The 72089-nt window shown below is 44.0% G+C and overlaps 1 protein-coding gene across 1 annotated transcript; it reads right to left on the reverse strand.

Moving 5' to 3' along the window:
• Window positions 1-1955: 1955 nt before the first annotated feature.
• NYX (nyctalopin) lies at window positions 1956-16586 on the reverse strand (the record flags this gene model as incomplete). The annotated part of the gene is made up of 4 exons (XM_080910880.1): window positions 1956-3382; window positions 5672-5810; window positions 10983-11137; window positions 16556-16586. 4 exons carry the CDS (start codon window positions 16584-16586, stop codon window positions 1956-1958), a joined length of 1752 nt encoding a protein of 583 aa, XP_080767006.1.
• Between the last annotated feature and the right edge of the window lie 55503 nt (window positions 16587-72089).

A 72089-nucleotide genomic window follows, 5' to 3' on the forward strand; every position in this document is an offset into this window, starting at 1 on the left:
AATATAAGCCCAGCATTGAATAGAAATTATAGCAACACGGTACACATAGATACACAGAAATTGAAAAAGCACATGCAAATTACAGATTTCACAGCAGTGTTGAGGTTGGATTTGGGGTGTTTTGTATGGTTGTGTGCTGAGGATAGAAGACATGACCTTGTACATGCTATACAGTATTACTGAGCTACATCCTTAAAGCCCTCATGCCTTGTGTTCGATTTTAAAGATTTCTAATTATGTGTATTCACACACACACAAGAAACCATTGTAATCCCAGCAGCTGGGGAGGCTGTGTAGGTAGGACCATGTTAGTACAAGGCCAGCTATATAGCGAGACCTTGTCACACCCAAAAACAGAGAATTTTGAAATTAGCAACGAACAAAATAATATTCTTTAAGTACTGTTGCCATTGACATCCTGGCCTACCTTAATCGGTGTGCGTTGTGAAAACTCCCTTCTCTATATACAAAGAAAGGAATTCGGTACGAAAAGACTGTACATTTATTTCCAGGACGCTGATGAATCAGCCGTCACTGCTCAGTGTTGAGACTTACCGGAGCATCTACTTTGCAGACTCACAGTTATTGGCCTGATTACCTGATGGCCCCATTAGGAACCTGCACCTTTTGTCATCAGATCAGGCTGGTTCTACTGCCAACAATGGGAGGGGCCTAGATAGTTTTTGTTTGTTTGTTTTCTTTAGTGATGGGTATAGAAGCCAGGCCTCACCCATTTTAGGCAAGCACTATAGAACTGATTCACAACCCCCAGCTCTGGGGCCAACATTTAGAGGCCTCATGACCAGGGCCTAAAGAGTTACTGATTCTGAAGCTGACGAAAGAGTCAACGTCTGTTTTTTTCCACATCCCCCTGAGAAGAGCTGGTACGTCAGGTCCCTGGGTGGGACGTGGTATCCGTATCTTCACCCACTCCACACTCAGAATATTTATGTGGATGCTGGTAGACTTTGCCCTCGGGAATACAGTGGGAACACCCCTAGGAAATCTGAGCCCCCTCTCCAGGTCCTTGCTGTTTTCTTTCCTCTTGGTGGTTGGTCTCCATTCTGGAAGCTCACAATAATTTCCATACCTAATGGAATCCTCCCAGCTGGAGATGCTCTACCCTGCTAACAAAGCATTTTGTGGGAACAGACATTCTTCCCACAAAAAGATAAGCTAAGAAAAGAGGATTTTGTGCTTCCTTGGACATTCACAATACATTGGGAACTCACAATAGCATTTGAAAGACTCTAAACAGGCTTAGAGAAACGAGCTTAACTTTAACTTCAGCATTTTATAAATGTGGTCCACAAACACACACCTTAATATAAGTCTGACAGTGCCTATACTGAGGGATCAACTGTGGCATAAAAGGTATGAATCTTTGTTTTAAATGCCTCTTAACATGCACCTCAGACCTCGGCAACAACCTTGCTTTGGATCTTGCCTTGTCTCTTTCCCATGCCCCTTCTCTAATGCCCTTCCTGGACCTTGTCCTCCAGCTCCTGGGGATAAAGGGAGGGAGACGGATCATGTTAGAAAGGACAGCGGTTGGGTTTATGGGCTACTGAGACGGGAGAGCCGACATAGTTCTTAGTACTTAGCCAACTGAGTTCTATTTTCATTTAGGCCCGTGGGCGCTCTTGTCTGAAAGTAGGAGAGTGCTTCGCAGAAACTTCCATTTCTCATCTACCTTCAAAGGGCCCATGTTCATTCCTCCCTTTTTCAGTGGATGCCCACGTGAGAAAAGCAGATATTTATACGCACTCCAGTGGCATTTCCCAAGGGGCCTCTGCCTCGGGCTATCTATCTGTGGAGACAAACTGTTTCTTCCACCCTCAGTGAGAACTTTAGTCACCAGTCCCATGCCTAGTCCCTCCCGGTTACTATCGACACTCCCTATCGACACTTGGCAGCCAAGCAAAACTTCCTCCTTCTGGCCAGAGTGGTTTGGGTCACTTCAGTGTGGCAGTCAGTCCCTCTGCAGGCCCAACAATCACATACTGGGCCAGGCTGAGCAAGAGGCAAGAGGTGAAGAGGAACTTGGCCCTGTAGCCCATGACCATCACTCCCTGGGACCGAAAGCTGTCATTCAGCGAGACGTTGACCAGCTCCCAGGTGGTGTTGGCCACCTCCTCCACAGGGGCCCTTGGGGCCAGCAGCTTGGAGAGGAGGCTGCTGAACCTGCTCACAGTGGTGGCCACTGGCTCTGGACTCGGGCCTGGACTGGACGTGGTGAAGTTCAGCTCATCAGGGTCCACACAGATGCCATCGGAGGAGCGCTCAAAGACCACCTGGCTGAGGTCCTGGCCGGCCACAGAGCCTGGGGAGGCGCAGGCCACATCAGCCACACGCCCAGAGCCCTCCATCCAATCACGCAGCCACTCCAGGTGGCAGTCGCAGCGCCAAGGGTTGCGGAAGAGGAAGAGGCGGCCCAGGAAGAAGCCTGGCTGGAAAGCGGCCCAGGAGAGCACAGTGAGGTGGTTGCCATTGAGATGCAGGGCCAGGAGGCCCGAGAGGTTCTGGAAGGCGCCTTCCTCCACGAAGGTGATGCTGTTGCGGTCCAGGTAAAGCAGCTCGAGCTCTGCCAGGTCGGAGAACCAGGCGCGCGCCACGCTGCCCAGCGCGTTGCCGCCCAGGTTGAGGGTGCGCAGGCGGCGAAGGCCGCGGAAGGCGGCGGCGGGCAGCGAGGCCAGCAGGTTGTCGTTGAGCAGCAGATGCTCCAGGGCGCCGCAGTCGCCGAAGGCCCTGGCGTGCACTGCGCGCACGCGGTTGGCCTGCAGGCTGAGCGAGCGCAGACGCCGCATGCCCAGCAGCGAGCTGGAGGCCACGGCCTCGATGCGGCTGCGCTCGAAATGCGCGTGCGTCAGGTTCGCCAGGCCCCGGAGCGCGCCGGGCACCCGGCGGAAGAGGTTGTCGAAGGCCGTGAGTTCGCGCAGGGCCGGCAGCTCGGCCAGGAGACGCTCGGGCACGCTGAAGAGGCGACAGGCCGCCAGGTCCAGGCGACGAAGGCGGCCCAGCGCCGCGAAGGTCCGCACGTGCAGATAGCGCAGCTCGCCGTTGTGCGCCAGGCGCAGCTCGGCCAACCGCGGCAGGCCCTTGAAGGCGCCCGGCGTGATGAAGGACAGGTTGTTGTGGCGCAGCGACAGGCGGCGCAGCGACGGCAGTGTGCCGAAGGCCCGCTCGCCCAGGATGCGCAGGCCATTCCGGTCTAGGTCGATGGAGGCCGCCTCGCACGGAAACTCAGTGGGCACCCGCTGCAGGCCCGCACGGTCACAGCGCACCGAGCAGCCACGCTCCACGTTACTGCAGGTGCAGGCCGCCGGGCAGGCCCGCAGACAGGCCTCGCTGGCCCGGGTGCAGGGCAGGCTGAAGGCCACCGCTAGAGAGGGGGCAGAAGAAAAGACAAAGAACAATAGTCAAAGGCCACCCCAGGAGCAGGTTACAGACCCTCGGCCGAGTCCTGCCGCCATCAAATGGCCTCTTATCATCTGCTTACGAACACCGGTTTCCCCACCTTTGCTTTTTCATGACCTTAACCAGACAACTCTGCTACATCCCTCTTTGCTTCCTTATGGTATACCGGGAACCGACAGAATTAAGAAATTCCCTTAGCCTGAGTAACACCATTTTCTATAAGATCTAGGCCTGGGTTTCTGTTTCCCACAAAAGAGGACTTTTCCCGGAAATCAGGGGATCTCACTGGGGTCAGGTAGTTAGCCGAGTAGAACGGTCGCCCAGGCTACAGATCCTGCTTGGCAGAGCATTCTGTTGCACCTGGGTAGTCCCCCACCCCATGGAATTCTCTGTTTTTCTTTAAAAGAAATGGTTTTAGCGCGTAATAAATGAGAGCTTGATCAGCACTTCAAACTTTCCTTCTTTGTGTCTCTTGTCCCCTATTCGCCAGTTCCCTCCTCAGGTCTACGTTGAAGACCCTGCGCGCCAGGACAATGATACAGAGAACACTGTACACTTTTAGAATATGAGTAGGTTTGTTGATTGTCTGGGTAGGGGACTCTCTGAGGGTGTCACTGTACCCCACATTAAGGCGTGTGCTGTCTAGTACAGTAGCTGGTAGCCACATGTGCCCCAGACCATTTGAAATGTGTCCAGCCAAGTTGAGTACTAAAAGTGTACAGAGAATGCCAAAAAGTTAAATAGTATATAAACATCAGTGATTTTGTATGGGTTACATATTGAAATGGTGGTCTTAGATACACATTAAAGTCAAATGTGGCTATTTGGGAGAAATGGATTTATGAATGAAGCTTGTGATACATTTTAGTTCGAGTCACTGGCCCACCATAAGAATTCCATTTTTGAAACACCCCCACTCCAGCTGTGACTCAGTTGAGCCTCATGAAGGAAGACTTAGAGAAGAATGGGGGGTAGGGAGTTGGGAAAGCCTATTACTGCCTTTCTTTGTCTTCAACAGACTTAAATTTTAAATATTAAGGATAATCTCCGATTCCAGGGATGGCAGAAATACAAACTGAAACATACAGAATGAACTCTCAAACGAGTTTCAGTTGGAAGAAAAAGAGGGAGAGCACTGTTGTGGGAGGTGAGGTTAGATGCAGACACAGCAGAAAGCAGACATTTTACTCTGGGTGGTTTGAGTGGTGTGGGACCTAGTGATCGTCACCAAGATCAATGGCTGCTGAGTCACCATGTAGGACTTCTTGTTATCTTGTGATGAGGGATGAGTATATGCCATACATTGTCTATAAGGGCAAGGGGGACTCTTGGCCACTTATTAGGTTATGAATTAAGGGCATGAGAAGCTTTTTTTCCCCTTGTCCCCATGAGGATCCCTACCTGCCCCTCACCGCCACCCACCATCTTATTTTACGTTATTTTATACCTGTGTATGGGTGTGTACATGCAGAGGTCAGAAGACAACGTACAGGAGTCAGTTTTCTCCTTTCTATCATATGAAGCCCCGGGATCAGACTCAGAAAAAATTTGGTCCTAGATGCGCTTACCTGCTGAGCCACCTCACCAGCACTACATGGCCTCTCGTGTCTCAAGGTCAGCATATACTGAGTACACTTTCACTGACATCCTACATCTTGAAAGAAATGAATAATGGACACTATAGAGTTAAGTTCCATTTACCAGCCCTTACTCTCTAGAAACTGTTTTACATCATACTGGGAAAGTAAAATGCTTATAAATTTCATTATGAAAATTCAGTGAATGACTAAACAAAGTCATCAGAAATCCCTCTTCCGTATGGCTGCCACTGACAGCAAACGGGATACCACACCTGCTTCCTTGGGCAAGGCAGTGGTCCCAAGCCTAGTCTGAGGCTGGGGATGTAGCTTGGATGGTAGAGTACTTGGTTAGCACACACGAAGCCCCGCATAAACCAAGGGCGTGGTACATGCCTGTAATCCTAGTGCTCAGGAAGGCAGGCAGGAGGATCTGAAGTTCTAGGTCATCTTCAGCTACACAGTGAGTTCAAGGCTAGCCAAAGATACATAGGACCCTGGAGGAGAGAAGAGAGGAAGGCAGCCCTGACAGATGGACCATTTTCATTTTCCAATCAAGTGATTTCAGGCAGTGTTCAGTTTCACAGTTTGTAAAGAAAGGGGCTTCCCGGTTATAAATTGCTCAATTTCTAGCAACCCTTCCCAGACCCTGTCATTTGGTTCCTCCCATCACATACACAAGCTCTCGAAGTCCCTGTGCAACTTGAAGGCATAGACAACACAGGAGTGTGCTGGAGATGCTTGCTGGCTGCTGCCTCCGAGGGCTTGCTCGGCCTCCAGCAGCTCATGTGTTGGGAACACGCCATGGTTTCTCAGCTGCTCCAAAGGGAATTTGGCACTTTCAGATTTGTCTTTGAGTGTTCAACTGAAAATGGGCTACTTTCTTATTCTGCTGTTGAGGAAGCTTGATATGGCTTCTCCTTCTCCCTAAACACTGTGAGATAGACATTGAGCTGCCAGCAAGATTCTTGGAACTTAAACTGTCAGACCGGCTGTGAATAAGATCTCTTGTTGATTGAGATATACTCTGCTAGAAAGGCAGGGCCAAAAATACCTTAACTCCAGTCCGCTGCAGAACAGAGGAGTAACCTGTTCTCATCAACCCTTCCAACTAGGTCAAGTTGAAGTATCATATTTCCTTACCAGCAGCCCTTCATTCTCCTCTCTTCTTTCTAATTAAGAAAAGTACACTCTCAATCAGATGACTCATGTTTCTCCTGCTGAACAGCCAGCATTGTTCCAAGCACCCAGTATGGCTCAATACATGTTTGCAGAAGTAAATGAAATGGACACCTTCCTTTATGAACTTCTTGCCAAAGAATGTCATTTGTTTTGAGAACTCTTTGTAAACAACTCGGGATTATAAGAGAGTGGTTCGCACCTGCCTGTAACTTCAGCTCTAGCAAATTATATCGTTATTATATTATTGCCTATAATATATGAGATTATCGCAACCAGTGTGTATAATTGCAAGGGATAAAAAAGACGGCTGCTAATGTTTTTAAAATGCTTTTAAGACACATAGCATGAGGCTATCCATTGTGGATTACCTTTCTTCACCCCGCCCCCACCAAGACAGTGCTCTCTGTGTAGCCCTGGCCATCTGGAACTCGATTTGTAGAACAGGCTGGCCTTGAACTCAGAGATCTGCCTGCCTTTGCCTCCCAAGTGCTGAGATGAGAAGCGTTCACCACCATGCCCAACAACTGTATATTTTCTTTTACAGTTACATTTTTGAGCCATGTTGTTATGGCTTAAATCTAAAAATATGTCTCAAAAACTCATCCAGTCAAGGTTCAATTGCCGGCCAATGGGCTTTTTGATTGGTCATTGGATCTTGAGAGATGCTTCACAGCTGAGTGGACTGTTAAGAGATGGGAGGAAGCCAGGTGGTGGTGGCACACACCTTTGGTCTCAACACTAGGGAGGCAGAGGCAGGTGGATCTCTGTGAGTTTGAGACCAGCCTGGTCTACAGAGTAAATTCCAGGACAGGGCTACACAGCAAAACCCTGTCTCAAAAAGGGGGGGGGAGGTGGAGCATTGATTAAAAAGTCTTTGATGCATGTGTCTTGTCCCAGAACTGTCTGTCTCACTTTGCTTCTGATGGCAATGCTTGTGATGACAAGCAGCTCTGCTCCACAAACACCACAGGCCTGGAGACATAGAAGGGACATGAACTGAAACCTCTGAAACCATGAGCTACATCATGAATATGAGTTTTAAATTTCTACAAAGCATTCAGTATATCACCATCAGAAACCTATTTTTGGTCTCTGAGACTGATAACCATTGGAAACAGTAGTTTTCTGGATTAGTAAGCAAAACTGAAATGACATCAAGTCAAATCTCAAAACAGACAACAAAACTCTAATGTTAGCTTACCAGGTATTAAGACTAAGTATGTGATTAATAAGCCAGAAAAGCATGGTATTTAAAATATAATAATAACATATTTGTGGTCAATCCTGTTTGCAGTCATAGCAAAGTATCTTCCATCACATGAGTATTTCTGCTGATAGCTACAATGTGCCCATAGTTACTGCCACAAGGAGACTACAAAGAAAGGTCTATTTCTGGGCCTGCTAACCAGGAGTTCATATTGCACTTACATGAGAGATTTAATACTCACAAACTCAAGCTAAATTGCATCAAGATCTTCAGAGACTAGGCACTGATATTTGTAAAGTTCCACGGGACTAATCCTAATATTCGCCCAAAGTCAGAAACCAAAAACCAACTTTGTAATAACGGGATTTCACCTGTACGGATTGATGGAGGAATGGCACAAGATCTAACGGAGTGACCACTGGGTGGCTAGCAGTTGCAAGCTGAAGGATACAAACAAAGGAGTTGTAAACAGGCGCAACAAACACTGGAACAGGAATGTTCATAGCAACATACCATCCAAAAGATAGAAACAAGTCTCCATCAGTAGATGAATTGATGGACAAATGTGGCATATCCACTCAGGTAATATACTATTGGTAGTGTATGTGCATGCACTGTGTGCATGTGGGGGGAGGGGGACAAATCGTTATGAATGTCTTCCTCAGTCAGTACTGTACTGAGACAGTTTCTTGCTGAATCCGGAGCTCTCCCATTTGGCTAGTCAGCAAACCCCAGAGGGCCTCCCATCTTTGCATCCTCGGCCCTGGGATTACAGACGATAATCTTTTTGCTCCTGCTTTTTATGCTGGTACTAGAACTTGAACTCGGATCCTTATGCTTTCGGATTAAGCAGTTTACTGTCTGAGCCACCTCTTCAACAAAAATAGCATGGAATTTGTAGAGTTTATAACATATATTAGTGAAGATATGATAGTAATATAAAGGGTGAAAAGAAACATGAATTAACCTTTATAAAAACCTTCCGTTCTACGTGGATCAGTGTAAGACTGCATTGGTGTAGTAGCCTGTATCTATGAAGAGGCTGAGCCAGCTATTTCTCTAACCTAGGTGGAGAGCTAACATTCCAAGCTGCCATAACTTAAAAGGGTTAATCCAGCTGAGCCGGTTAATCACCTGGCCAGGGGACTACTGCTCAAGAAGACAGGCTCACCTTAAACCATACTAAAATGATGGAATAAATTATCCCTTTAATGATTTGATAGATAGAGATAGAGAGATAGATATAGAGATAGATAGATAGAGATAGATAGATAGATAGATAGATAGATAGATAGATAGATAGATAGATTGCCAAAACCCTGAAAGGAGACCCCAAGTTCCCCTGCAACATTTAACAACCCCACCCAGTCTTGCCAAATTTATGGTAACAAGATTAAAGTAGACAAGGACAAATTGGACCTGCATATTGTAATCCCCACCCCAAAAAAAGAATCTTAACCCCTACCTCACACTATGCACCATGAGCAAAATCCCATGAATGGGGAATACAGGAAATCGTTTAGGAACTATAGCAACACATGTCATACAGGTGACACGAACATGTATAATGCCACTCAATTTTTGTGTGTTTCTTTTTTTCTCCCAAGAACCAACTTTTATTTAAAAATTTGAAACACTATTTCACTTGTAGTTCAGGCTGGCCTTGAACTCATGATCGTCTTGCTTCAGTCTCTGAAGTACTGAAATTATAAGTGTGTGACATCATGTCTAGCTGTAACAATCAAGTTTAGTGAGTGTTCATAGATTCATGAGATTATTTCTCTTCCTCTGACACCCTTACACCTAAGCATTATGCTCCTGGTCTCAATAAAAAGTGAAATTTCAGTATATGTGCACATGTGTTTGTGTGGGTGTGTGCGTGCGTGCCTCTGTGTGTGTGTGTGTATGTGTGTGTGTGTGTGTGTGTGTGTTGGGGGGTTAATGGTACTAATATTTATCTTTCCCTTAAGCTTTATTGTCTTCCATACCACACACCTAATCTGAGCTCCTGTGCCCAGCTATGTTATGAAAAAGCTGCACTTTCTGACCTTTGAGGGCCCTCCTGGCACTCATTGTCCGTGGTTCTCTAGTGGCTGTTCCCAAGCAGTTTCTAAGAAAACATGCCCCACTCAAAGTCCCATGGGAATCTGCTACCTCCTCCCAGGCAGCCGTTTGCACCATGGGTGAACACTTTGATGTAAGCAAATCTAATTGGATTCATTCCTTCTCCACGAAGATGAAGTAAGACATAAGGCACTGGCCAGCAAGCTCTCGTGAGTGAGGTCTGTCTAGATTTGGGGTTCGTTTCAAAGCCGCATGTGATCTGGATGTCATGATGGCAGCCTGTGATCCCAGCATTTGGTGGGTGAAGGCAGGCAGGAGAATCAAGAGTTCAAGGCCATCACTAGCTACATAACAACTCTGAGATCAGCTTGAGCTACTATATAATACCCTGTCTTAATGAACAAAACCCGAAACTAACAAAAAGCAGCATGTGATTCAAAGCTCTAGAGAGCAGAAGCCAAGGGCAGTCTGAGGAAGTCAGTGTACTGCCCTCTACTGAGAACGCCGTAACAAAGTGTCCTGAATCGGGTACATTGCTTGCAAACAAACATTTCTTGTGGTTTTGCAAGCTGGGAAGGTCCAGATCAAAGCAGATTTGGTGGCTGGTGAGGGCTGGCTTCCTGTATCATAAACAGCCATCGTCTCGATTTGTCCTCGTGACAGAAGAACTCTGGCACACGGTGTACATTTTTAATCCCAGCCCTAGAGAACCAGAAGCAAGCCAGTGAATTCCAGGCCAGCCAGGGATACATAGTGAGACCCTGTCTCAAAATAATAACAGTCCCAGGCTTGAGTCCTCCTCTCTCTCATTCTAGCCCCCTGGGAATGTGGTTTCAGTTATGATTGAAGAATGAAACTCAGACATTCAGTCCATTCATGTGCAGAGAAACCTGAGCCCCCTTCCCTGTTTCAGAAATTCATTCAAATCATCTGCATGAATAAATGGATTTCTGTTCTTTACAATGAAACAGTCTGTGATTATAGTAAACATTTGACAGCAGAGATGACGCCTTTAAACTATTTGTTCTACATTTACCTAGAAGCTAGAACTCTCCTTCCTATCTTTCAGGCCCAAAGTAAATGACCTAGATTTGTCAAGTAGACAGTCAGCAAGGTTTTGGAAACAGAAAGAGGCTTCAGGCAGAAACCATTTTCTGGACAGTGTAGTGGGACATTTCACTTTCAAATTTACACAGTGGTGAGAGAAAAAGAACTCTGCAGGATGGAATTGCTGACACCCAGCACCTAGCATGTGTCCTGTGTGCAGATGTATGCACTAAATGGCTGGAGTTACCCACCTCCTGATATAGGCATTTTGCCTGTCAGTGAAGCTTCCAATCAAGAATGCTCCTAGCATGTAATAAGCTTCTGGTTTGTTTCTGTCACCTAGAATAGGTCCTATAGTTTGCAGGTATTTCCCTCTCCCTCCCCTCCCCCCTCTGTGTGTGTGTGTCACAGTATGCATATGGAGGTCAGAGGACAACTTGTGGGAGTAGGTTCGCTTGTACCATGTGGATTCTAAGGATTGAACTCACATGATCAGGCTTGGAAGCCAACACCTTTACCCACTGAGCCATCTGGCCAGTCCTGGTAAGAGTCTTAAGCAGCAGCCTAATGCAGGTGTTATGGTTTGGTTTGAAATGTCTTTCCAAAGGCCCATGAGCTAAAGCTTGGTCCAAAACCTCTGGAACTATTAGGAGGAGGAACCTTAAGAAATAGAGCTTACTGAATTAGGTCTTTAGAGGGAAGGAATATCCTTGAAGGGACTATTGGCCCAGCCTTTCTTTCCCCTTGATTACCAAATGTTGTAAAGTTGAGTGGTCCTGTGCCTCCACTACCCATCAGGCTATACTGTGCCTTTTTGAGCCTAAAGCAACAGAGCCAAGTAAGCATGGATGGCAACCTGTGAAACGATGAGACGAAATGAACCTTTCCTCCTCCTAAGCTGTCCACCTTGGGTCTTTGATCCAGAAACGGGAAGTTAACACAATCAACCCCCTTCATTTTTATAATACAGGCTCCCTTCTTGTGACCCCCCTCCTCTTTCCCCCAAAGGAACTGTGAACACTTCACCATGCACAGAAAAATGACCTGAACTCAGAACCAAAAGGAACCTTCCTTGAGAGAAAATCTGTAAGAGTGAATTGAGAAGTCCGGACAGTTCTGATTTTTCTATGGCCATGTGGACGGTGATCTCTCTTAGGATCAGCAGTGGTGATTTCAACAACAAATCTCTTCGGCTGGCCTGAGCTGAGTTCCATGGGAAACCTTAGCCAGAAGAATTAAATTGCCGAATTAAAATCAAGACTGTAGTTCGTGAGACTGGAAAGTCAACTCATCTGTCAGTTGCTTAGCAATATCTCCTCTCACGGCAGTATTTTGGGGATGGATCCATCTGGAAATCAGGGAAGGGTTTCATGCTTCCCCCTTCAGTCTAAGGACTAGGGAGGGGAAGACAAGAAATGCTCAAGAAGGTTCTGACATATTCAGAGGTGAGCCTTTCAAAAACATTCCATGGTCAAATCCTCTCCCTGAAGACATGTCCTTCTGTCCCACTTCTTTCAGAGAGACCCGTAGACTCTTCCCAGGCTAACTCTCATCCCTGCTTTCTCATTCTGCTCCCCTTTTTGTTTTACATTTTTATTTATTCTTCTCTTATACAATACATACCAACTGCAGCTTCCCCTCCCTCCACTCTTTCCGGTTCCCTCTTTTCTCTTCCCCATTCACCCCCCACAAGAAAAGGGCAGGCCTCCCAGAGATATCAACTGAACAGGGCAGTAAGACTAGGCACAAACCCTCATAGCAAGGCTGGGTAAAGCAACCCAATAGGAGAAAAAGGGTCCCAAGTGCATACAAAAGAGTCAGAGACAGTCCCATTCCCAGTGTTAGTGGTTGCTGTGGATCCGCGTAGGCTTTGCAGTTGCCTCTTCAGTCTCTGAGAGTCCGCATGCTGCTGTCTTCTTTTGAAGCCTTCAGACAGACTATCCCTGTCACTCAGTTCCCCCGCCTGGGTTGTAGGGGCAGCTATGAGGAACAGGTGTACTGTGCTGCTTGGGACAGCTGTGAATGCACTAGGCCAAGCCAGAAGTGGACTTCACAAGCCACTTGTCACAGGATTAAAGCTCATCAAGGGACAAATCCCTCAAAGCCAAGTGGAAATATGTCCCAGAATAGGAAGCAAAACACCAGGTGTTCTGTTTAGATTAAATATCCCCTAAAATCTCATGTGCTGAAGGCTTAGTCCCCTGCCTGTGGCACTGTCGGGAAGTGATGGGACTTTTCAGAGGCAGGACCTAGTGAAAGGCCATGTGCTATTGTGAAGGGCTGCTAGGTCTGCCGCACACGCACACACATACCTCCTCCTGGCTGCTATGAAAGGAGCTTTACACCATGATCTTCTCACCATGGTATTCTGCCTCACCTCGAGCCCCAGAGCAAGGCAGTGTCATCACAGGCATGAGACAGACAGTCTCCTCCTCAGTAAGTTATTCGCTCAGATATTTCTGCCACAGCACTGGAAAGCTGATTGACACGTTGGGTACCAGAATATGGAAGCTGTTACTATGGAGAGTATTACTATGCAGTGCTATGCAAAAGCTCCAGGATGGTCCAGCCAGGGCTGTCCATTAGAGTCCCATGGAGTTTCTTAAACTCACCATGCCCCAACCAGTTGAAAGGAGGATGGGCTCCAGCATCAGTGTGCTTTGCTATTGCATATTTATCTGCTTAGCTGTCTATGCTGGGCGTGGAACCCAAGGCCTTGTGCAAAGCAGGAAAGCACTCTGCCTCTTAGATGCTCCATCCACAGCCCTTGTTTTGTTGTTTGGTTGCTTTTATGTGTGTGCGTGGGGTTTGGTTTTTTGTTTTGTTTTTCAGACAAAGTCTCATCATGTAGTTGAGGTTGCCCTGGAATTCAGTGTAACCCACGTTAGCCTTGAATTTATGATCCTCCAGTCTCTACCTACCAAGTACTGGGAGTACAGGCATGTACCACTCACTATACCTTGCCAGAACCTTGATATATTTAAAGTTCCACAAGTGGGGCTTGGGTGGTAGTTTAGTCGATAAAGTGCTGTGAAGGACCTGAGTCCCACCTGCAGAACCCACATAAAGAAGAGCAGAGTAGTGCAAGATAGAACTCGGAGGGCTGATCCCTGGGGCTCACTGCCAGCCAGACTATCTTACTTGGCAAATGGCAGGTGGGTGAGAGACTCTGTCTCTAAAAACAAGGACAGCTCCAGAGGATGACACCCAAGATTGAGGTTGTTCTCTGGCCTCCACACACACACACACACACACACACACAATCAAACAAATACAGCTCCATAGCTGATTCCAATGTGAAGCATAAAACAAGAGTGTTTGTGGACCAACTTTGTAAAAGTGAATCCATCTTTGTTGTGCAGAATGTGAGTGTTGGGTTGCAGACCTGTAATCCTAGTTCTCAAGAGGCTGAAGCAGGAAGATCACAATCTCAAGGCCAGCCTGACCTCCATAGTAAGACCTTATCTCTAAAGAGGTAGACAGGGGTAAAGTGTAGCATGGATTAGCTGAGTGGCCTAGCAATGTCTCTCTTTAGGTATATAACCAAAGGAATGTGGCATACACCTTTAATACCAGCACCTAGGAGGCAGAGGCAAGCAGATCTCTGTGAGTTCAAGGCCAGCCTGGTCTACAGAGTAAGTACCAGGACAGCCAGGGCTACACAGAGAAACACTGTCTTAAAGAAAAAAAGAAAGAAAGGAAGGAAGGAAGGAAGGAAGGAAGAAAGAAAGAAAAAGAAAGAAAGAAAGAAAGAAAGAAAGAAAGAAAGAAAGAAAGAAAGAAAGAAAGAAAAAGAAAGGAGGGAAGGAAGGAAGGAAGGAAGGAAGAAAGAAAGAAAGAAATAAAGAAAGAAAGAAAAAGAAAGGAGGGAAGGAAGGAAGGAAGGAAGGAAGGAAGGAACCAAGTCAATATGCACAAACATTCATGGTAGCACCAGGAGCAATAGCCAAAAAGTGGAAACAATTAATGGCCATGAGCAAGTAGATGGATAAGCAAATGTGGTACCCTGTACACTGGAATGTCCTGCCTTAAGAAGAACAGTTATGGGCACATACCAAAATGTAGACGAAGTAGGAATTTCTAAAACATGCAAATCTGGACTTCATAACACAGGTCAGTAATCTCAGATACTCGGGGGAAAAGAGATCACAAGTTCAAGGCCAGCCTGTACATGACAATGAGGTCCTATTTCAAAAAAAAAAGGTGGGGTGGGTTCTTGACATGGTGGTTTTAATCCCAGCACTCAGGAGGCAGACTCGAGCAAATCTCTGCGAGTTCTAGTCCAGCCTGTTGGTCTACATAGTGAGCTCTAGGCTACATAGAGAGACCCTATCTCAAAAAACAAAAACAAAAACCACTTAAAATGAGGTCTGGGATATAGCTTAGTGACAGAGGGTTTACACAGCATGTGTGAGGCCCTAGCTTCAATCCCCAAAACTGCAAAAACAAATCATGCTTGAGAAAATGAATGAGATACAAGGACACATCACTACTTCTATTTCCAGGAAATGTCTGCAACAGGAAAATCCATAAAGATGGCAAATTAGAGGTTGCCAGGGGCCGAGAAGAGGGGCAAGCTTCAAGTAACTGCACAATAATAGCACATTTTGAAAGTTCTGGGACAGTGCAAAGTTTGTGGGGACTAGATAAAAGTGACAACATTGTTAATTGTCCTAAGCATGAGAAAGGATAGTATATTTTATATCAATTTTTTTTAAGTTGCGAGGTGATCCTAAATCTCAAAAACACCAGAAACAAACTGTCGCTCTGTGGCCTGGTGAGATGGGTGGGTCACCTGCAGGGAGGCACCCCACAGAATGGTGGCTTAATATGGGCCAGCTGGGGAGCTTCTCTCTGGAGGCACTAGGCTCTGCAAATATGTGTTTTTCTCCCCTGAGGTTTGTTAGAGGAATGGTTACTCATGGAGTTTCCAACCACAGGCTGAGCTCGGAATATTTTTGTATTCTCATTGTTTGAAAAAAGACTTGCGCCTCACAAAACTAAAATAGTATGGGAAAATGTGCTCTGCTTTCTGGTTTCAGCAGAATCTAGTTAGCCACTTTGGCTCTAGAAATCATTCTCTTCCCACTCTTGGCAAATGCTCCCCCAGTTGCTCCTGCAGCCAAGCCCAGTGTTAGGTTTTCAAAACAAAACTAATGGGGAGACAGAAATGTACAAGTCAGTGCCATGGCCTATGGCCTCAGGTGACCCCAAAACTTGCTTCTTACTCCTTTCAGGTACCTATTATGACAAGAAGCAAAAGAAAGAGCCAAAGAGATGGCTCAGCAGTTGAAATAAATAAACAGATACATAAATCTTTTATTTTAAAAAAAAAAGCAAATTGGAAAACCTTATAATCCAGCAAATCCACTCAAAGCATATGCAGCTAACTTGGTACCAAAAGACTTGTAAAATTAGGAATGGGAAAGAAAAAGATCGATGTGGCGATGACGGGTGCTGAACATTTTTTTTCTCTTTTATTATTTTTATTTTGTTGCCTGCATGTCTGTGCAGCACGCTTGTGCTGTTGCCTATGTAGGCCAGAAGAGGGGGCCAGATCTCCTAGGATTGGAATTATACTTGTAAGCTTGCACATGGGTACTAGAAATCAAACCCTGTTTTCTGCTAGAGCACCCAGCCTTCCAAATCCACCTACCGTCACTTGTTTTCCTTTTTGTTTCTTTTTGAGACAAAGTTTTATGTAGCCCAGGCTGACTTTGACTTCCCCATTGTAGCCAAGGATAGCCTTAAACTCCTGATTCCCATGTTCCTGCCTCTGCCTCCTGAGTTTGTAGGCATATCCCAGCATGCCCAGGTCGGGTGGTAAGCCCTTCAAGAAGAGGACCTTAGTGTTAAGTAATTTGGTCATTGAGAGCAAGCACTGCTCTTAGAAGAGATTAACATAGTTCTTACTCCCTCAGGAAGTCCTACTAAAGTAGATTGTTATTGGTAAGCCTGGCACCGCCCCAGAATATTTTTTGCTCCCTGTCTCACCGTATATACTTTTTTTCCTGCTGCATATTCATCTACTATGAGACCCTCACTAAGGCTGGGTACTTACCGGTGCCATGTTCTTTGATTTCCAAAGTCATAACCCGAATTTACCTCTTTTCTTTATAAAGTATCTAGCCTTGGACAATTTGGTATAGCAACCAAAAACATGGCCCTAACAGGAACCAACTTAAATTCTCAACAATAAGAAAACACACACATACACAAACAGTGTATCTACACAAAGAACATATTGATTGTTACTCAAAATTAAGAACCAGTGGTCAAAGGTGAATCTCTTACACGTGTTGTTCAACATGCCATAGTGATAGGATTCCCCCCTGAAGTCCAGTTCTTCCCCGACACTCCTGCTTTCATCTTTTAAGCTTAGTTGCTTGAGGTACAACTAAGATTGCCTTCAATAAAATGTACCCATTTTGGTTACTGACTGTGGCTCAGTTGGTGGGGTGTCTAGCAAGCATGAAGTCTTGGCTTCAGCACCATGTAAGCAGGTACATAAAAAGTGCCCATGTTAAAGTGCAGTTCAGTGAGTAGAGCAAATATCACACCTAACATATCACGACTGAAGGCACTTCTCCCAGAATCTCCAGAAAGTCCCTTCTTGTCCTTTGACACACGGCCTCTTTGCAGACCACAAAGCTGCTTTCTGAACTGAGGTTGTCTTTGTAGGATTTTATAGAAATGGTAGTGAATGGTTCTTTCACTCCACAGTATACTTATGGGATTTTTCCACGTTAAGATGTGTCCACTAGCCTGTGATAAACAACAGTAGTGCCTTGATGAACCTATTCCCTTACCTGTGCTATGGTCTCAATATGAGATGGCTCTGCTAGATACAGGTATTGAGATACAGGTATTGCTCCAAGCTGCTGCAGTTACTTTGACTGTAAGTTGAGGAAGTGATGCCTAATTGGAGGATCTAGGCCTAATGAATGAGTCCTTGGGGGGGTGGTGTATCATGCTCCATTCCTTCCTGTAATCCCTTTTCCCTGTTTCTAGGCTGCCATGATGTTAACTGCTCTATCCCACCTTCCCTCCCTGCCATGATGAACAAAAGAAACTCTCCCTCCCCCCCCCGTGTGTGTGTGTCTGTGTGTGTGTGTGTGTGTGTGTGTATTTTATGGACATGCATTTCTCACTTATCTAGGAGTAGGACCTCTCAGGCCATATAAATATGTTTGCCTTTCCACAAAACTGTTCTACCAAATGGTTTCGGCATTTTACACTCCTGCCAAATGATGAGCATTCCAGATGTTTTACATTCTCATCAAAGCTTGATGGTTGTCCATCTTTCACATTTTGGCTCTTGTGGGTCTGACAATAGCATCTTGTGATTCTCCTATAGGCTTTCCTTATCCTTCTAGACAGAGGCCTAATAACTAGTATGAATGAGGGCATCCAACAGAAAGGAATCTACTTTCTCTGAGCTGCTTTATGCTTCCAACAAGCCATTCCTAGGCACCTCTTAGATTCTGACAGATGCAAAACCTGATCACTCTAATGACTCGGTGTGAAGCAGGCAGGGTATGGAGGATTCTAGAAAGTGACTTCTGGAATGTAAATATGATCCTGAGAACAACAGGGAGCCAGGAGATTGGGATCACCGAAGGGGAAGGTGGGGGTATCTGTACGGATTGTCTGGGAGAAGCACTTCCAGCACGTCCCCAGGAAAACTGTTTCTGTTTCATTCGGTTTTGCCTCAGCTCTGAGCCACTTCTCAACCTCACGGCCTGTTGTTCCCCCTGGCCAAGGAGACAGATCCCTGCCTGCTTCTTGGGAACATGTTGTTCCCATTGCTTGAAACTCTTCCTTAGAGAAATGGTCTCCGTGCTGCACTAGGGGATGTGTGTCTATTGTTAGTAAATGATGTCACCGCCGAGCTTGCCAAACTGTCACAAGCAGTCTGGATGTCTTTCAGGGTTCTGTAGCGGAGACAGCTCTGTTCTGCAGCACCCAGGCTCTGAATATGGTCTGGACTTTGTGAGTGGCAGCAGAGCTTTGGGTATGCATTGAAAATAATATCGGCTCTTGAAAGCAAACATTCTGTCCCTATGACTCAGTCAATCTTCTCCTTTCTAAGGAGGAGAAATGGCAAGGTGCTGGCTGTTAGTCATTATATAAATGTCAACCTCTGTCCTTTGGAGGCTCCTTGAATAGGAAGTCATATCCTATTTATCATGATGTGCCCTATGCCCCCTTGATGTGTTTTTACTTTAGTCTTGCTTTCTTATTTATTGACTGGCTCTCCATTAAGGCATGTGGATTTCTCAAAGACAAAAGCCACGTGGTTACTGTACCCCTGTGGCATCCCTTGTGTACACTGAATGTGCACTATCGATGGTATGATGGAACAGAACATTTCCCACTTTTTAAAAAAGATGGACGTTAGAATGTTCTGGTAGCTTTTACTGTTGTCACCTTGGCACAACCTAGAGTCATCTTGGAAGGGAGCCTCAATTTTAAAAATCCCTAGAATCGATTAGCCTGTGAGCATATCTGTAAGGGTTTGTGTTGATTGTTAGTTGATTGTGGGAGTGCACACTATAGGGAGCACCATCCCTAGGCAGGTGGTTCTGGGCTGGATAAGAAATCTAGTAAACATAAGCCAGCCAGCAAGCAGCCTCCTCTCACGGTTCCTGCTGTACTTCTTTGGCTATGGGTCCCTAGGTGAATGGTAATCCTGTATGCATTAACAAGCAGGCTTCTGTCAAGTTCCTGCCTTGAGCTTGCCTTGACTTCTGAATGTATATACCATGACCCAGAACTGTGAGTTGAATAAATCCCTTCTTCCCTTTGTTGTTTTTGGTCCAAGTGACAAAAAACAAGAACACAAAATACCATTACTTGTATTTGAGAATCAGCTGATAAAATATTCTGTAACATGTACCATATATAAAGAGTATTACTCATCTCACCATAACTTCAAGGAGTCAGTTTCCGCCAGGGACAGGAAAACAAATTGTTTGTGTACAATCATTCACTGAAGAAGAAATAAAAAGGAGATTCTCCCCAGCCCCCTGGGGTGAGCTGAGATTTGAGCCAATAGAGAAAGTATTTCCTGACAAGCATTTCTAGGCTGTGGGGACAGATGTATTTGCTTTCTGCAGGGCTGAGAATGGTTCCATACTCGTGCTAAGCACTCATCCTCCAATGTAGCCACAGGCACAGCCCCACTTTGGTACACTGACTGAGGGTGGCAGTAGCAGTGAGGATGGTGGCACACACTTGTAATGCCAGCATGTGGGAGGCTGAGGGAAGAGGAACGCTGCAAATTCAAGGTGCACCTTGGACACAATAAGTTTGAGGTTAGCCTGTACTATATGAGACCCTATTTCAATGTACATACATACACACACATTTTATATATATATATATATATATATATATATATACATGAACACACACACACAAAGTTTGAAGAAATAAAAATAATTAAACCTCTATAAGGTCACAGTTCTATTGGCTCCAAACACCATTTAGGAAGAGGGCTTTTCCAAGGGATTTTTGGTTGCTTTTTGCTGAATGAGTTTAAAATATAAAACCATTTTTCAAGACTTAGACTCACTATATAGCCCTGGAACTTGATATGTGGATCAGGTTGTTCTCAAACTCACTGAGATCCACCTGCCTTTGTCTTGTAAGTTCTGACACTAAAGGTTTAAAGCTACAATGCCCCCCTTGTATTTAAAATAGTAGTCTAGAAAATCACTAATAAATTCACAATCAAAACCTAAGAGTATATAAGTATTATTTTAAAAAAAACTATTTCATATTTGGCTCAGGAATTTTGTTTATGAACAAATTAAAGGGGGGAACAACCTACCACCTACTTCTTTCTCATTTTCTAGCCTTTCCTTTACAGTTACACAGCAGGAAAATCTGATCAGAAAGAATATTCAGAGATTCAGCTGTAACTGAAGCCACTCAGCCGGTACTCTTTAAGCAAGAGCCCTGTGACCCCTGACTACCTTCCCATCCCAGCGCCACTGGCCCAGGACTCACCATGAAGAAGCAGGATCAGCATCCCTTGGCCTTCCTTGCACCTGATGGTTTAGAGCCACTCAGTTGTAGGACCCCTACCTTAGGGGAGAAAGGGCAGGTCAGCAGGTTGTAGGCTACTCAACAGGGGTCACTTGGGAACTCTGCCCACACCTCCACTCTTCCTGGGCTATACCCAGCCATTTCCCCTTCATTGCATGCATTCCTCACTCCAATTTCACCACGTCCATCCATTTGGAAACCCGTCATTAGGCTAAGGCCCAGCAGCAACCCAGGTATTACTCAGGATCCAGCAAGAAAATAGATGGTGGAAAGCTTACCATCCTGGTCTGCCCATAGCGCCCCCAGCCCGTCCATCTCCCACGAAATGGTGCAATAAGAAATAAAGGCTGGAGCAGGGAGCACACAGGGGTGAAGAACAAGGACTGTGCATGCAGGTTTGACTGCTTATTTTTCTTTCTCGAAAGACAGTAGCTGGAAAAGCCTCAGTATCAGATGAGGATTAAGCAGAGATGAGCGAATGTGTCTGCCTTTTGAATCACCAAAGCTACTGACAGATTTTGCTGACACACCAATCAGTTTTAGCCCCAAGCCTTGGCCACAGGAGCCTTCCTGCCCTCTCCATCTGCCAACCCCCCCCCCTTTTTTTAAACCCTTCCCACATGCTGCCCAGTTCCCTGACCCCGGCCCTAGCCCCACCCATCAGCAATAAGCAGTCCGAAATCGGCTTCCCGCTACCAAATGGCATTATAGGTCTTTGCAACAAGGACACATTATGTAACTTTAGAGGGCTTGAGCGGGGACAAGTCAGTTTAACACAACCGTGTTTTGCCCAAATTGCAGACTGCTGATTTCATCTCTTTGGAAAGGCGGATGATCCCCAAACAGAAGGTGGCAGAGGCCCTTCCCAGCAGGCAAGAGGCTTTGGTGTTGAGGCTTGCAGCCATGCTTGGCCTAAGGCCATGAAGTCCGGTGTCCTGCTCAGAATCTGAGGTTTTACAATCCCATCAGGCGAGCTCTAGCTGCTCTGTTTGGTTTGTGGATGCAGCAGAGGCTGTAGCTGCCGCAGTGCCTGGGAGCTGGTTAGGAACGCAGAAACTCAGGCGCCCCACCCCCAGCCCAGACTCGTTTGCATTTCAACCAGGGATTCTGGGAGATTCCTCTGCCTGGGAGGATGAGGAGACTGATTCCTTGACAGGCAGCAGGGACGTGTTTCTCTAGCCCCGCAGCCACAGTTCAGCTGTCCTACATGCTCCTGGTCCCAGCAGCTCCTCCAGGCCCGAGTGCCGTGAGTGGAGGCGGAGGTTAGCTGCTGCTCCCTTGTGAGACATCCATCCGTCCCAGGTTTCCATGAAATCATGGCCAATTCTGGCTCCACTGAGGGGAAATCTGGCATTCCTTTCCCATAATAAGGGCTCTGTTTGTGAATTCAGCCATCAAGGCCACAATACCAAGGAGAATTACTGTTTACTTACATTTGAAAGCCAAAATATGACTGAACTGGTCTAACCTCTGATAAATAAGAAGTGTCTTAGGGTTTCATAGCTATGAACAGATACCATGGCCAAGGCAATTCTTTTTTTTAAAGATTTATTTATTTATTATATATAAGTACACTGTAGCTGTCTTCAGACACACCAGAAGAGGCATCAGATCTCATTACAGATGGTTGTGAGCCACCATGTGGTTGCTGAGAATTGAACTCAGGACCTCTGGAAGAGCAGTCAGTGCTCCTAACCACTGACCCATCTCTCCAGCCCCCCTCCAAAGCAACTCTTATGAAGAACAACATTTAATTGGGCTGGCTTACAGGTTCAGAGGTTCAATCCATTATCATCACGGCAGGAAGCATGGCAGTGTGCAGGCAGGCATAGTGCTGGAGGAGCTGAGAGTTCTACATCTTGATCTAAAAGCAGCAGGAAATGACAGTATGCCACACTGGGTATGGCTTGAGCATAGGGGACCTCAAAACCCACCCCCAGAGACAAACTTCATTCAACAAACCTACTCCAACAAGGCCACACCTCCTATAGCGCTACTCCCTGTGGGCCAAGCATTCAAACACATGAGTCTATGAGGTTCCCTATTCCTAGTCAAACCACCACAGGAAGGAATTAATGGGCGGGGCTGGGCTGGATGGAAGTAACATAGGTAAAGGAAGCATCCCCCCCATCCTACATGAAGTCCTTGTCCCTAGGTTAACTGGGAGTGGTAGACACAGTCTGTACCCACCAGTGTTGCAAAGGTCCTCGTGGAGCAGGAGGGTAGAGCAGGCAGTGAGGTCTGAAGGCCTGACAGAAACCATGCAAGATTAGCATTAGAGAAAGACCTGCTCGTAAACAAACTCTCCAACCTGGAACCACTCTGCTCCCCCTAACACACACACACACACACACACACACACACACACACACACACACACACAGTATGCGAAGATGATAATGAGAGACAAGGAGCCCATTAAGTTGTGAGTGGAATCACACGGAACAGCATGACTACAAAAGCCCACATATACAAAGAAGCCCCAAAGCCTCCACTGTGTAACATAAAAGCCCCATCCTGGTACAGTGCTGGCCATTTGGGCTTCTAAACGTTCTCCTGCTCTTGCTTCTCCCCTTGAAAGTGTCTTTTTCTCCCGTCCTCTGGAGAAGCAGTAAGTGCTCATAATCTTAACTGTTGAGTCGAATAAACCATCCCTGCTTCTGCTACTATCTATGTGTCTGCATTTTTTCATTTTTGATTATTTTATTTACATTTCAAATGTTATTCTCCTTCCCAGTTTTCCCTCCATAAACTCCCATCTCTTCCCCCCTCCCCCTGCCTCTATGAGGGTGCTCCCCACCCACCCACTTCTGCCTCACCCCTTTAGCATTCCCCTACACTGGGGCATCAAGCCTTCACAGGACCAGGAGGCTCCCCTCCCATTGATGCCCGACAAGGTCATCCTCTGCTACATGTGCAGCTGGAGCCATGGGTCCCTCCATGTGTGCTCTTTGGATGGTAGTTTAGTCTGGGAGCTCTGAATGGTTATATTGTTGTTCTTCCTATGGGGTTGCAACCCTCTTCAGCTCCTACAGTCCTTCCCCTAACTTTTCCATTGGGGTCCCTATGCTCAGTCCAGTGTTTGGCTTTGTATATCTGTATGTTTTAGTCAGGCTCTGGCAGAACCTCTCAGGGGACAGCCATACCAGGCTCCTGTCAGTAAGCACTCTTGGCATTAGCAATAGTGTCTGGGTTTGGTGTCTGCATATGGGATGCGTTCCTACATGGGACAGTCTCTGGATGGCCTTTCCTTTAGTCTCTGCTCCACACTTTGTCCCTGGATTTCCTTTTGGCAGGAGAAATTCTGGATTAATACTTTTGAGGTGGGTAGGTGGCCTCATCCCTTAACCAGGGACCATGTCTATCTACTGGATGTGGTCTCTACAGGTTCTATCTCCTCTTTGTTTGGTATTTCAGCTAATCTCCTCCCTGTTGGGTCCTTTATTATCCTTAACACAGAGCCTAGAACCCCTTGAAGGAACCAACCAAACCCTGACCCCCACTGAGTCCACTTGTCCTTCACTCCAGACATCCCAGTAAAGTCTCCATGCCCTTTCCCTTCCTTTTTTAGCAAACCAGAGGCTGAAATATGGATATAAAAGTGGGCCTGGTTAGACCCACAGCCCTTGTTGGCAGCTAATCAAGTCCCTCTTACCTTCCAGCTTCATCAAAGCCATGGATCAACAGCTCTAACACAAGAGGCTCTCTGATGAAGACCCTCGTAAGTTAATTCTCTGGGCTGTACCAAGGAAGGGCCCACGTGCTCTATGCCTGCTGCCCTGGCCCAATCAGGGAGTTGATCATATGCTGTTTATGTACTGCCTACATAGTCTGGGTAGTTGAAGCCTCTCTGTCCAGCTTTGACCTTGACTGTCTACTAGCTCTTAGTCACTTGTCCAGTCTTCTCATTTCATTCTGTTGCTGTGACAAATACAATAGCCAAAAAGGAACTTAAGGGAAGAAGGATTTTCTTGGCTTACACTTCCAAGTCACTGTTCATCACTGAGAGATGTCGGAGCAGGGACTCCCAGCAGAAATTTGAAGCAGAAACCATAAAAGAATGTGGCCTGCTGGCTTGCGCACAGACTCATGGTTAGCTAACATTCTTATACAGCCCAGGACCACTTGCCCAGAGAGTATTGCTGATACGGGAAAGCCTAGCCCACTAGGGGCAGCACCATTCTCTGGGCAAGCGGTTCTTGTCTGTATAAGAAAGTTAGCTAACCATGAGCCTGTGAGTATGATGAACTTGAAGTTTTACCATTAATCTTATCAGTTACCAAGATGCAGTGTTTCTTACCTGTGTCACATTTAGCTCCTTGTCTATACAGTGCTCTGGGGTGGTCTCCCAGCTAGACGCTTTTTATTAGGAGCCATCTTCACTGACAATTAAGGCTTTTCATTAGAAGCAAGAATATATGAAAGGACGACAGTGCCTTTTGTGAGGTACTGGGGGGCTTTGGAAGGGGTAGGGAAGCCAGAGGTCACTGTCCTTTTGTCAGTCTAGCTTGGTTATCTCACAGCAAGCTATCGTCCCTCTTATTCTTCTTCCTAGGTATCTGACACTTTAACCCTTAATCTTCCTTTTAATCCCAGCCTGTGTTCTCAATGCAAAACATAGGAGCAAGTTACAATCCTCTCCATGGGCCCTTTTCTCTCACTACCTACAGAAAGGTATCTCCTATGAAGATAGGTTAGTTTGAACCCATTAAGGAGGATCATGGCTTCCGATGTTCAGCTAAAGCTCATTTACTAAAGCCACATTCTTTTTCTTTTACCTCCAACCTCTACTTCACAGAGATACACATGGCCAACAAAAACTAGACCATTGTGGAAAGCTAATGCATGTGTGAAACCAGTGAAACCAAGCAAGGCTTTGCTTGTTGAGAGGCAGAGACCTGGGAGGGCAAAAAGAAGTCTCAGCCACAGTTCGTGTCTTTATTTCTGGATGCCTGATCTGTAGCATAAGATGTTCTCTGTCTCTTGTTTCCACAGAGGTAGATCCTGAGACAAGGATACAAATAGAATTAGTTTGTTTGGGAGGTGATTGACAGAAGCTCCACAGAGGACGGGGTGAAGGTGGGGGTGGATAAATCACTGTTACCAGGCTCCCAGGGTCAATGCTGCTTATCCTGCCCACCACCCACCGGAGTTCTCTCAGATGACTGCTCCCAGGGGAGTTGAGGGACCATGTATCTGCTAGCCATCTTGAGCTATGTGTCAGCAGGTTTGTAGACACTCTTGGGCAGAAACTCAAGAGCCTGTAAATACTTACTGATCTGGCCTTAAACTTATCAGGTCCTACCGATGAAAAAAAAAAGCCCACCAGGCCTTTGTTTTAGATGGCCAGACCTTTGTCTCAGTTCAAGAAGGTGAGGAAAAACAAAGCCATCTTGAGAGGAGGAAGCCAGCCATCTTTGAAGTTTGTCATGGCGCTTATCCCTATCTATCTATCTAACTCTCTCTCTCTCTCTCTCTCTCTCTCTCTCTCTCTCTCTCTCTCTCTCTCTCCCTCCCCCCCCCCTCTCTCACACACACACACACACACACACACACACACTCACACACACACACAGAGAGAGAGAGGGGTGGGGGGAGGATAGGACATGTTTTATTCAATGGTTTGTTAGTTAAAACATTTAGACATGTGGTATATGACCCTCCCTGTGTGCTCTAATCCCAGATCCCACAAATATTAGAGGCTAGCCTCCGTTTGCTATATAGGCAGAGATGCCCAATGGTTTCCCGGAAGTGAAGCCTGAGTGAGAATGTGTCAAGGATCTAGAATAAAAGAACTGGGGTAAAGATTGGCCCTTAGCCTGCCTTTTCTCTCACTTTCTGGTCTCAGACAGACAGGCACCCTGATGTTCTGTGCCGCATAATCTAACCCAGACCCTAGATTCCTCATGTAAGGAAACTAAGGCCCAGAAAGGGCCAGAGACCTGCTGCTCAAGGTGGCAAGTACTGACATAAAGTGGCCTTAAAGGAAGTAAGAAAATAGCTTATTCTGAGTCATATGGCCTGGGAACCTTGAGTGTCATGTTCCACAGTGGAAGCCATGGCATGAACTGTATAGTCACAGGAGAGTGTAAAGTTGTAAAGCAATAAACTTTCTATTACATCAGTAGGAGCATCCTGTAGGCAGACAGCTGCAGAGCCACGAAGCTGCTGTGTGTTATCTCCCAGAGTTCTCTGTTTTAGGGAAGGTAGAGGCCAAAGGTCTGCTAAGTTCTGTGATCTAGTTGTGAGATCTTCATGTTGGGCCAGGGGCCTGTAAAAATGGCTCAGCTATTAAGGGTGATTACTGCCAAGTCTGATAACCTGAGTTAGATTTCCCCCCAGACCCACATGGTGGAGGGAGAGAATGGACTCCTATAAGTTGGTCTTTGATTTCCACTCACATAGTGTGGTATGCACACCTACACACATAAATACACACACACACACACACACACACACATACACACACACACACTTTTTTTCTTAATTTGTAGAGATTTAGGTCAGGGCTATGAAGATAACTTAGTAAATATGAGTTGCATCCCCAGAAACCACATCGACAAAACAACAACGTGGTAACAGAAACAGACAGATCTGTGGAGCTCACTAGCCAGCCCAGCCTATTTAGCAAGCTTCACACAAATCTCAAAATAAATCAAATGAATATCTTCTGAGGAAGGCCATCCAAGGTTGTCTACTGGATTTCACATGCACCCCCCCACACACACACATACATTAGGTCAGATATAAATGGTTACTAAGGTTCTAAAATAAGGTAATTTTGACCCTGCTCTTTACACAAAATTCCACCGCCAAGTTGTTCTAAGCAGACGAAGCTTCTTCAGAAAACTTCAATTCACAATGCTGAAGGCGGAGCAAGTACTTAGTCGCCTAGGTCATGTTTGTTTTGTTTTGCGTTTGTTGTTTTCTCTCCTGAGACTCCAATACTAAGATAAAGTTACCCTCACTGCCTACGTGAGATTAGGATGAGGCAAACCATCCATTCTTGATTGTGTGAGGCACCCCTAAACTGCCTTAGCTGAAAACCATCCTTTTGTTGAAAACCCTAGCTCCTTGTGGAGCTGGGGGAATCGACCTGAACCAAAAGCCTTAGCTCTGGACTGAAGGAGGGGAGGCGACTTATTTTTGCTGACTCTCAGAATGACGTCACCCCAAGGGCAGGCCGGGACAAAGTCGGGTTGCAGGCTTGTACAGGCTTCCGGGCACAGGGCACAAAGCGAGCCTTGGCGGTTGTCAACAGGACAGCTGGCCACGAGTCCCTAGTATTGAACGATTATTTCTTCTCACCTCTCTGGACTTCGAAAACTAGTTCAGCTCGCTAGCCCGGGTTAGCAACCACTCCTGATTCACCAGGGGACTTTTTCTACCTCAAGGTCACATCCTTGCGAAACCTGGGCAGCCTCTGCCCGTAACTGATGCTGCAGCCCCGCCCGCCCGCTCCCAAGGTCTGAAGGGGCGGGGCATCTGAGCATGGGCCCCGCCCTCCCAGGCTTGCCCATCAGAGGGCGCTGAAGCTACAGCGCTGGACCAGTGCCACCGCAGCCCGTTTTATCGCCCCCCGCCGGGAGGCAGGCTCCAGCATGGCGGCGTGGGGGTGGCTGCCTGGCCCGGAAAAGCCTGGGGCACGCCTGAGCCGGAAACCTTAGTCACGCACCTGAAGCCGCTGGAAGATCAGGCTATCCTGGCCAAAGGTCTCTCTGGAGAGGGTCCTTCAGAGACCTACTCACCTGACTGACCCAGGAGGGTGGCTAATAAAGCCAGTTTGACACAGCACATGAAGGGTTGACCCAGGGTTCCTTCTGCCATCCTTCTCTACAGACACACTGCTCCAAAATGCACTTTTCCAGGAGCTGCTTGTGAAATCGCCAGTCTGTGGCTTCCAAAATAGAGCTGCAGCTCCATCTGTCTTGTCCAAGGAAAAGGCCCAAACTCCATGCAGCAAGGCGCCAAGTATCAAATCAATGTCCCAGACTCAAAGAGGCCTCTGAAAAAAAAATGAGTGATGGGGCTGACACATGCTAAGAGGTGAAAGAGGTCCTGGGACAGATTTCCTAAGCCACCAGCAGCATGGCCAGACACAGTTGAAATCAGTGGTTGATGCTTTAGAATAAAATGTTGGGGGAAAGAACAAATTGTATATACCTGTGATCAGAAGGGCTAGGATAAGGGGAATGGGGCAGAGTCACGGGAGTGAAGGGCTAGTCAGTTCATAGCACACTTGCTGCTTTTTGGTTAGTCTGATTTGAAAGCTGAAAGCAAGGTGACCTTCATGGTTAGTCTTCTGCACACAGGGAGATAATGAAGCGAAGCAGTTTTGTCTTTTTCTTTGTTGATTTAGCTGAAAGCTGGCAGTTAAAGTAAATCTCATCTGATGTCTTCCTCCGTTCTATGGCCTACAACTTAATTTAGAGCATTTCAGAATTCCCTTATCACAGGTAGTCAGGGCAGGCAAAAGATCCTGGGACATTTGATTTCAGAAGATAAGCCATCAAAGATACTCAAGTCTGTGGAATGTTGAGCCCCCATGTAAGAGAGTCCACTGACGCCCTGTCAGAAGAACAAATGCTTCGGCCCTCCCTGCTGCTCTCAGATCCTTACCTTTTGCCACTTTGAAAACTAGTGTTTGACAGACATATAGGAGTCTAGAGCTTGAAGCTCATGGGCAACGAAAAGATACAGAGGCTTCTACTTGCCATCTGTCAAAGGAATGGATCTCGGAACAAAGACGCCTGTCAGGCCTGAGATGGGATTGGGTCTTCCACCCCACAAAACCCCTTGGACACTTTTCTATTTGGAAAAAAAAATGTAAGAGCTTTCAAACCTTATTTTCCTCACCCTGGACTTGAATTTAAAACTTTGTTAGACTTGGGAGCCACCTTTCCTGGATATGTGTGGCTACCATCCCTCATGAAAGAAACCTCTCCTTACAGCAAACGAAGGCCACCACGGCAAACCACAACTGGATACAATAGAGAAATCAATAGATCCTGGGGAGTCCAGTCCCAATGGACACCTACATCACAGTTCCTGCATCTATGACTCAGAGACCATCGAGGAAGAGAGGACAATAAGATGGTGATAGCCAGAACACCAGGAAGTCTGCAGTGAAATGGTTGCTCCTAGAAATGACTGCATAAACACAGCAGAACAATAATGATATCACCAACATGTCCACAGGGAAGGGGAAACCCACCGGGCCCCATCCCTAGGCAAAGAGCTATAGGCAACTAATGACTGCAGGAAGGAGAATCAGCCTCTCCCAGGGATGAGACCCTTCCTGGTTGTCAGCCTTGAAACTATATATACACCAACAAAAATGGACTCAGCAGATTGTATATAGGTGTGTGCACATATTTCACACTCACATACCTGCACACACACACACACACACACACACACACACACACACACACGTGACAATAAATAAAAATGCTATCTACTTGGGAGTACAAGAGGATATGGGAGGGCTTCAAGGGTAGCTGGGAAGGGCTAAAGTGGTGAGATTCTATTTCAATTATAAGCAGAGTTTAAAGTAAAATAAAGTGGTAGGACTTGCAATGCATAGCTAAAGGTCTGCACACAAGAGGCTAAAGCAGGACTGCATTCGAAGCCACCCTGGACTACCAGACTATATGTGTTCTCTCTCTCCTCTACCAACCCCCCATCTGTCTTTATGTCTATCTTTGCCACACATGCTCATACATGCATGTACACTGTACATTGTTATAAATATGTATTATATAATGAATGATTTTATGTTCTCTAAATGTGAAAAAAAAAAAGATAAATTGGGGCAAAGAAGAGGGCCTGTGGAATGAAGTAAGCAGGCATGAGGACCTGAGGTCATCAGCACCTACATTAAAACCACAGACACAGCTGCACCTGCCTGTAACCACAGCATTGGAAACACAAGTGGATCGTGGAGCTGCCCAGACACCTAACCTGAACCTGTAAGTTTCCGGTTCAGTAAGAGAGCATCCCTGAACAAAGCAGCAAGGCTCAGAGCAATAAAGAGAACCATCAAACATCCTGCTCTGACCATTACTTTTGTACACCAAGCATTTACTACACAGAGGCCCCACCCACCCACACACAAATAAAATAAATAAAAATTGTGTTACAGGGAACATAGGCAACCTGGTGACCCAGGTTCCCTTTTTCTTAGGAAAAAACTGATTATCATGCCTCATTTACATTTGCATATGTACTCAGCATTGTCCTATGGCTTTTTATAAAATGTAAAATGGCCAAAGGCTCACTAGGGAGGAAGTTAGACTTCTCTGCCTACGAATTTGGCCAAACTGTAAATAAATAATCTTTTCTTTACCAATGTCTGTAGCTGGGCTTTTGGCCACTTTGTGGGTTCTTTTCTCTTCTGCCCTTATTCCACCCTCTCAAATCCCCAACACTAGGTCAAAGTGAAAAAAAGATAGGAGGGGGGAGCATTATCATTAGACTACTTCCTGCTCACTGAGATCATCAAGTTTCTTGGGGGGAAAGTTTGTTCTTCGCCACCAGGATAGCTAATTTCTTTTCATCTCTTTGTTCATGACCACTTGGCAAAGCACCCAATAGCATCCAGCCACCAACAGGCCAGTCACACTATTGGGGATCTAGCATTTATACATTCTCTGAAAAGTCCCGAGAATTCCAAATGTCACACATTCGAAGAAACTATCCGCAGCTGGCAAAACCCACCTCTGCTAGAGCACGAGGCAAATCATAGTCAGCTGCTGCGAAGCAGCCCCATATCCCCACACCTAGCAAACATGTTCTTATAATATTTCTGTGTTCTTAAAAGAAACCAAAATTCTCACTACAAACATCAGAGTCTTGCTTTATTTAAAATAAAGGAAAACTATCCAGTAATGTGAGTTCTATCTCCGGGACCTACACAATGAAAGAAAATAACTTCTGCCATTGTTCTCTGGCCTCCAGAGTACATCCACACACATCCATAATCAAATACAAATGTTTAAATAAAGGAAATACAGAGAAACAAAGGCATCAGGTTCATGGATGTGATGCTAACAGTGGCATCATCAAGAAGAGTGACCGTGCCAGCACTCCAGAGGTTGAGACTTGAAGATTATAATAGCTGTGGTCTGTGATCCCAGTATGGTTATCCTAGGACAAGAAAAAATGAAGTCTGCAGTATGAGAGAGAGGAGACAGAAACAGAGACAGACAGACAGACACAGCATGGGCATGGAGAACTAAAATGACCTATTTAGAATGTAAATAAGTTTAAAGGGGGTCCCTCTTGTTTTGACATCTCCTGGGCTCTGATTGGGGCTATGAGGTCAGTTACCTGAGTACTGATCCCTGGAGAGGGGGCTTTACTTTTTAAGGTATCATAAAGGGTTATTATATCATACCTGACTCTGTGGATTCCATGTTCAACGAAGCCACTGCCATTTATAAAGAAGACCTATTTAGAGTGCGCAGTCCAAGTCCTTCCCTAATAATAAAAGTTTGTAGAATTGTTTGTTCCGTTGTGTTTTTCACTGTCTTCAGTGTATTCTTGAAGTCTTAGTTCCTTGGACCTTGGGTCAGGGTTTGAATTATCATTGCATCTGGGTCTGTTTCATTAGCTAATACAGAGGCCAAACTATTTCTTTCATATGGTCAATCCAGAGCCTGTATAATTCCTTAATTCCTAAAATTCCTACAAGTGTTTAAGTGATTTTGGTAGGGGAAATGAAGGGAAAAGTTGCACCTGGTCCTCATGTCTCTTCCCCTTTAGGTGTTCTCAGTCCTAAGTATCTGACTGATAATTGGGGACCTTCTAGCCCCTTTCAGCTAGAACTTTAGAGTACTTCTTGGGGATCTTCAATCTGTAGAAACACAGGAAGTAAGTCATCCACATCTTGACTTGAGAGCTCAAGAAGTCAAGCAAGTCCCTAGATAAAACCTGCCCAAAGAGTCATACTTGCCTCTGTATCACTGGAGCAGGACCATCCAGGTGAGGAGTTGGGTCTTTAAAAGCAAATATGTATGGAGGCTCTGAGAATGTCATAGTTGGGGTTTCCACTGCTGCGATGAAATACTGCTACCAAAAAACAAGTTGGTGAAGAAAGCTTACACTTCTGCAGCATAATCCATCAGTGAAGGAAGTCAGGACAGGAACTCAAACCGGGCAAAAACCTGGAGGCAGGAGCTGATACAGAGATGCTGCTTAGTGGCTTTTTCCCAGTAGCATGCTCAGCCTGCTTTCTTATAGGACCCAGGACCACTAGCCTAAGAATGGCACCATCCACAATGAACTGAGCCCTCACACATCAATCACTAATTAAGAAAAATGCCTTACAGGCTTGCCTGCAGCCTGATCTTACAAGGCTGAATCTGCTCTTTCACTCCACCTCCTAGATAGCTCATACTCTTGGATTGATTTCATTCTCCATTACAGTGAGATTGAGGTCCTATTCTGGACCAAAAATATGATAGTTCCCAATCCGACCATGAGGTCTCATCCCAGAAGATAAAGGTGCTCTGGCACTATCATAAGCATGTGATAAAGGGCAGGAGGGGGTCTTCTCAATTTCAACTGGAGCAGGGGGGTGGGTAAAAGAGCAAGTTGTGAACTTTCTAGAGACTTCTGGAAAGGAGGAGAGCCAGAATTAGGCTGACTGACAAGCTGACAATGAAGCACCTGACTCTAATAGGCATATTCTTATCCCTCCATCAACAGGGTTACCCAGGATTTACATAGAGATATTGGATGTTACCTAGAGGTATAGGAAAACCCAGGCTCCTTCAGTCCAGCCCTTGTAGGACCAGGATCAGGTTACATTCTGTCCACCTGAGCCCTTGTCACTGAGAAAATGGTCCACTGCTCCCCGATGGTTTTACTGACAATTGGGACATGTCTTGGGTGGTGGTCCTGGAAATGCCTTGTCCTTCCATGTTCACACCATCAACCAGTAAGAGACACTGGGTCACAGCAACTCTTTGCTATCTGCAGGTGGCCACTAACAACATGGTCTTCATTCTGTCTCATTGTTCTCTTCCTCTAGTTTCCTCCTGGTCTAGACTATCGAACACCATAATGGCTATCTTGAAAATGTCAGATATTATCAGGCCCCAGGAGAACTTTTATAATTTCTGCTTGATATCAAGGGCCAGGGCAGGCTGAGTTATGTTTGAAATAGCAGATAGACTGTGTTCTCTCCATTGACTTATAGAGTCTCAGGTGATATGGTGACTTCCCTGAGTCTCTCTAGGAAGGCTGTTGGATTTCCTCTGCTTCTTTTGCCTGAGTTACCGAAGAAAGTGTGGAATACTTGAGAACTCGGTGCAAATTCTTGTTCAGCCTTCTAAGACATACAGTAGTAAGTGTTAAGGCTGGTGGTGCCATACACATTTAATTGCAGCACTTGGGAAGCAGAGGCAAGTGGATCTCTTGGTTCTAGGCCAGCCTGATCTATAGAGTGTGTCCCAGAACAGAAGGCTACCCAGAGAAAGAACAAAACAAAACAAAAACAAGCAAACAAAAACCCCTGACAGGAGCATGCAAATGTTTTCCTGGGTGCTTGAAAACATCAAGAGAAAGTCCTTATGGGTTGTGAGGGAAGGTCTGATGAAACTAAAAGCCAAAACCCAAATTAAACAGATACAGCAAAACAAATGCATGACTACATGATTTACTATAAGCTGAATATCTTCATAACTACTACAAATGTCAACAATGACCCTCAAGCCAGCAAGATGACTCTGTGGGCACTTGCCACAAAGTCCAGTGACCTGGCTTCAATCCCTTCAGCCCATGTGGTGGAAGGAGAGGACAGATTTCCACAGATTTTCCTCTGACTTCTGAGTGGGTCCTGTGGTACCCCATTCATGCCCACAGAAGAAATAAAACATGACATTATTTTTAAAGACAAGAACCTCACGGGGATAAAGAAATAGGTCACCAGTTAAGGCCGCCTATTTTTGCAGAGGACCCTGGTTTGGTTCCCAGCACACACATGGCATCTCTTAACTCTGGTTCTGAGGGACCCCAACCCCAATAAGAAGGAAGAAAACAAAAGCTCTGTTTGCACCTCCCCCACTTGCATTCCCATCAGAGTCACTCAGGGGCTGCCATACACAGCCACTGTGACTCCAGCTCCGGGACATCCAATGCCCTCTTTTGGTCTTTATGGGACTCTGGACACATAAGGCATCCATCCACACATTCAAATAAATAAAAATAATCAAAACAAGTCTTCAAAAAGACAAACATGTCTGTTTCCCCACTAAGAAACTCTCATGCCTGCCGTCCTCATCGCTGTCCTTCCTCCTTCCTCAGGATTCGGGATGTCGGCTTCGACAGGAATCACAAAACCTTATCACTCACCTGGCCGTCCTTACACACTAAAGTTTAGCTTGCCTTTACATTCTCTGTGTGTGTCTGTTTGTTTGTTTGAGGGACTGGAGAGATGGCTTAGTGGTTAAGAGAACTCTTTGCTCTTGTAGAGGACTCTGATTAGATTCCCAGCACTCACATGGTCATCTCTTAGCTGTAGTTCTGAGGAGAAATCAAACCAAAACCAAAGCAAACAAACAAAACAACAACAAAAACGGAAAGCAAAGAAAGAAAGAAACGTTTCCATCTCCATCTTCCCTGACGACATTCCCAGTCAGAGTCAGCCATAGGGACTGCCTGCCTACTAAGAAGGTAACAGTCTCCTCCTTGTCCTGTCGGTGGAAATAACTCTCCAACGACTTTCTCCATTTTGCCCCCATAACATCCATCCCTGGATGTTAGAATTAGATTAAGAATTAGCATTAGAGGTCTGACCACCTCTCTCCCAGCCTTCATCAGGTCCAATGAACAAGGAAGAACCATGTTAGTTAGATGCCCCCACTGCCAGCCCAGTTCGCCTTCCCATCCCCCAGGGCATGCCCAGGTGCCCTGAGCTAGCTGCTGGCTGTCCTCAAAGCTTCATTGTCTGACCACTGCTCTGCTGGATTCCATCAAGCCAGCCAAACAAGGGACATCGAGGCCTGCTACACCAGGAACATCTAGTCCAAGGCTACCTACCAGAGACCTGATGCATGGGCGACATCCAGATTAGGGCTGTCTTCTGGATACCTGCTACACCAGGAATATCCAGAGACAGCCATATGGCTAAAGGCCAGCGTAATAACACAAACAGCAAGAGCCAGGACAACATGGCATCTTCAGACCAAAGCCATCCCACTGCAGCAAGCCTTAGACATCCTAACACAACCAAAGCACAAGGAAATGACCTTTAAAGCAGCCTTATAAAGATGATTGATCCTTTTAAAGAGGAAACACATAAATACCTTAGAGAAATCCAGGAAAATCCAATCAAACATGTACAGGCCTTTAAAGAGGAAACTAATAAATCCCTTAAAGATATACAGGAAAATACAATTAAGCAGACAAAGGAAATAAATAAAACTGCTCAAGACCTGAAAGTGGAAATAGAAGCAATAAAGGAAACAGAAACTGAGGGAATCCTGGAGACGGAAAAACTGGTGTCGGTGGGAAAGGATGCACTTAGTCCTGCAGTGACTTGATGTTCCAGGGTTGGGCTGATGCGGGATGGGCTCTCCTTCTCAGAAAAGAAGAGGAGAGAATGGGGGAGGAAATGTGGGAGGGAGACTAGGAGGAGAAGGACAGATCTTAGGATGTAAAGTGAATAAATAAATTAATGAAGAAATCAATTGACAGTGGGCTTAGAGCATGGCTCCATGGCAAAGCCCTTGTGCAGCATGTTTGAGCCACTGAGATGGATCTCTACCACTTTAAAAAAATCACAGCTCATACAAACAAAAAGAATGGAATGGGAAAAGGCATTATATTGCAATATATCATCAATTCTAATATTCCATCTAAGTATGCTCCCAAATGTCAGGACCAAAACATTCTACACCCCTCCTCAGTGATGTGATACAGTCTAATAGCACAGCTCCAGGGCCTGGTGGCACAGGCCTAGAATTGTAGCTACTCAGGGGGCAGAGGCAGGAAGATTATAAAATAAAAGCTAGGCCACTGAGTGGGTGAGTTTAAACTCAGCCTGACTCACTTAACCAAGACCTTGTCAACAGTCTCAGAATCAAAATCAGAAGCCTCTAGAGTTACAGTCTAGCATGTGCAAGACCCCAGGTCTAGTCCCTAACACCAAAAAACATCCAAAAAAAAAAAAAACAAACAAACAAAAAACAAAAGAGATCAGCCAGCTCTGGTGCCAATGTTACAGCAAACTGAAAACAAAGCAGAAAGATCACAAAGCCAATTCAACCTCCGGATCTAACCACTGTTTAAGGAACTGTGTCAGATGGAAGAAGCACATTGAAAAATACCAGACAAATGCACCGTCAGCTAAATGTAGACTGGGAAGTTCCATGTGGCACGTGATTCATTTTTTTTTTCCACACCAAATTAATAGAATCAGGAGAGAGTAAAGAAAAAGAGAATTCTAAACAAAGAAAGGAAGAGAGGGGAGGAGGAAGAGGGAGGAAAGGAGGAAGAGAGGGAGAACAAAAGACAAAAAATATCAAGCAATGCAATTGGGCAACAATCTTTGCCTGAAACAAAAACAAAACAGACGGAGTGTCAGATAGCACTGGAGAACTGGTTTCCTGTTGATGGTGATAAAGGTCTTATGCTTCTGTTGTTAAAGTTCTTACTCATTGGGGGGAAAAAACCCACAGAAATGTCTAGTGTGAAATGAGACTGCATGTTGGATTTGACTTTAGTCAAGTTAAACAAGTGGTGTGGCAGAGGACAGAAAGGGGTAGCAGAAAGCTGGCAACTGTGGGGCTCAATAGATGAGGCCATGGGTTTTCACTACCCTCCTGAGTACTGCTAATTCTTCCTAATAGCTTCGAAGATACGTGGTCCTCACTCAGGCCTTTCCAGATGTAGCTGGTGCAAAGAGTACTTTCTGCTTTTCTCTGCATTTTCCTCCAGGCACCCTACTCAGCCCCTCATCTGAAAATGGAAGGAAAGTAAGCAATCAGATCTTCCCTCTCGAGCTATGACAGTGCCATACATAATCTACAATGGAAAATTATTAAAGAGGAAAATGAGATGCAGAAGGGGTGAGTTTTATGGCCCCTTTGGTTCCCTATGCTTTCCTTTCCTGACTGTTTGTTTGGTTGGTTGGTTGGTTTGGGTTTTGATTTGTTTTTGTTTGTTTTTCATTGGGGGGGGGGGTTGTTTTTGGGTTTTGTTGCTGTTGCTCGTTCATTTGTTTTGATCCTAGTAGAGGTAACTTAAAATAAGTTTTATTTTTCTTTCACATGGTCAGAATGGAACCCCGGGCGTACTGCATGCTAGGCAGGTACTCTCTAGCACTGAGTCACATCCCCAGGCTAGATGAATCAATAGTTTCATCTGCATCCCCAAATGTGCGGGGTTGGGAGAGGGTTCTTGGATGTTGCAAGTGCCAAGGCATGAGCAAATTTGTATTCTTCCTGGTGGAAGGGAAAGAGGAAAGTTTCAGCCTACTTCCGGTCAGAGGGTGAGGAGACTGCCCCACTCAACCAAAGTCCACCCACCTCAATATCCTTCAAGCGTCTTCTCTTGGCATTTCATTTCCTTCTTTTATAAAATAGCCTGTGTTTACTTCTTCCTAATTAAAGCCTGTGGAAGCATGTTTAAAGGAGATCCTAAGATGTATGGTGCTAGAGAAGTAAAACTTATCATTAATATATTTTAGTCATCATGTGAAATACCCGTATGGACACACCCGCCTCGTCTCCACTCAGACAGGTTTGTACTACTGGCTAATTAACAGTGATGGTGTCATAACCACAGGTTGCTACTTTCATCTTGAGAGCTGCAAAGTTTCCAAACACTAATTCCTGATTGGACAGTGGGGGCATATTTATGGATTCTCCATTTCATTTATGGACTCTCCATATCTGACTTTAAAAAGTATGCGAAAGAGAAAGCCCTTGGATCTTTGTCCACACTGGAAGTGAACACCATGTTCACCCTCTGTTGGCAAAGCCTGATAAAAGTCTGGAAAAGTACCAAGACTGAGATGAAAGGCAAACAGTGAATGCACAGGCAATCCAAGGGACTACCTCTGGGAAGAACTTTTATATTTTTGCCAAGCAGTGAGGCATCACAAGCTTCCTGTCTTCTCTCACTGAACAGGGGTGACAGATCCCCAGCCATTCAATGACAAGACTAGTTCCTTGACAACTACCATGTGGCTCTTTGAAAGTCCAGTGCACTGGATTCTAAGCCCCAGACGTCGGGTAAGAAGAGGTCTTTTCCCAGAATCTACAGGCATTTTCCTGGAATTGGGGGAGGGAGCTATAATGGAGGTGTTGGGAATTAGGATGCTTGAAAGAATTGGCTGACAACGCAAATGCCCCATCTGTGAGGACAAAGACATTAGCTCTCAGTTCAAGTAGCTGAAGCTCCAGCTTAATCTCAATATGCAAATTTCCTGTCTTGTATCTCAATTTGTTTCTATGAACGGTAGCGCTATAATAAGGAAGGCAGAGACACCAAGTTTACTTTCCCAAGTTCTTGCCGAAACTGTAAATAAACTCATCCATCTACACACATATAGTGTTTTGTTTTCTGTTGTCTTCTGAAACAGAATCTCACTGTGTAGCCCTGACTGACTTGGAACTCGTTGTGTAGACAAGATAAAATTCAGAGACTCGCCCGATTCTGCCCCAGCAAGAGGTGGGACTAAAAATATGTGCCACCATGCCCAGGTAAAATTCCCAGTGTCCCCCCCCCCCCCCCGGAGGGTGCTGTGTGTCACTTGCTCTGTAGATCAGAACTGCACAACTCACAAAACTCCATCTGTCCTGCTCTCCGAGGTGCTGGGATTAAGAGCATGTGCCACTTGAGATGTTTATCTATTTTGTCTCTTTCTCTTTTAATGTGGGAAGCAGTTCTTACATCCAACCTTTATGGCCTGGGGTTCCAAAACCAAGATAGAGGAGAGCCTTGTGTTTAGCCATTGGCTTCCTATTCTGATTTCCGGCTTGCTCAGAAATCTGTCTTCCTGATTTTGCATCTTATTTTCTCTCCATTAGAGTCACCAACCCTACCATATAACAAAGCTTGTCTTTCTTAGTTTCCCAAAGCATCACTGTGAATTAAGGCAATGAATATTTGCTGTGTATTTGGAGCAGCTATGGGGACACCACCCCTACAATGGGGTCTTAAGAAATTAGGATCCTTACAGAAAATACTATAACAGCAATAAAAAGTCTATCCCAAGAGCCATGCACACTCTCATGGGAGAAAGATTTTAGCCAAAACTGCAAATAAATTCATTTTTCATTTTTTTTCAGTGGTGGTGGTATGGTATACCTCTCTCTCTCTCTCTCTCTCTCTTTCTCTCTCTCTCTCTCTCTCTCTCTCTCTCTCGCTCGCTCGCTCTCGCTCTCTCTCTCTCTCTCGCTCTCTCTCCCGCTCTCTCTCTGTATGTGTGTGTGTGTGTGTGCACATGTGTGTGTGTTTTATATTTTAGCTATGAGTGCTGTTACTCTGTCTAGTGGGCTTTGTTTGATTTATTTACATTATTTTCTAGTTCTAGTGACCTGTGTACTGAAGACAATTATTTGTGTCTTTTCTTCCTTATTTCAGCATCATACACTGAATTCTTGGACCTTCTGTTGGTAGACAGTCATTGTTAGACCACTCATAAGCCATTCTAATAAGCCCCCTTTAGATAGATGATAGATAGATAGATAGATAGATAGATAGATAGATAGATAGATAGATGATAGATAGATAGATAGATAGATAGGTAGATAGATAGATGATAGATAGATAGATAGATAGATAGATAGATAGATAGAAATTCTGTTCCTATAGAGAACCCTGACTAAAACAGATTTAGTTACTAGAGCAACAGGACTATAGGGATGGACTTTTTAAACATAATATTTTTATTGATTTTTTGGAAATTTCACATAATGTACCCTGATCACATTCAATTTCCAGTCCTCCCAGGCCAACCTCTCAACCTAGTGACCTCCTCCAAAACAAAAGGAGAAAACAATGACCAAGTCCAATTTGTGTTGTCTATATACGCTTACTGGAGCATGAACAAACTCCCAGTGGCCAGTCCCTTAAAGAAAACCGAGTTAGTGATGAATTTTTTAAATGTCTGGAATAGGTCTCCCAAATTGCCAACACCTACAGTAACCTCTCAAGTAATTGAAACCTCTCCTGGGAGTTCAGAGAGTATTGAAAGCCCAAGGTGTATACTGTTCCTAACTTAAGTACACAAATGCACTTAATGATTCTGATTCATCATTTGAGGTTGGGCAATGGACTTCGTGATTCTGTATATAACACATTGGCAATTTGTGGGGAAATTAAGGAAAATGATACTAGTCAGTTGTTCCTGAACCTCTGGATAAATTGATGAAGGAAAAGAACAAGCTCTGTGATTAACTAACTTCCAGCTTCTCCGTATACGATAAAGGGAAACAATGAACCCCGTAATAAACTGACCAGCTCCAGATTCGCACAACCAGTTTCTAAGTGTGCCCTGGAAGGGAATCTTCTTGCCAGCAGCTTCAGAGCTCAAGTTGTGAAAAACTGAAACCCTTAATATAAAGTGGGCTGAATGACAATGAAAATTCAACTCTCAGGCTCGGAGAGTATCAGCTTTTAAAGTAAGGGCATTAATTGGTAAAGAATGGGATCCTAAAACTTGGGATAAGAATGTGTAAGAGGACCAAACAAAGCAGTGGTTCTCAACCTGTGTGTTGGGAGCTATGCCCAATCCCCATCAGCTAAGGGTTAGCTGAACTGCCCGATTGCATGCCTTGACTTTGGGAAATCAACACACCTAATACTAATTCCCAGTCACAAGCCTACTCCACACCTGTTCCTGTTCCTGCTTTTGGCTACCTCAGGATATAGACTTCACCTCGGGGGCTAGGGAATTTGCATACTGCCTTTGTAACTACCTTTGCAAGTGTATATACTGGAGAGCTGGAGCTGGAGATGGAATAAAGCATTTCTGGTAACACGAATAATTGAGTTGTACCTGTTTGTGGTGCGGGCGCCACATCTGTGATCCCCTTGGGGTCGAATAACTCTTTTACAGGGGTCTCCTAAGACCATTGGAAAGCATAGATGTTTACATTGTGATTCATAACAGTAGCAACATTACAGTTATGAAGTAACAATGAAAACGTTATGGTTGGAGGTCATCACATCATAAGGAACTATATTAAAGGGTCACAGCATTAGGAAAGTTGAAAACCTATAGTTGAGAACTTAGCTATAGAAACTGAAAACTTTGAACCCTCAGATTCTCAAGGATTTATTTCACCTGAGTCCCTTCACCCTCAACAGAAGATGTACCCCTCAACTGTTGGAGATTGGTCCTAATGCTTTGATTCAATTGGGAATCTGCATGCCCAAATGGTAAAGGTCCTTGTCCCCAATTGGCTTTTGATCAAGCAATAAAGATGCCAGTGGCTAATAGCTGTGCACAGGCAAGGGCACTAAGAATTGGGCAGGCTAAGATGAGAGAGGAATGGGGGAGATTTGCTATGACTCAGGAAATAGAATGCAGTATTGGCAGGAGATAAAGCCAACCAGCTGTGTGAGATTTTGGGTAACTGTCCACTGGCCACTTTCCTGATTGGGCCTGGGGTAGTAGGTTTAAGAGTCCAGCCTTTAAGGTGGCCAAGGTATTTAAAAATAAGCTAATGTGTGTGTGTATGTGTGTGTCTTTCATTCAAGAGTCCAAAGATAGTTCCTGGGTGGGTACATGCATGCTATCCACAGGGAGCCAAAGCAGTGTAGTGAAAACTCCGCTACACCCAACCCTATGCCCATCCCCAGAAATATTGCCCTTTTCACCTCTGACTGGGTAAATTAATCCTTCATTGTCTGCTAAGCCAACAGTGACAACATCTGAAGGAGATGCCAGGCAAGACAATGCTGATGTCCCTCAGGACCCACCAACAGTTGCCTCTAGACCTACAACCAGACTAAAATCTCAGCAGACTCCAAGAGGGGAGATGGAAAATGAAGTCCATGAAGAGTTTCACTATGCTTTACTTCCCTATACTGTACTACATTACACTAAAGAGCTTCATGAGTTGGCTAATTCATTCAAGCACAAGTCTGGGTAAGATGGGAGGGAGTAGAGTTTAAGGATGTGGGATAATGGTGGAAGGAACATAAAACTGTGGTCAGGCTGAGGTTATTAATATGGACCCTCTGAGTGGAGATTTAATATGGAAGCTCACACAGTTAAAACTAAAAGGGTGTCCAAAGCTGGGTGGCGGTGGTGTGCACTTTTATTTACAGCACTAGTGAGGCAGAGGCAGATCTCTAAATTTGAGTTCAATGCCAACATGGTCTGCAGAGTGACTTCCAAGACAGCCAAGGCTACACAGAGAATCTCAAAAACAAAACAAACAAACAAACCCAAGTTTATTTGAATAGTTGAATGAAGGATTTGTCAAAAGGTGGTCTACTAGGAAGGAGTTGGAGATGTCTGGTAGCCCTTGGCTTAGTGTTGATAAAGGGATTTAAAGGCTCATTGCAATACATCAGTGGGCATGCTAATCCTCCACAATGGGAAGACCCAGAAGGCATGCCCTTTACTAATCCTATAAAAGATACAAACTGGTGAGAGGGGCACCAGCACATTGGAAGAGCTTTGTTGTTGCCCTTTTCCTTGTGCCAAACTTTACTTAGGGCTGCAGATGTTGTTGCTCAGTTGTATTGGATGAATTAAATGCCACGGGTTTAATTGTGTCCCTGTAGAGCAGGGGCCAGGCAGTAGCACTGAATTGCCAAAGGGAAGGTGATCATGGTCAGCATAATCAGCAGCAAAGCAATGTTCAGACATAATGGCCTGACCCTTAACGGGCAGTCCAGGCAGTGAATTTTATAGTAGCATGCTTCCAGACATGAAACAGACAAGAAGCCTACTGAATGTCTGTTTAATCTGTATAAGCGGAGAAATTCTCAAATTTTAAAAAGTCTACATACACTGTCTTGGCCTGTAACCCAATTTCCGACATGAGCCAGTTTGCAGACCCAGAACTCTTTGAAAGAAGGAATGGATAGGTCCCCCTAAGCAAGGATCTTGATAAAATATCTTAATTTTTTACTATATACTGGAGGAAAGGAAAAAAATCAGATTTTTTTTTCAGGTGTCTGTTGGACACTGGTTCTTAACTGATGCTGATTCTGGAAGATCCTAAGAAACATTATGGCCCTCCAGTTAATGTCCCTCCAGTTAAAGTAGGGGCTTAAGATCACCATTAAAATTCTAACTCAATTATTCACAGAGTTGGAAAGAGCAATTTGAAATTCATTTTGAATAACAAAAAAATCCAAGATAGCAAAAACTATTCTCAACAATAAAAGAACTTCTGGAAGAATCACAAACCCAACCTCAAGCTGTATTACAGAATAATAGTAATAAAAAACCTGTATGGTATTGGTACAGAGACAGGCAGGTAGATCAGTGGAATAGAATTGAAGACACAGACATGAACCCACACACCTATGGTCACTTGATCTTTGTCAAAGGAGCGAAAAACATCCAGTGGAAAAAAGACAGTATTTTCAACAAATGGTGCTGGTTCAACTGGAGGTCAGCATGCAGAAGAATTCAAATCAATCTGTTCTTATCTCCTTGTACAAAGCTTAAGTCCAACTGGATCAAAGATCTCCACATAAAACCCAATACACTGAAACTAATACAAGAGAAAGTGGAGGAAAAGCCTTGAACATATATGCACAGAGGACATTTTTCTGACAGAACACCAATGATTTATGCTTTAAGATCAAGAATTGACAAAAGGGACCTCATGAAATTGCAAAGCTTCTGTAAGGAAGGCAAAGGACACTGTCAATAGGCCAAAATGGCAACCAACAGATTGGGAAAAGAACTTTACCAATCCTATATCTGATAGAAGGCTAATATCCAATATATACAAAGAACTCAAAAAGTTAGACTCCAGAAAAGCAAATAATCCTATCAAAAAATGGGGTACAGAGCTAAACAAAGAATTCTCAACTGAAGAATATCTACTGGCTGAGAAGCACCTAAAGAAATGTTCAACATCCCTAGTCCTCAGGGAAATACAAATCAAAACAACCCTGAGATTCCATCTCACACCAGTCAGAATGGCTAAGATCAAAAACTCAGGTGACAGCAGATGCTGTTGAGGATGTAGAGAAAGAGAAGCACTCCTCCACTGGTGGTGGGATTGTAAACTGGTACAACCACTCTGGAAATCAGTCTGGAGGTTCCTCAGAAAATTGGACATAGTACTACCTGAGGACCCAGCTATACCACTCCTAGGCATATATCCCAAAGATGTTCCAACATATAACAGTGATACATGCTACACTGTGTTCATAGCAGCCTTGTAGCAGCCTTGTTTGTAATAGCCAGAAGCTGGGAAGGACCCAAATGTCCTTCCACAGAGGGATATATACAGAAAGTGTGGTATATTTATACAATGGCGTACTACTCAGCTATTAAAAACAATGACTTTATGAAATTCCTAGGCAAATGGATGGAACTAGAGACTATCATCCTGAGTGAGGTAACCCAGTCACAAAAGAACAAACATGGTATACACTCAATGATAAGTGGATATTAGCCCAAAAAATCAGATTACCCAAGATATAATACATAGTCCACATGAAGCTCAAGAAGTTAGAAGACCAAAGAGGGGATGCTTCACTCCTTCTTAAAAGGGGGAACAAAATATCCACAGGAGGAAATACAGAGACAAAATTGGAGCAGAGACTGAAGGAAGGTTTATTCAGAGACTGTGGGGATCCATCCTATATACTGTCACCAAACCCAGACAATAATGTGGATGCCAAGAAGTGCATGCTGACAGGTCCCTGATATAGCTGTCTCCTGAGAGGCTCTGCCAGAGCCTGAGAAATATAGTGATGAATGCTCTCAACCAACCATTTGGCTGAGAACGGGGTCCCCAATGGAGGAGTTAGGAAAAAGATTGAAGGAGCTTAAGGGGGTTGCTACCCCACAGGAAGAAATACAATATCAATCAACCAGACTCTCCAGAGCTCCCAGAGACTAAGCCATCTACCAGAGAGTATACATGTAAGGACCCATGGCTCCAGCAACATATGTAGCAGAGGATGGCCTTATTAGGCATTAATAAGAGGAGAGGTCCTTGGCCCTGTGAAGGCTCAATATGCCAGGGTGGGGAGATGGGAGGGAATAGGTGGATTGGGGAACACTCTCATAGAGGCAGGAGGGGAAATGGGGATAATATGAAATGTAAGTAAAGAAAATATCCAATAAAAATTTGACTAAAAAGAAAGTAGGGACTTATGGAAGTCAGATAATTAATGGAATTTAGGCTGAGTTACAACTCACAGTAGGTCCAGTGGGTTCTCTAACTCATGTGTGGCTATGTCCCCATTTCCAGAATGTATAATTGGGATAAATATTGGCAGATTTCTCACATTGGTTCCCTGACTTGTAGTGTGAGGGCTGTTATGGTTGGCAAGACTAAAAGGAAGCTTTGCTGAGAAGGGATTTTTTTTTTATTTGCTTGCTTTTCAAAACAGGGTTTCTCTGTGTAGCCCTAGTTGTCCTGGAACGCACCCTGTAGACCAGGCTGGCCTCAAAATCAGAAATCCTGCCTCTGTCTCCCAAGTGCTGGGAATAAAGGTCTGTGCAGCCATTGCCCAGCTGTTTGAAGGGATCTTGTCCCTCCGTCTCGTCTACAAAGCATCACACTGGTGTACTATATTGAGGACATTATGCTTATTGGACCAAGTGAGCAGAAGATGGAACCACTTTGGACTTGGTAACACATACGTGCATCAAAGGGTGAGAAACAAATAAATCCAACCGAAATTTCAGGACAATCTACCTCAGTGAAATCCTTAGGCATACAGTGCTGTAGGAGCATGCAGAGGTATTCCTTTTAAAGTGAAGGATACATTACTGTACTTAGCTCCTCCCAAGCACCAAGAGAGAAGCATATTTAATAGGCCTATTTGGATTCTGGAGACGGCACATTCCTCACTTCTATGTGTTACTCAGGCCCATTCACTAAGTGACTGAGAAAGCTGCTACTTTTGTGTGGGGCCTGGAATGGAGAAAGTTCAACAGGCTGAGGCTGCTGTGCAATGACCCAGAAGACCCAATGGTACTTGAGATGTCAGTGTCGGATTGGGATGCTATTTGGGGCCTTTATGAGGCCCACTGGGGGTGAATCATAGAAAAGACCTTTGAGATTTTGGAGTATGATCATATGTATGATCATATGTAGACAACAATTCTCATGTGAGAGACAGCTTTTAGCCTGCTACTGCTAAGGGTCTTAGTGAAATTGAACATGTGACCATGAGCCACCAATACTATATACATCCTGAGCTGCCCATCATAAAGTGGGTGTTACCTGACCCACCAAGTCATAAAGTAGAATGTGCACAGCAGGAATCCATTATTAAATGGAAGAGGTATATACATGACTGGACCTAAGAAGGTCCTGAAGGTACAAGCATGTTACATGAAGAAGATGTTCAAATACCTATGAATCCCATTAAAATGCAGTCTGCTGCCAAGCATGCAACCATATTCTCAGAGAATGTGCCCTATGATCAGTTGACTGAGTAAGAGAAAACTAAACCTGGTTTTCTCATTGCCCTACACACTATGCAGGCGCTGTGGTGGTTTAAATGAGTGGCCCCCCATGATATATTTGAATGCTTATGGAATGCCACTGTTTGAAAGGATTTAAAATGTGTAGCCTTGCTGGAGTGGCTGTGGCCTTGGTGGTGTAAGTGTGGCCTTGTTGGAAGAACTGTGTCACTTGGGATGGGCTTTGAGGTTTCAGAAGCTCAAACCAGACCCAGAGTCTCTCTCTCTTCTTGTTGCCTGAAGAGCTAGATATAGAACTCTCAGGTGTAGCTCCAGCCCCATGCCTCCCTGCATGCCACCATGCTTTCTACCATGATGATAATGAACTAAACCTCTGAACTGTAAGCCAGCCCCAGTTAAATGTTTCCCTTTGTAAGAGTTGCTGTGGTTGTGATGTTTCTTCACAGCAATAAAATACAGACTAAGACAAGCCCTTTCTGGGACAACCCTAAAAGACACCGGTAAAGGGAAATATTCACAGTGCTCAGAACTTTGGTGAGTACACATTTTGTTTGAAAGGAGAAATAGCCTGATTTCTTTCTTTCTCCTCCTCCTCTTCATTATTGAGACAGGGTTTCTCCCATTTATTTCTTACTGTCCTGAAACTTACCCTGTAGACAAGACTGTCCACAAACTCAAGAGATCTATGTACTTCTACCTCCCAAATGCTGGGATTAAAGGTGTGCACCACCACTGCCCAGTTCAGATTTTCTATAGTTGACTCATTCATGGACCAATAAGTTGACTGGATGGTCAGGAACTTGGAAAGAACATGACTGGAAAATTGAAGAGAGGTCATCTGGAAAATAAGTATGTGGCTAGATCTTTGCAAATGGGTGAAATGTAAAAGTTACAGTTATGAAGTAGCAATGAAATAATATTTTGGTTGGGGGGTTGCCACAACACCAGGAACTGTACAGTAAAGGGTCTCAGATTTAGGAAGGTTGAGAAGCACTGTAACTTTTACATTGTTATTAATATTCAGGTTATTTAATATGCAACCCCCAAAGCAGTCACAACTCTAAAGCAGGTGTGAACCATTGCTTTAAAAGTCAATGGGAAACTACAATAGCCCAATATGAACATACACCTTTGCAACCTATTTAAATAAGCGTTCAACCTTCCTTCTAGCCTATCACTCATCATAGGTAGTGGATGAGAAAAGTTATTAAGACACAGGGGAAGTAGACCTGTTTAGAAATAGTTCTTTGGGGTGTCCAATCTTCACTGTGAGGATATCAACAGTTCAGTGCAGTAGCAGACACCAGATGTGAATCAGCAGCTGCAGTCCAGTCCTCTCAACAGTCACCACACGTGAACCAGCAAGGGCGGTTCAATCCTGAAGAAACCACAAGGCTTGCCAACCTGCCGGAGCCCTTGGAAGCGGCAAGAAACCCCAAGAACCTAACAAGAAGTCTTTGGCGAGATTCTCTCTATGAGGTCACCACAAGAGGAGCTCAGCAACCCAATATGAGGCAAACCAATATATGTGTGTTGTTAGAAGAATAGCTAAAGCAAACCACTGCTCAAGCTGCACTGTCTGTGGGGGTCATGTTTAACTTTGAACATCATGCATCCTTTCAGGTGTTTACTATAGCGAAACATCCTTTCACCTGTGTCTGCTTCGGGAAAACACTCTTTAACATGTCTGCTCCATCAAAACATTCTTTCACCTGTGTACCCCAGCAAAACACCATTTGACATAACTGACTTTTCCAAAGAAATCAGAAGTTTCCACTTCAGCCTAATCCAGGTAGGATGACTAAGGGCACAGACCCTTCAGGAATGAAGATATGAGTCACCCCTCCAGAAAAACAGGTTCCTGCCAAGAATGGGGAAATAAGAATGGATAGTAGAAGTAGGTCATTATAAATACCACCTAAGGCCATGTGACAAGTTGCAGAAATGAGGATTATGATTGACATAAGTATTTCTATTCTATCTTGTTTATAATGTATTTATACAGATATTTGTATTTTCTTGCCTCAATTTCTTTATCTTGAGATGCAACATCAATTAAGAGAATATCAGTACTTATCATATTTAAGATGGAGAAACTAAATGATTGTCCCTCAAGGAACATTGCTATCTATTCTAAAGTTAAAATGTAGTGCTCGCTTCGGCAGCACATATACTAAAGTTAAAATGATTTTGCAATTGTACAAGGGATAGTTGTATCATGTTAGACATAATTGTGGCCTGGTTAAACATATAAGTTTGCAATTGTATGTGGGATAGCTATGTTAAGCATGATTATGACCTGGTTGTTGTTTTCATTTGGAAATTAGCATGATCTAAGAATATATGAATGTGGGCTGGAGAGATAGTCTCTCTCTGTGTCTCTGTCTGCCTGCCTCTCTCTCTCTCTCTCTCTCTCTCTCTCTCTCTCTCTCTCTCTCTCTCTCTCTCACACACACACACACACACACACACACACACACAAGAAATAAGTGAATTTTTAAGAGTATGAAGTTGGTAAAGACAAGCTGGCCAGGAGGTAAAAGTGCTTTTTGAGCCAGGCCTAAATGATGCTGACAAATTCCTTTCCCTGAGGGCATACAGTAAAAACAGTGGCTGAAGTTGAGGAATTGAAATTCACAGTCAAATTCCAGATGAAAACGGTTCTCCAACTGGCTGTTGTGCTTGGTCATATGACAGTGACAGCCTATTAGCTGATCTACAACATCTGATCTGCCTTGTCAGCTGTTTATTGATGTCACTGCTCAGAGATTGGAAGAATATCAAGACTCTATGCATCAAGAGTACTAGGGCCAAACCTCACTGTCTGTATTAGGGCTCACCCTAATAAATCTTAGTGCTAAAAAAACAAACCAGATATCTTTGGGAGACTGGAAAGATTGTTCAGTTGGTAGAAGGCCTTCCTAGTATGTGAGATGTCCTACATTCAGTTCCAAGCCCCACATAAATAAGGTGTGGTGGGGACATGACTTTAATCCCAGCACCTAGGAGGTGAGGTAGGAAGATTAAAAACTGAAATTCAACCTTGGGTGTATATATTCGGGGTCAGCCTAGGATACATGAGATCTTACCTAAACAGCAAATGAGCAGGCCAAGGAATGAGAGGAAGTTGGTACAGTACCTCCCTCGAGAGCATATACTCCTGGTTCAGTCCAAAGCACTTGGGAAAAGAAGATGCAGGAGATTCAGAAATTCAAGATCATCCCTAGCCACATTTCAAGGTCAGGGCCAAAAACAAAAACCAAGCAAACAAAACAAAATGTACTACAATGTTATTTCCTTCTCAAACTACATGTACAAGATGGACCAATAAAAGGCCAGGTGGGTAAGGTAGCTTAGTGGGTGGTGCCAGCCGCCAAGAAGTCAATTCCTAGAACCTACACGGTGGAAAAGAAGAACTGACTCCTGTAATTTGTCACACACACACACAAAAAATAAATTAAAAATAAATAGTGATTAAAAAAATAGTAGCATAGACCTTTAATCCTAGCACTTGGGACGCAGAGGCAGGTAGGTGGCTTTTCATGACTTCAAACCTGGTCTGCTGCAAGCGCCAGGCCAGCCAAGGCTTCATAGTGAGACATTGTCTCAAAAATAAAGTAGACAAGGTCTTGCTTTGAGTCCGGGCTCCCCCAGTCACTATCTTCCTACCCCAGCCTCTCAAGCACTAGAATTACAAGCCTTTGCCATCATGCCCAGCTTTAAAATACAATTTCAAAGTTAGGTATTTATTCATATAACATCCAAAAAACACCTAAGAACTATTAAAGTGTTCTAACCATGAGCTACATCTCTACTGTGTTATGTGAATTTGCTTATTTATTTAAGATTTTACTTTTATTTGTGTGCATGTGCACATGAATGTACTGCCTGTAGAAAACAGAACAGAGTTTGGGCCCCTCTGTAGCGAAAATTACAGGGAGTTGTGGGCTGGCTTATGTTTGTGATAAGAACTGAGACATCTCCCCAGCCCCCATCTCTACTATTTCTGTGGTTCTGATTAAGAGAATAGATGTGTTCCTGTGTGATCCCAACTCCGGGAGTCCTGCAGGCACCTAGCACGCACAGAGTAAATAGCGACTGAGTGAATCAATTCATTGGAGTTTATGTGACTCAGACCCTTAGCCAAGAAAAGTCTCATTTTGTCCAGCAACAGAAACTTGCCTTTAGAGATTCTTTTTCCAGAACACACAAAAGGGAAGATTAGGACAGGGAGGAAAGTAAAGGATTTGGAAACAACAGAAAAATGTGAAGAAAAGAATAGAAAAGGAGGAAGATCCCAATGTGGTATAATAGAGATGTGAATCTGTCATTCCAGCACTTGGGAAGTAAAATCAAGATGGTCAGGAGGTCAAAGTCATCCTCTGCTGCATGAGTTTAAAGCCAACCTGGGACACATAAGATCTTGTCAGACACACACACACACACACACACACACACACACACACACACACAGCAGAACAAAAAGAAAAGGGAGAGAGAGAGAGATTTCTGTTTCCCACCATTCCAATTCCTGGCTACCACAGCTGGCAAGTAATGGAAGGTCTTCAAGAATGTAACCATCCGAGTGGGGCGGGGAGGGGGGGGTCATGATACAAGGAAATGGTATTCTCCAAATAGGATGGTCATGCCCAGCATTGAACTTTAAAAAAAAAAAAAAAAAGAGCAAGTTTCATTAGGGCCAGCAGCCAGCCAGCCCATAGGTCCCTGGGAGCTCAGAAGAGCTGCAGGAATGCTCGTCATCCTAAGTAAAAGAGTGAGTCAATTTCTTCTGCACACTGTCTACCCCAGAACTCTCTAAGGGCAGGCAGCATTACTGCTTGGGAGCACACATTTCTGGCCCATAGCCAGACCCAGCCCAGGTACAACAGGACTGGGCTCTGCCATTGGAACTCACAGCCTACCCAGACAGACAAACACCCAGGAACAATCCTCCTCTGGAGACCATGGGTCCACAGACCCACAAGAAAGACAAGCTCCAGTAAGAGACAACAAGATCCTAGCATCACCTATAACAAAATGGCAAGAGGCAAACACAAGACTCTAAGAAACAGAAACAAAGACAACCTGGCAACATTAGAACCCAGTTCTCCCACCACAGCAAATAGTGGATATCCCAACTCACTAGAAAAAACAAGATTTAGTTTTCAAATCATACTTCACGATGATGATAGAGATCTTTGAGAAGGGCATAAATTACATACTTTAAGAAGTACAGAAAAACGAGAACACACACAAACAAGTTGAAGCCCTTAAAGAGGAAACACAAAATCCACTTAAAGAGCTAAAGGAAAGCACAAACAATCAGGTGAAGGAAACGAAAACAGAAATAGAAACAATGAATAAAACACAAAATGAGACAACCCGGAAGTTGGAAAACCTAGGAAAGACATCGGGAGTCATAAATGCTAACATCACCAACAGAATACAAAAGATGGAGGAGAGAATATCAGGGACAGAAGATACCATAGAAATCATTGACACAACAGTCAGAGAAAATGCAGAAATAAAAAAGATTCTAACCCAAAACATCCAGGAAATCCAGGACACAATGAGAAGACCAAACCTAAGGATAATAGGTGTAGAAGAGAGTGAAGAATATCAACTACAGGCACAGTAAATATCTTCAACAAAATTATACAAGAAAACTTCCCTAACCTAAAAAAAGAGATGACCACAAACATACAAGAAGCCTACAGAACCCCAAATAGACTGGACTAGGAAAGAAATTCCTCCTGACACATAATAATAAAAACAACAAATGCTCAAAACAAAGAAAGAATACTAAAGCAGTAAGAGAAAAAGGACAGGTAGCATATGCAGGCAGACTGATGAGAATTACACCAGACTTCTCAACAGAGACTATGAAAGCTAGAAGATCTTGGACAGACTTCATATAGACCCTAAGAAAACACAAATGCCAGCCCAGGTTACTATATCCAGCAAAACTCTCAATTACCATAGATGGAGAAACCAAAATATTCCAGGACAAAACCAACTTTACACAATATCTGTTCAAAAATCAAGCCCTACAAAGAATAATAGATGGAAAATTCCAATACAAGGTGGGAAACTACACCCTAGAAAAAGCAAGAAAATAATCTTCTTGCAACAAAACCAAAAGAAGAAAAACACACAAACATAATTCTACCTCTAACAACAAAAATAACAGGAACAAACAATCACTATTCCTTAATATCTCTTAACATCAATAGACCCAATTTCTCCAATAAAAAGACATAGACTATCAGACTGGATACATAAACAGAATCCAGCATTTTGCTGCATACAGGAAGCTCATCTCAACAACAAAGACACACACTACTTCAGAGTAAAAGGCTTGGGAAAAAAAACCTTCCAAGCAAATGGTCCCAAGAAATAAGCTGGAGTAGTCATTCTACTATCGAATAAAGTATATTTTCAAACAAAAGTTATCAAAAAAGATAAGGAAGATCACTTTTTACTCATCACAGGAAAAATCTACCAAGAAGAACTCTCAGTCCTGAACATCTATGCTCCAAATACAAGAGCACCCACATCCATAAAAAATTTACTAAAACTCAAAGCATATATTGCACCATACACAATAATAGTGGGAGATTTCAACACCCAACTCTCCTCAATGGACAGATCATGGAACCAAAAACTGAACAGAGACACAGCGAAACTAACAGACATTATGGACCACGTAGATTTAACAGACATATATAGAACATTTCATCCTAAAACAAAAGAATATACCTTCTTCTCAGCATCTCATGGCACCTTCTCCAAAATTAACCATATATTCAGTCACAAAACAGGCCTCAACAGATACAAGAAGATCAAAATAATCCCATGCATTCTATCAGATGACCATGGACTAAGGCTGATCTTCAATAACAACAATAACAACAAAAAGCCCACATACACATGGAAGCTAAACAATGCTCTACTCAATGATAGCTTTGTCAAGAAAGAAATAAAGAAATAAATCAAAGACTTTTTAGAATTTAATGAAAACAAAGGCATACCATACCCTTATGGCCTAATACCAATATTCTCCAAACTATTCCACAATATAGAAACAGAAGGAATACTACCCAACTCATTCTTTGAAGCCACAATTATGCTCATTCCTAAACCACACAAAGGCCCTATAAAGAAAAAGAACTTTAGACCTACTTTTCTCATGAACACTGATGCAAAAATATTCAATAAAATTCTTGCAAACCGAATCCAAGAACACATCAAAATGATCATTCACCATGATCAAGTAGACTTCATCCCAGGGATGCAGGGATGCTTCAATATACACAAATTCATCAATGTCACCCACTATATACACAAATTCAAAGAAAAAAATTACATGAGAAATGCTGAGAAAGCATTTGACAACATTCAACACCCCTTCATATTAAAAGTCTTGGAAAGGTCAAGTATTCAAAGCTCATACTTAAACATAGTAATAGCAATATATAGCAAGGCAGTAGCCAGCATCAAACTAAACAATGAGAAACTTAAAGCAATCCCACTAAAATCAGGAACTAGACAAGGCTGTCCACTCTCTCCCTGCCTATACAATACAGTACTTATAGCCAGAGCAATAAAACAACAAAAAGAGGTCAAAAGGATACAAATTGGAAAGGAAAAAGTCAAAATATCACTATTTGCAGATGATAGGATAGGATACTGAAGTGACCCCCAAAAAATCCACCAGGGAACTTGTACAGCTGATAAATACCTTCAGCAAAGTGGCTGGATATAAAATTAACTCAAAAAAATTAGTAGCCTTCCTCTACTCAAAGGACAAAGAAGCTGAGAAAGAAATTAGAGAATAGACAAACACCCTTCACAATAGCCACCAAGAATATAAAATACCTTGGTGAGACTCTAACCAAGCAAGTGAAGGATCTGTAGGAAAGAAACTTCAAGTCTCTGAAGAAGGAAATTGAAAAAGACCTCAGAAGATGGAAAGATCTCCCATGCTCATGGATTGGAAGGATCAACATAGTAAAAATGGCCATCTTGCCTAAGGCAATCTACAAATTTAATGCATTTCCATCAAAATTCCAACTCCATTCTTCATAGAGTTAGAAAGATCAATTTTCAAGTTCATTTGGAATAATAAAAAACCCAGGATAGCAAAAATCATTCTGAAGAATAAAAAAACTTCGGGGGAATGACCATCCCTTACCTCAAGCTGTATTACAGATCAATTGTGATAAAAAAAAAAAAAAAAAAAAAAAAAACTGCCTGGTACTGGTACAGAGACAGGCAGGTAGATCAATGGAATAGAATTGAAGACCGAGAAATGAACCCACACACATATGGTCACTTGATCTTTGACAAAGGAGCTAGAAACATTCAATGGAAAAAGACAGCCTCTTCAAAAAATGGTGTTGGTTCAACTGGCAGTCAGCATGCAGAAGAATGCAAATCAATCTCTTCTTATCTCCTTGTTCAAAGCTCAAGTCTAAATGGATCAAAGGCCTCCATATAAAACCAGGTACACTGAAACTAATAGAACAAAAAAAGTGAGAAACAGCTTGGAACACATAGGCACATGGGAAATTTTCCTGAACAGAACAGCAATGGCTTATGCTCTAAGATCAAGAATCAACAAATGGGACCTCATGAAATTGCAAAGCTTCTGTAAAGCTAAGGACACTGTCAAAACGACAAAATGGCAACCAACCAATTGGGGAAAGATCTTTACCAATCCTACATCTGATAGAGGGCTAGTGTCCAACATAAACAAAGCACTCAAGAAGGTAGACTCCAGTGAATCAAATAATCCTATTAAAAAGTGGGGTACAGAGCTACACAAAGACTTCTCAACTGAGGAATGTCTAATGGCCAAGAAGCACCTAAAGAAATGTTCAACATCTCTAGTCATCTAGGAAATGCAAATCAAAACGACACTGAGATTCCACCTCACAACAGTCAGAATTGATAAAATCAAAAACTCAGGTGACAGCAGATGATGGTGAGGATTCAGAGAAAGAGGAACTTTTTCCTCCACTGTTGGTGGGGTTGTAAACTGGTACAACCACTCTGGAAATCAGTCTGGCGGAAATCAGAAAAAATGGACATTGTACTACCTGAGGACCCAGCTATACCACTCCTGTTCATATACCCAAAAGATGCTCCAACATCTAACAAGGACACATGGTCAACAATGTTCATAGCAGACTTATTTTTAATAGCCAGAAGCTGGAAAGAACCCAGATGTCCTTCAACAGAGGAATGGATACAGAAATTGTGGTACATATACACAGTGGTGTACTACTCAGCTATTAAAAGCTAGGCAAATGAATGGAACTTGAAGCTATCATCCTGAGTGATGTAACCCAATCACAAAAGAGCAATCATGGTGTGCACTCTCTTATAAGTGGATACTAACCCATCCACACCCCCAAAAAAGCACAGAATACCCAAGAAATCATCCACAGAACTTATGAAGCTCAAAATAGGCAGACCAGAATGTGGATGCCTCAGTCCTTCTTATAAAGGAGAGCAAAACAGAGGAGGAAATACAAGGTCAAATAGAGGAGCAGGGATTGAAGACAAGATCTATAGAGACTGCCTCACCTGGAAAATCAACCCATATGCAGCTACCAAACCCAAGCACTATTGCTGATGCCAAGGAGTGTGTCTGGCAGGAACCAGACATGGATGTCTCCTCAGGGGCTCTGCCAGAGTCTTACAGATACAGATGAGGATGCTTGCAGGTAAATATCAGACTGAACACGGGACCCCAATGAAAGAGCTAGAGAAAGGACTGAAAGAGCTGAAGAGTTTGCAACCTCATGGGAAGAACATTATCAACCAGCCAAGGCACTGAGGTGGAGTGGGTGATTGGGAGAGGGAGCACCTTCATGAAATCAAGCTGAGGGGGAGGAGGGAGGAGAGTGGGGGGAAGGGTATAACATTTGAAATGTAAATACAGAGAATATTCAATAAAATTGAAAAAAAGAGCAGTCCTGAATTAGCAAGTGCTGTTGAGCTTTTATTCTATGCTGCCTTCCATCTCAAAGCACAAGATCAAGGTCCTTCCCAGGCCCCACATGCTGTTAATAGTATTTGGTTTCCTAGGAATGATAGGAATTCATGCTACAGTAGTTTGTGAATTGCCTCATGTTAATGCTGGAAATTAAAGCATATTAAACCCTACAAGCTAGGGTTGTGTAGGAAGACAGTATACCAAGGCCCCAGGTTTTCCTAATATGATTCTCAACCTTCCTAATGTTTCAACACTAATGCAGTTAGTTTCTCATGATGTGCTGACCCCCCCAATCATAACATTATTTTCACTGTATTTTATTTTCTTATCTGTGTAGCCCTGGCTGTCCTGGAACTCATTCTATAGACCAAGCTGGCCTCTAACTCACAGAGATCTGACTGTCTCTGCCTCCTGAGATTAAAGGTGTGTGCCACCACTGTCTTTCCTACTTCATAACTGTAATTTTGCTACTGTTATGAACTGTAATGTAACTATATGGGTTTTCTGATGGTCTCAAGTGACCCCTATGAAAGGGTCATTCTACCCCCTAAGGGTCATGCCCCATAAACTGAGAACCACTGCCTTAGTAGGCCCTCCAACCTTAACACAGCAATTCTCAACCTGTAGACATAGTTTTTATGCTTAAAAGCACACTTGAGAATAGCTCGATGTTATCTTGGGATCCTGTAGTTGCTGGCCAGTAGATAAAGGCTTTCTATTGGCTTAAACCATACCCTACAACAATGGGACCTGAACTGAGAAAATGGCCCCATCAAATTGGCCAATAGGCAAGCTTGTAGGTCATTTTCCCAACTGATGATTGAAGAATGGGAAAGCCCACTCCATGGTGGGTGGCTCACCACTGACAAGTGGTTCTCAGTAGTGTAAGAAAGCAAACTGATCGAGTCATAGCGAACAAGCCAGTAATTGGCATTGTTCTGTGGTCTCTGCTTCAGTTCCTGCCTTTAGATTCCTGCCTTGAGTTCCTCCTCCCTGATGTGGAAGTTAGACCTGGTTCTTCCTTCCAGCCACATGCTCCCAGAAATAAGACTCAGACTCAAAATATATGTACAAATACATTGGCCAAGTAGCTAGGCTCATTATGACTAGATTATAATTTAAAATAACCCATTATTCTAACCTACATTCTGTCCTGTGGCTGGTTACCTGTGCTCAGGTACCATGCTTCCATCTTGTCACATCTTCCTAGGTGACTCTCCCACAGTTGGCTATATCCTAGAACCCTTTCTGCCTTCCAGATGTCCCACTTTCTAGTCTACTATTTCCTATAGGCCATAGGTTTTTAATTGACAGGTGGATGTTTCCATACAATACAAAATATATTCTCTCTACAGCCTGACTTCCTTCCATGGACTGTGATGTAGAAATGTAAACCAAACAAACCCTTTCCTCCCCAAGTTGCTTTTGGTAGTAGACTTTATCAGAGCAATAGAAACCATAAGACACATGCTATCTAAAAGATAGGGTTTGGTAAGTTCACTTTTCCTTTCTTTCTCCTAAGCTCCCATCTTCCCAGCACTTCAAAGTAGTGGTTACCCCCAAGATCTGCAGAGGCAACCAAACTTCACAGAACCAATACTCTTACTCTTACTTACTTTGAAAGCATTAGACAAACACTGTACAAAAACCATGAAGTTTGTTCGTTTTGTTTCCTTGAGAAATCTCACACTGGACTCCAAGTTGGTAACCCTCTTGCCTCAGCCTCCTGAGTGCTGGGATTGTAGTCATGAGCCACCACACCTGGATTTTCCCTGAAGTCTGAATATCAGTTACAAGAGTGGCTGTCTCAAGAACATCATAGTTTGGGGCTACGTGATCACTGGAATCCAAGATGGTAGACATGCCTGCACAATTTTCTATACACATTCTTTTGCCATATGACAACCTCTAAAGCATGGTGTCTAAAGTCCTTCCCCCTGGGTCACCTGGAGTAGCCCTACCCATGTGTCTTACTTTTCTATTGCTGTGAGGAAACTAAGGCAACTTATAGAAGAAAAGGTTTCACTGGGGAGACTTGCGTACAGTTTCAGAAGATATTCATGGTCATCATGACAGGAAGCATGGAGGCAGGCAGGCATGGCACTGGAGGAATAGCTGAAAGCTAATATTATATTAGAAAGTTGAGGTCAGAGAAAGAGAAACTGGATCTATTGTGAGCTTTTGAAGCCTCAAAGCCTTGCTCTAGTGATACACCACCTAATCCTTTCCCAAAACAAACAGCTCCATCAGCTATGGAATAAGCTTTCAAATACATGAGCCTATAGGGGCCATTCTCACCCAAACCATCATACCATGTTCTGTACTTATGGAAGGGAAGGAAGGAAATCTTCCACAAAGAACCTTGTTGTCAATCAACAGCCTGGTTTGTTTATTTTGACTCTCTCTCTCTCTCTCTCTCTCTCTCTCTCTCTCTCTCTCTCTCTCTCTCTCTCTCTCTCTCTCTCTCTCTCCCCTGCCCCCATTAAACAAGTCATTGGGCTCCTGGGCTGAAGTGATCACTCTGCCTTTTCTTATCTTCCTAAGTAGTTAGGACTGTGTTGCACTATGCCAACCGAGGCCCTTGTGGAGCAACTTCCCCACAATGGTGGCAGTGCAGGCAGAAATAGGTCTTTTGTAGAAAGATAAGTCTCAGCTGGGGTAGGCTCTGGATGCTCTTTGATGAGGGCCTGGCTTCTTTCACAACCTCAAGGAAGCTTGCCAGAACTGAGAATGAAACCATCAGAGAGTGGTCTGTTGGATGTTTCCTGGTCCTGCCTGGTGTAGGATGGGGAACTGGGGGAAGAAATTTGAGGAAGGAAACTGTTCGGGACCAGGATAAAGAGGAAGATGCCACCATGGAGACTGGCAAAGCCTTGAGTGAGTTGGTAGAACTCACTTTGCCAGTCTTCCTTCTTTGTAGGCACAATCACCTGATAGAAAACAGAAAAACATGGGGAAACCACAACAAATGGACCACTAAGAGCTGACAGTGTCAGGAGGCTGAGGCAGAAGGATTGCCATGATTTGGGTCTACACAATGAGCTCCAGGCCAGGGTAGGTAGGCTACAAAGTAAGACCTTAACAAACAAGGCAAAAAAGCATACTTGGGAGTGGGAGGTGGGGGGTGTGTTCTTCTATGAAGCAGGGTTTCATTATATATACCTGACTGGCCTGGAATTTACTATATAGTTCAGACTAGTCTCAATTTAGAGATCCAACAGCCTGTGCTTCTGCAGTGCTAGGGTTAGAGATGTGTATCACCATATCTGGCTAAAAACATTTTTATACATTAATCTAGATCTTCTTTTAATTTAAGTCACAAGATTTTTGGATATGATCACACACACACACACACACACACACACACACACACACACACACATATAAAATCATATTAATGGCATTATAGTTTTAACTTTCACTTACTTTAGGCTAATATACTAAAAAGCAACTAACTTTTAAAAAATAATACTTTCATGTATTTGTTGAAAATTTCATACATGTATACAACGTATTTTCATCTTATCCACCATAACTACCTCCCTCCAACTTTGCCCAGGATCCACTAACCCATTGCTCTCCCAACTTCCATTTCATGTCCCTTTTTTAGTAGTAGTAGTAGTAGTAGTAGTAGTAGTAATAGTAGTAGTAGTAGTAGTAGTAGTATCAATATGTCCTTGAGTTCAATTGGATCTGACCATGTTTGAATGGGTACAGAGCCATCACTGGAACATGGGCAACCCTACTGGCAGCCATATTTCCAAAAAAGGTAATTCTTTCTCCCCCAGCATCCATCAACTGCTCAAAGCTCCTCAACTTAGGTTGTGGGCTTCAGAAAGGAGCGCATCTCCTCTCCGTGCTGGAATTTTGACTGGCTTTGTGTTATGCTAATCTTGTGCAGGAAACAACAGCTGTTGCGAGTTCATGCATGCATCATCTGTATAATATCCAAAAGACAGCATTCACAAGTCATCTTCCCATCTTCCAGCTCACTCATTCTTTGTCCCATACCAGATCCTGTTTAATTTCCCAGCCTGCCATCAATCATAACTGTAATTTTAGCCTGTCACAGAGGCGCTAGTGTTTCATAACAAACTGGAGTACATGATGTATTTGATTAAACAAAAACTTAGACATATGTCTGGTCCTACAAGCATCTGGACTTTAGGTCTACCAATAAGCCTGTGGAGCCGAAGTGATGTAATGAGACTCTCCATCGAAGAGGGTGGTTCAGCATGATTCCCAATGAGCCCCTCTTGAGATATCATCTGGGCAGGACAGAGAAAGTCAGCAGTCCCTCACTATGAACATTCTATGGATTCTCAGGGTGCCACTCTGCAGAGGGGAAAGCTTAGATAACTTTTTTGAATTCTTCGTATACAATGAACAAAAAAGGTCCCATCCATGTCATGCAGAATGTTGGAACACATCCCTTGAAGAAAGCCTTTCTGTCCTCTTTCTTGAAGACCATTCTCTAGCTATCCACAGTGCCCAGATAAGTGATGTCTACTTCTTTTCAGCCAGGCTGCAACATGTTCCTATTACTCCCTGCACTATTATCCAGTCATACTGCAATATGCATGTTCTTGGGGTCCAGGTCCATGCTACCCTCGGCTGTGTGGTTCACCCTGAAGTTTGCAGCACAATAAATAATGATACCCAGAACCAACATGTTGAAGCCCTAGTACGGGCTATAGATTCTGTTTGATGTACTAATCTTCAACAGTCCCCATAAAGCCCTCGAGATCACACTCAGCCAGACTTGTCCTGATTGACCAAGGTCTAGATGAAATTTAGCAGGGAGATGAGGCACTGGAAGGTCATGCCAGTAGACCTTCTGGGGACCAGACTGCTGGAGAAATACCTCTAGAACTGGGTGTGTTTTTTCCCATTCTGCCCAGGAATACCTGCTTAAACTTACCCGTGAAGGTGAAACTGAGAGCTATAGTGGGAGTAATGGATGATGTTAGCTATGTTGCCATGCCAGAAGAACGGCATGCCCTCCTCTTTGGAGATTCAAACTATGCAGCCCACAATGCCCTTGGGTTGTCTGACCAGGGTGCTGCACCTGCATCAGCTGCTTGACTGGCTTGATCCAGCTTCAGCTGTCTTGGAGACTACAGCTGCAATCCCCCCAAGACTGACTGGACAGCTGCAGCCTTGCAGGGAGGAGCTGGCTAAGGTACGCTTGTGGTTGCTAAACCAATGAAGCTGGGACTCGCCATCCATGTCATCATGGAGATCTGAAAAGGGTAAAATTGAGCAGGAGTTATAAACCAAATGGCCTCTGTATCAATTAAAAGGGCAGAGATTTACCCACTACCTGGACAGCCTAACAGGGATCTTCTATTGTGATCCCAATGGCTTTGTTGGGGGACAGAGGTCACCAGTGTCTAAGCGTCATACAGGAGAGCATCAGCCTTTGACTGCCAGATTCAGAAGGTCTGAGAGATTTTTCTGTGGAAGAGAAACTTATGGATACTGACCTAACCTTGGTGAGACAGAGTAGAGCTGTTCACCCAACAGTGTCTGCAATTTGGACAGGGCCCTGCCAGGGGCAACAAGGCATGGGACAATTCTTTTCCCAGTGGTCAGAGTTACCATGCTTGAAGTTAAGTGTATCAGGACTTTTGGTAACTTTGTGGGCTGCTTTTCCTTCCAATCTTTTCCGTCCCTTTACTTCTTCCCTTGCAATCTCCTAACATTAGGTAAGATAGAAAGAAGAATGGAGGAGAGAGAGAGAAAGAAATCCTCAAATAAAGTCAGGGGTAGGAAAGGGGGTGATGATATTGTTAGACTACCTCTTGCTGATTAGGGCCATTGAGTCCCTTAGGGCAAGTTGGATCTTTGCCATCAGGATAGCTAATTTCTTCTCATCTCTTTGTGCATGACTACTTGACAAACTGTAACCAATAGCAACCAACAGCATCCAACCACTAACTGGCCAACCAGCCAAGCAGCCCCTTCTATGGGGCTCTAGCATTTATATATCTTCAATTCTGGAAAAGTCCCCAGAATTTCAAAATACCATACACTTGCAGAAACTATCTGGAGCTGGCAAAATTATGCCCCTGCTAGAGCACAAAGTAAATCATAGCCACCTGTCGTGAAGGAGGCCCATGTCCCCATACCTGGGGTTAAAACATAATCCCATAGTTCTGTGCTTATGATGTTTTGAATATGCTTTGCCCAGGTAGTGGCACTATTAGGAGCTGTGACCTTATTGGAGGAAGTGTGTCACTGTAGGGGTTGGGCTTGGAGACCCTCCTCCTAGCTGCCTGAGGATGCCAATCTTCTGTTTGCCTTCAGAACAAGATGTAAAACTCTCAACTCCTCCATGCCTGCCTAGGTGCTGCTATGGTCCCACCTTGATGATAATAAACTGAACCTGTAAGCCAGCCCCAATTAAATGTTGTCCTTATAAGAGATTTCTTAGGGGCTGGAGAGATGGCTCAGTGGTTAAGAGCACTGGCTGCTCTTCCAGAGGTCCTGAGTTCAGTTCCCAGCAACCACATGGTGGCTCTCAACCATCTGTAATGGGGTCTGATTCCCTCTTCTGGTGTGTCTGAAGACAGCTACAGTGTACTCATAAATAAATAAATAAATCTTTAAAAAAAAAAAAAAGAGGTTTCTTTGTTATGGTGTCTATTGACAGCAGTAAAGCCCCAACTAAGACAGTGTTTTTTGAAGAAACCAAAATTCTCGAAACAGTTAAAGCTCTAGGTATAGTCCATAGGTGTTTGTCATCATTAGAGATAGCCTCAGCTACTGCAGCCAGAAGCTGGTATGTCTATCAAAGGAAACCTTTTGATTAATCATCTTAAATGCTATATTCAGCAGATCTCTCTGAGAGGTTTGTGGGCCATCATCTATATTAGGTATATCTGATTTTAAATAAGCTTTAACTGTTTTTGTTACCATGACAACATATACAGAAGGCTAAAATTTGTCCTTGTACATCAATTACATTTGTACTTAGCATGACTACAAGCATGATTCTGAGCACATTAAAGAATTTGATCACTTACAAGGTGACTGATGACTAACTTGTACGGCTTCATTATCTTTGACCTTTACAAGCTGTTTTAGTTACTGTTCTGTTTCTCTAAAAAGAAAGCATTTAATTGGGGTTGTCCTGCAGTTTCAGAGGTTTAGTCCATTACCAACATGGCAGGAAGCATGGGAGCGTATAGGCAGACAAGGTGCTAGAGAAAAAGCTGAGAGTTCTATGTCAGGAAGTAAAGTGACCCAGTGGCCAGGCTTGAGCTTTTGCCACCTCAAAGCCCACGCCCAAGTGACACATCTCTGTTGCAGTAAATATTAAAAAAATATTAGTCGTTTATATCTCTGTCGGCCCTGAGGTTTCACTCCTCAAACCCGATTTTAGTTTGGAGTCGCGAGCTCCTCTGGCGCCCGGTCTGAGCAGCCACCACAGCCCAACTTGTCCGCACAACTCCCTTCCCTTGGCAGTTTACTACTGCCTGTTCTCCGCCTCTGTCCCGGGTTATTTCTGTACTCCACGATGCCACACGAATACAACTCTACAGCCTGATAGCTTTTTATACTGGTTTATATATTCAACTCTTAATCCACAATCCTTCTAAACAACAAGACTGCATCAAATAGACAAAATATCTTGTTGCCCTTCTACGTGAGATATTAGACCTGTAAAATCCTTAATTTTCATAGCTATTTAACACCAATAAATCCCACCTGGGTCCAGCTGGTCCTTGGGAAGCTCCAGGTTGCCACTACCTTCCTCCTCCGCCCTCTCACTTCCTCTGCCACTCCAACCTCTGACCTCTCTCATCCTCTGACCTCTTACACCTCCCTTCTCTCCTTTCCGCCCCCTCGCCCCACCCAGTCACTGGATTTCCTTTATTTTACTAATTAAAATGGGAAGGTACAGGTGGAGTCTCTAGACTAGGCTGCCCTTCTGGGGGAAGTGAAATTAACATTAAAATACAAACAGCTCCCAGACAATCTACACATCTCCTCCAATAAAGTCACACCTACTCCAAAATGGCCTTACCTCCTATTCTTCTCAAGTATCTCAAGTAGGGCCACTCCCTGATAATTAAGTATTCAAATGTATGAGACTGTGGTGCCTGATTTAGTCAAAGTTCTAATGTTGTAAAGAAACGCCGTGACCTAGACAACTCTTACAAAGAAAAACATTTCATTACGGCTGGCTTTCAGGTTCAGTCCATTATCATTGTGGTGAGAATGGAAGCATGCAGGCAGATGTAGTGATGGAGAAGGAGGCAAGAGTCCAACATCTGTATCTACAGGGAACAGAAAGAGAGAGGAACACTGGGCCTCACTTGAGTATTTAAAACTTCAAAGCTGGCCCTCAGTGACGCACTGAGAATCTAATCAGAGTCCTCTACAAGAGCAAAGAGTTCTCTTAACCACTAAGCCATCTCTCCAGTCCCTCAAACAAACAAACAGACACACACAGAGAATGTAAAGGCAAGCTAAACTTTAGTGTGTAAGGATGGCCAGGTGAGTAATAAGGTTTTGTGATTCCTGTCGAAGCCGACATCCCAAATCCTGAGGAAGGAGGAAGGACAGCGATGAGGACGGCAGGCATGAGAGTTTCTTAGTGGGGAAACAGACATGTTTGTCTTTTTAAAGACTTGTTTTGATTATTTTTATTTATCTGAATGTGTGGATGGATGCCTTATGTGTCCAGAGTCCCATAAAGACCAAAAGAGGGCATTGGATGTCCCGGAGCTGGAGTCACAGTGGCTGTGTATGGCAGCCCCTAAGTGACTCTGATGGGAATGCAAGTGGGGGAGGTGCAAACAGAGCTTTTGTATTCTTCCTTCTTATTGGGGTTGGGGTCCCTCAGAACCAGAGTTAAGAGATGCCATGTGTGTGCTGGGAACCAAACCAGGGTCCTCTGCAAAAATAGGCGGCCTTAACTGGTGACCTATTTCTTTATCCCCGTGAGGTTCTTGTCTTTAAAAATAATGTCATGTTTTATTTCTTCTGTGGGCATGAATGGGGAATCACAGGACCCACTCAGAAGTCAGAGGAAAATCTGTGGAAATCTGTCCTCTCCTTCCACCACATGGGCTGAAGGAATTGAACCCAGGTCACGGGATGCCCATGGAGTCATCTTGCTGGCTTGAGAGTCATTGTTGACATTTGTGGTAGTTATGAAGATATTCAGCTTATAGTAAATCATGTAGTCATGCATTTGTTTTGCTGTGTCTGTTTAATTTGGGTTTTGGCTTTTGGTTTAATCAGACCTTCCCTCACAACCCATAAGGACTTTCTCTTGATGTTTTCAAGCACCCAGAAAACCTTGATATGGTTCTATTTGGGTTTGTTTGTTTTTCCAGAAAGGGTATCTCTGTGTAGCCATGGCTGTCATAAAACTCTTTCTGTAGAGCGCCTCAAACTCAAAAATCCACCTGCCTCTGCCTCCGAAGTGCTGGCAGAGAGGGTTCTTCAAATGTCCAGTTATTTTGCTTCTGTTACAGTTACAAAATTCATACAGATGTTTTCCAGATGTCCAGATGTCTGTTATATGTTTTGGCTATCTAATCAGTTCTGATTTTATAGGCTGGTTGTTTGCTCACTGCAAATTATTTGTCCCCTACAGATGCCAAGATCTATTGGGGTTTGTTAATGGGGTTGGTTTAAATGTTTTTCGGGGTAAGAAAAATAGAGACTGTGATTCAAACTGTGCAGCCTTGGCTTAGGTGGAACTCACTATGCAGCTCAAGCTAGCTTAAAACTCTTGACATTTGTCCTGTTTCAACCTCCCAAGTGCTGAGATTGTTAGTACATATACCACTCTGCCAGCTGAAATCCAAGATCTGGGGCTAGGGTTGTAGCTCAGTAATTGATTCTTGGTCTAGTATGAACATGATCCTGGGGTTCAATCACCAGAAGGATACCATGCCACATACCTGTAATCCCAGCAGTTGAAAGGTGGAGGCGCAAGGATCAAAATTCAAAGCCAAGCGTGGCTATATATCTTGTTTGAGGCCAGCCTGAGATTCATGAGACAATGTCTTAAATAAATAAGTACACACATTGATACATAAATACAAAAGTATATAAATATATACTTTATGTATTTATTTATATACATTTTAATTAAAACATAATTAGGTTACTTTCTCCCTCCCTGTTCCTCACTCCAGACCATCCCTTCAACAACTTCCATGCCTCTCCACTTCCAGTGTGATAGTCTTTTCTTCCCCAATTAAAATGATGTGTGTGTACAAATATATAAGTGCAGTGTGCTGAGTCTGGTTTTGTTGTATATGTATATAGTTTTGGACCTGGCCACATCCCTAAGAGAGACTATCTCTCCCTGTAGTCATCAGTTGTCTGTAACTCCTTGTTCAGAGGTATAATCCCATGACATTCCCCCATTTTTGTATTACCATGTTTACTGATATTGCCTTTGTTCGGATCTTATTTGTGCAGCCATTTCTAGGAGAGGTCACTTCACAGCACACCTTTTGGCATCCTGGCCCTTAGACTCTTTTCATTCTTTCCCCATGAAGTTCCCTGAGCCACAGATGCAGAAACCATCATGTAAATGTTTCCATTGAGGCTGGGCTCCCCATGATCTCATTGATCTCCCCATTGTGTCCAGCTGAAGTTTCCTGTGATGGACTTCATTTGCTGTAAAGAGAGGCTTCTTTGATGAGGGGTGGTAGATACACTTTTCTGTTCATATAAGGATAAGATTTAAAATGCAGTTAGGAATTATGCTGGTCTAGAAAAGCAGCCATAGTAGATTGGCCTCTAAAACTCATAACTTTGCTGAGTAGTGGTACAAACCTTTAATTCTAGCACTTGGCTTAGACAGACACAGGTGGATCTCTGAGTTCGAGGCCAGCCTGGTCTACAGGGTGAGTTCAAGGACAGCCAGGACTATACAGAGAAACCTTGTCTTGAAAAACAAAATCCAAAATCCGAAAGATTCAGTGCTATGCCCCCCAACCTCCAGCTCCATTGTCTGGCCCCCACTCTGCCCACCTTCACCAGGTCTGTTGCACCAGGAACATCCAGGTTAGACCTTCACTCTAAACCTCATGCCCATCCCTCACCCAATCCCCTGTCCACCCAGCTCCATTGTCCAGCCACAGATCTATCAGGTCCAATGAGCCAGGAACATCCAGGTTAGATCCCTTCCCACCCCAATCTCTTGCCCATCAAATCCCCTGGAGGCATGCCCAGCTGCCCTGAGACTTGCACTGTTACCTAAGTACCATTGTCCAGCCCAAGGACTGCTACACCGGAAATATCCAAGTTAGTTCCCCTTACTGAGACCTGCTACACCAGGACCATCCAGGGACAGCCAGATGGCTAAAGGCCAGCGTAAGAACACAATCAACAAGTGCTATAGCACTATAGCATGTCTATGGCAAAGCTAACCTACTACAGCAATCCCTGGATATCCTAACACAATGAAAGCATGGGAAAATGATCTTAAACCCAACCCCATAAACATGATCTAGGTTGTTAAAGAGGAACTGAATTAATCTCTTAAAGAAACACAGGAAAAAATACAACTAAACATGTGAAGGAAATGAATAAAACTGCTCAAGACCTGAAAATGAGAATAGCAGCAATAAAGAAAACACAAACTGAGGGAATCCTGGAGATGGAAAACCTAGGGAAGAGAACAGGAACAGCAGATGCAGCATCACCAACAGAATACAGGAGATGGAAGAGAAAATCTCAGGCATAGAAGACATGATGGAAGAAATTGACACATAGGTCAAAGACGACGTTAAATCTAAAAGTTTCTGATATAAAATATCCAAGAAATATGGGACATATGAAAATACTTAACCTAAGAATATAGGAATAGAAGGTGAAGTATCCCAGTTTCAAGACCCAAGAATGTTTCCCCAACCTAAAGAAAGAAATGCCTAGAAACATTCAAGAAGCTTATAGAATGCCAATTATATTGGACAAGTAAAGAAAATCCTTCCTCCACAAAATAATAAATCTTCAGAAAAAGAAAAGAATATTAAAAGCTTCAAGGTAAGAAGGCAGACCTATCAGAATTACAACCTGACTTCTCAACTGAGACTCTAAAAGCTAGAAGGACCTGGACAGATAAGTTACAGTTTCTAAAAAAAAACCACAAATGCCAACCTAGATTACTATACCCAACAAAACTCTCAGTCACTATAGATGGAGAAAACAAGATGTTTCAAGACAAATCCAAATTTAAACAATATCTATCCACAAATCCAGCTTGACAGGAAGTACTAGAAGAAAAACTCTAACCCAAGAAGGATAACTATACCCAAGAAAACACAAAAAATAAGTAATTCCATACCAGCAAAATCAAGGGAAGCACATGTGCGTGCACAACACACACACACACACACACACACACACACACACACACCACCACCACCAACTACAAAATAACAGGAATTAACAATCATTGGTCATCGGTGTCTCAATACCGATGGACTCCATTCCCCTATAAAATGATACAAGCTATCAGTATGGGTGTGAAACCAAGATCCATCATTCTACTGCATGCAAGAAATATACCTCCGAGTGAAGGCTGGAAAAGGGTTTTCCGTGCAAGGATGTAGAGCAAGTGGAACACTCTTCTATTGCTGGTGAGAAAAAAATGGGAATAATTCTATCCTAGGACTTTGCTATACCATTCTTGGGCAAATACCCTAAAGATGCTTCACAATCCCACAGGGACACTTGCTCAACTATGTTCATAGCAGCTTTATTCATAATAACCAGAAACTGGACACCACCTAGATATCCTTCAGCTGAAGAATGAATAAAGAAAATGTGGTACATCTACACAATGGAATGCTATTCAGCTATTTAAAACAATGACATCATGAAATGTGCAGGCGAATGAATGGAACTTGAGAATATCATCCTGAGTGAGGTAACCCAGACCCAGAAAAACCATGCATGGAATGTACTAACTTATAAATGAACATTAGCCATAAAGTGAAGCATATCCATGCTGCAATCCACAGACCCAAAGAAACTGGGTAATAAGGAGAGCCCAAGGGAGGATGTGAGGCTCAGTCAGAAGGGGAAACAAATAGTCATTGGAGGTGGAGGGAGGGAGGGAGGGAACTGGGTGGGAGATGGGATGAGGAGGGGGACAGAGATGGCTATCAGGTGTGGGGAAGGTTAGGGGGAAAGGGCTGAGAGTGAGAATAAAAATTGGTGGGAGGCATCTCTGGGACTAGCTGGAGGCCGGGGACAGGGGAGGATATAGGGAATCTATGGGAGTGACCATAGCTGAGATTCCTACCAGAGGGGGTATGGAGACTAAATCACCACCTACTGCAGCCAGGATCCCAGAGAACAGAGGGGGGACACCAATCCACCCACAAAACTGCCGACCCAAAATTTGTCTTGCCTACAAGATGTGCAGGGATAAAGATGGAGCAGAGATTGAGAGAACAGCGAACCAATGACTGCCCAAACTTGAGACCCATCCCATGTAGGAGAGCCAACCCGTGACACTATTAATGACAGCCTGCCATGCTTGCAGACAGGAGCCTAGCATCACTGTCTCCCGAGAGGCTTCGTCCAGCAGAGAATAGAAGCAGATGCAGAGACCCACAACCAAGCATCAGGCTGAGCTCAGGGAGTCTTGTGGAAGAGTGGGGCTTAGAATTGAGCAAGCCAGAGGGGTCAAGGACACCTCAAGAAGACCTGCAGAGTCAACTAACCTGGGCCCATGTGGGCTCACAAAGCCTGGGCCACCAACCAAGGAGCATGCAGGAGCTGGGCCTTTGCTCCCTGCACAGATGTAGCAGATGTGCAGCTTCTCTTCACGTGAGTCCCCTAATTAAACTCAATTCAGTGATTTATTTTATTTATCTTTGTTATTGTATTCAATTTATGTAAATAAATTAAATTTAAATACACTTAAAGTGGGGGCTCTCTCTGGTTCTGTTGTCTGCTTTTGGGTCCCTTCCGCATAGCAGGGCTGCCTCGTCTGGCATCAGTGGGAGAGAGTGCACTTATCCTCCTTCGACTTCATGACAAGCAGGGTGGGTTGGTACCCACAGGAGGTCTCTCCTTCTCTGAGAAAAATTAGGGGAGGGGATGAGGGTGGGACTTGGAGGAAAGGAGGAAAGGGCTGCAATTAAGCTATAATTAAATAAAGTCATTAAGAAAAAAAAGATTTATAACCTCACTAGCCCCTGGAGGCTGGCTAAGTTTCTAGACGCATGTATTAGTTCCCTCCTATTGAATGGACTTCAGAGAGCTCTTGCTTACCACTGATATGTGACGGTCAGTTGTTGCATCTTTATTGTTTTGGGGGTCACTTAGACTACCATGACCAACAATTCTAAAGAAGATTTCTTATGCCTCAGGTTTCTGTTAGTTTATTGTTTTCATGGGGAGGATTATTAGCCCTAGTGACAGTACTTCCTTTAAAATGTATGTTCCTACACTTGTATGTATTGTGTATGATTTTAGGTAAATACAAGATAAGGGTCCTTGAGATGTTACAGACTTGCTGTCATTTTCCTTGTCCCTCTTTGTCCTGTATTGACCCTCCTCCCTCCTCTTCATTTAGAGGCCCCCTCCCATTTTTCCATGTCCCACTTCACATCATCTACTATTTATCTCGAGAGCCCCATCCCTCTACGGTCCCTTTAGTCTTTCCAAGTTATATATTCACATCTAAAACTATGGAGCTAAGAACCGCAGCTGAGAAAGAATCTGCAGCAGTTGTCTGGCTCTGGGCTACCCCGCTGGGCTATAAATCTTCTCGAATTTCTTGTATTCTGGATGCTAATCTTCTGTCCGATGTGTAGCTGCCAAAGATTCTCTTCCAGTCTGAGGTTTCTTCTTCACTACATTGACTGTTTTTCATTGTTGTACAGAAGCTTGATAAACCATACTTGTTTTGATTTTGTTTTGCTGTTTTTTTTTTTTTATGGTTTATTCCTT

Source organism: Micromys minutus (assembly GCF_963924665.1).
Source record: "Micromys minutus genome assembly, chromosome: X".
In the NCBI taxonomy this organism is placed as follows: Eukaryota; Metazoa; Chordata; class Mammalia; order Rodentia; family Muridae; genus Micromys; species Micromys minutus.